The sequence below is a fragment of the Cebus imitator genome, unplaced genomic scaffold, assembly GCF_001604975.1.
Source record: "Cebus imitator isolate Cc_AM_T3 unplaced genomic scaffold, Cebus_imitator-1.0 Scaffold540, whole genome shotgun sequence".
Classification (NCBI taxonomy): domain Eukaryota; kingdom Metazoa; phylum Chordata; class Mammalia; order Primates; family Cebidae; genus Cebus; species Cebus imitator.
In genome coordinates this window covers 1,039,655-1,098,542 of record NW_016107855.1, presented here as the reverse complement: position 1 = coordinate 1,098,542, position 58,888 = coordinate 1,039,655, and the positions used below count along the sequence as shown (strand labels likewise).

General features: G+C 44.8%; 2 protein-coding genes across 4 annotated transcripts in view; both read left to right on the top strand.

Annotated features, from left to right (window-relative positions):
* CCDC69 (coiled-coil domain containing 69) overlaps positions 1–9,118 on the top strand; it is a 54,212-nt gene extending 45,094 nt beyond the window's left edge. The window contains exons 5-9 of the mRNA XM_017515024.2: positions 2,990–3,063; positions 4,314–4,415; positions 4,900–5,019; positions 5,989–6,086; positions 6,800–9,118. Of these exons, the coding sequence (XP_017370513.1) occupies positions 2,990–3,063; positions 4,314–4,415; positions 4,900–5,019; positions 5,989–6,086; positions 6,800–6,977 (572 nt within the window). The 3' untranslated portion in view covers positions 6,978–9,118. The remainder of the gene's footprint in view (positions 1–2,989; positions 3,064–4,313; positions 4,416–4,899; positions 5,020–5,988; positions 6,087–6,799) is intronic.
* Positions 9,119–13,307: 4,189 nt separating this feature from the next.
* Positions 13,308–50,055, top strand: LOC108293548 (endoplasmic reticulum protein SC65-like). 3 transcript variants are annotated; one of them, XM_037733619.1, is made up of 6 exons: positions 13,308–13,365; positions 13,698–13,823; positions 17,565–17,767; positions 24,819–25,044; positions 46,823–46,877; positions 46,977–50,055. In XM_037733619.1, exon 6 carries the CDS (start codon positions 48,770–48,772, stop codon positions 49,895–49,897), a length of 1,128 nt encoding a protein of 375 aa, XP_037589547.1. In that variant the 5' UTR covers positions 13,308–13,365; positions 13,698–13,823; positions 17,565–17,767; positions 24,819–25,044; positions 46,823–46,877; positions 46,977–48,769; the 3' UTR covers positions 49,898–50,055. The 3 variants fall into 3 exon arrangements, with proteins under 3 accessions (XP_037589547.1, XP_037589548.1, XP_037589549.1); XM_037733620.1 differs by lacking the exons at positions 13,308–13,365; positions 17,565–17,767 and having other exon boundaries at positions 13,388–13,823; positions 24,819–24,843; positions 24,927–25,044; XM_037733621.1 differs by lacking the exons at positions 13,308–13,365; positions 13,698–13,823; positions 17,565–17,767 and adding an exon at positions 21,074–21,239 and having other exon boundaries at positions 24,819–24,843; positions 24,927–25,044.
* Positions 50,056–58,888: the final 8,833 nt, after the last annotated feature.

Below are 58,888 nucleotides of genomic sequence, written 5' to 3'. Positions count from 1 at the left end.
TGCAACCTCCGCCTCCTGGATTCAAGCAATTCTCCTGCCTCAGCCTCCCAAGTAGCTGGGATTACAGGCGCCTGCCAGCAGGCCTAATTTTTTTATTTTTAGTAGAGACCAGGTTTTGCCATGTTGGCCAGTCTGGTCTCAAACGCCAGACCTCAAGTGATCTGCCCACCTTGGCCTCCCAAAGTACTGGGATTACAGGTGTGAGCCATTACGCCTGGCCGAGAAGTGCTATTTTACCACATCAAATGAAATGTAGAAAGCTTACCATCATGTAGGTCCATCTGTTCTCCCCCGTTTTTGTTATATTTATCTCATATATTACATCTACATACATCTAATTCCCCATCAGACAAGGTCATGATTTTTGCATTTAATCATCAATCATATTTTAAAGAACTTAAGAAGAATAGTCTATTATATTTACCTAGATCTTTACTCATTCTTTTACTCTTCCTACGTTCTTGAAGTTTCAAGTTTCCCTCTGGTTTCATTTGAAGAATTTCCTTTAGCAATTCTTTTAGAGCACATTTGCTGGTGATGAATTATAAGTTTCCTTCATCTGAGAAAGTCTTGATTTAGTCTTCCTTCCTGAAGAATATTTTCACAGGATATGGGATTCTGGGCTTATTGTTTTGGTTTTGTATTTTCCAGCAGTTTTTAAATTTTAATCTTCTAGTCTCTAAGATTTCTGATGAGAAACACACAGTTATTCAAGCTGTCATTACCTATATGTAGTGTACCATTTTTATCTGGTTCCATTCCACATCTTTTTTTTTTTTGTCATTAGCTTTTGGAAATGACGTGTCTGGGTGTGGATTTCTTTGAGCTTACTTTGGAGGTCAGTGATCTTCTTTAATCTGTAGGTTTATGTTTTGGCAAGTTTGTGGAGTATTCAATCATTCTTTCTTCAAAATTATTTTTTTTTGTACTGCACCCTTTTTCCTCTTATTCTTTTACTGTGATGATAGAAATGTTAGATATTTGAGCATTATCTTACAGGTCTCTGAAGCTCTACTTATTTTTTTTCTAATCTTTTTTTCCTCTCTGTTGTCCAGATTTGATAATTTTTATTAATCTATCTTGAAGCTCTGGCTCTTTCTTATGTCATCCCATTCTGCCACCTAGTGAGTTTTTGTTTCACTCATTGTACTTTTTCATTCTAAAATTTCCCTTTGGTTCTTCTTAATAACTCCGTTTGCTAAGACTTTCTATTTTTCTATTATTCCTAAGAGTGGATTCACTCTTACTTTCTTTTTATCTCATTCCATTTTTTTTCCTTCTTTCTGTCAGTGGCAGTACACCCACACTTCTTGGAGTCTTTTTATACTGGTTACCATAGAAACTCTGCTAATAATTCCTACATCTATAGCATCTCAGTGTAGGCATCTGTTGAATATCTTTTCTCGGGGGGTGGAGGAGTTCCAGCTTCTTTTTATGCTGAGTAATTTTGTATTGTTTGCTGACAAATTTGGAGTTGTATCCTGGACATTTTAAATATTGAAATACATGAGATTCTGGGTTTGTTTAAATCTGTTGGGTCAGTGGTACTTCAAATTCTGGTCTTCCTGCTCAGTCTGCTGCTACCATTTACTTTTCAGTCTGCAAATAACTGCAGAATTCATTCTGTCCACATTTCATAGCTATATTTAGTGGGAAAAACTGGATGGAGTGTGCTTCCTTCATCTTAGCTGAAACCAGAACCTGTCTTGATAGACAAATTAACAAATTAGGCCAATAATTTAAAAAAGGTTAAGGCTGTAATTTCTATAAGATTATTATTATCAATTTTTTTTACTACTCTACCACAGTTATATTGCTGAACATTATTTTTTTCTTTTTTCTTTTTCTTTTCGGAGACAGAGTCTGTCACCCAGATTGGAATGCAGTGGCATGATCTCGGCTCACTGCAACTTCCACCTCCCAGGCTCAGGCCATTCTCCTGTCTCAGTCTTCCAAGTAGCTGAGACTACAGGCTTGCCCCACCACACCTGGCTAATTTTTGTATTTTTAGTAGAGACGGAGTTTTGCCACGTTGGCCAGGCTGGTCTCGAACTCCTGACCTCAGATGATCCTCCCACCTGAGCCTCCTAAAGTGCTGGGATAACAGGCATGAGCCACCATGCCCAGCCTTGAACATTATTTCCTTCATCACTGCCATATACCTGGCCCTTTGGCTGTATTAAACTTTCCTCTCCCTTCATTTCTATTTCTCATTCTGACCATTGATTGTCAGTTCCCTATTGTCCTTTTTTAGCTGAGACAAGGTTGGAATTTTCCAAAAGGAACTTTATGAAGGAGGTGGGATGATACATACAACTGTATTGATTTGGGGAATGATGATAATTTCATCTCTGTACAGCACTGCCCTGTCTGCAAAGCCCTTGCACATTCTTCTCATGTGATTCTCAGATGACCCCTTTGAGACAATCAGACTCAGTTTATTGATCCCGTTTCACAGTTGAGGCAACAGGACTTTTAGATATTTGATGTGATCTTCTCAAGGTCTCTTAGTTTTGGAGAAGCAGAACCAGGACCAGATGGATTTCCTAGCCACATATCATCTAATGTAGTTACCACAGTTTTGTGCTTTGCTTTGACAACTCAGGATTTAATGATTTTGTGATTTGGCTAATCCAGTTTACAAAGCATTGTCCTGTACATTTTCCATGGCCTGAGGTGGCCTTAGGTGAACACGCTTGCTGCAAGATCTTTGGATCTTAGCCTTAGTGAGGTGAGGAACCTAATCTGATAGGGTTCCTCCCAGCATATACTTTATTTCAATTTCCATGAGTTTTTATTAAATACCTAGTACATTTCTGGCACAGCCCCCAAGCAAGCCTAGGAGATAGAAGGATGAATAAGACCATGCCCAGACTCCTGGCCTCTGTGGACCCCAGGTGATCATCTGGACCTTTCTGGCCATCAAGGGGTCTGCCAGAAGGCTTTGGGGAGAAATATCTGAGCTTATGGAGTTCTCCTTCCTCTACAGTCCTCCGGGCCTCATATGAACAAGAGAAAGAAGCACTCGCCCACTCTTTCCAGGAGGCCAGTGCTGCCCAGCAGGTGAGTGGGGCTGGGTCGTGTCAGTCTCTGGTGAGGGTCAGGGAGGACCAGTGGGAAAGCAGCATGGAGTCCCAAGGCAGCCAAAACTGACTACCTGCACCTAGGAGTGAGGGACTGAAGTGATTGTCTTTTGTGTATCCAGGCCCCTGGATGTGGTAACCAGGCTATTAGCTCAAGAGGACTGGGTTTGAGATGGAGATGGGTCTGTTTTTCCAAGGACTGTTGGGAAGATCTTGGAGAGACATGGGCCAGGTGTCACAGTGTGATTAGCTTCATGGGTGGATGTACGGGGACCTGTGGAAGCATGAAGGGGAGCATCTGATTCAATGTGGCTATACAGGAGAGATTTCCTAGAGAGAGTGAGATCTAAGCTGGAATCTGAAGGATGGGTTGGAATTCTTTGGTAAAGACAGGTAGGAAGGCTGCCCCAGGCAGAAAAAAAGCAATGTGTTCAAAGATATAGAGGAAAAAGGAAAAATATGGGGTACCTGAAGAACTGAAAGATGTCCAGGATGCCAGGGGTATGGGTTTGAGTGGGAGAGGGGACTAAGGCTAAGGAGGTGAGCAAGGGCCAGAGTGCAAGCTGGTGAGCCAACTTAAGGGGTTGTGCTCTATTCTAATGGTAGTGGTCAAGGTTCAGGTGGAGGAAGTTCATGGCAGGGAAACATTGTGGAGCTAAGAATGTAGCTTGCAGCTGGGGGAGTGTCGTGATGTTTGGCTGCAGGAGAGGATGTATGGAAGGAGCAGTGAGAGGTGAGCTTGGAAAAATTCACTGAGCCTGGTTTGGATAGGTTTTGAATGCCACACTAACAATGACCTTTTATACCAGGACATTGTCCCCTACAGTGTGGGGAGGCATTAAAGGCATTACAGCAAGAGATGGGGCTGGTATGCTTCTCTCTCTCTCCATCTCCCTCTCTCCTCCCCTCTTCTTTTCTTTTCTTTCTCTTTTATTTTCCCTTCCCTTCTTTTCTTTTTTCTTTTCTTTTCTTTCTTTCCTTCCTTCCTTTCTTCCTTCCTTCCTTTCTTTCTGTCTTTCTTTCTTTCTCTTTTTGGTGTGCAATTCTGCACTGTAAGGGCTTGTACATTTCAAGCAGTGGTCAAAGAATGTTGATCTTGCATTGTCGTGTAGGGTAAATCAAAGACAGATTGAATAACCCAAAACTGTTCTCCCTCTGGGATGTGGTGAAGTTCACCTACACCATTTATGAGGCAAGCTTTGATTGTCTCTGTCCCACTCCTTGCTCCAGGAGACCATAGCCAGACTGACCTCACAGCTGGAGGCTTTCCAGGCTAAGATGAAGAGGGTGGAGGAGTCCATTCTGAGTCAAAACTATAAGAAGCATATTCAGGTAAGTAGCAGCACCCTGGGGGTCTTTCCTCCTCGAATCTCCAGGGAGGTCAGGGCCAGGCAACAGGAAAGACCAGCTCCTCTTCAAAGACAAGCCTCCGACCTGACACTCTTACCTACACAAGGGCCTGGAAATAAAAGAGTTCCCATTTCTCTGATGGGAGAATTAAGACTTAGAGAGCAGCATCTGGAGTAGCAAAGTACTCACGTTCTGGATTCAGAGAGCACTAGGTGTATATAGCAAACCTACCAGTTAGCAAAAGTGACTCAACCTGTCTGAACCACAGTCTCCTCATCTGTAAAGGGGCTAGACCATGTGTCAAAAGGTGTTATTCGGAAAAATGGAGATAAAGCATATTAAGCACTTAACATGGGCTAAGAGAGGAAGGTGGGTGACTTGTGAAAGTCCAACAATGAGTTGCTGGCAGAATGGGGAGGAGGAATGTAGCCTACTGGCCTAATGGGGTCACTCTGTCCCTGACTAGGATTATGGGAGCCCCAACCAGTTCTGGGAGCAGGAGCTGGAGAGCTTACACTTTGTCATCGAGATGAAGAATGAGCGTATTCATGAGCTGGACAAGCGGCTGATCCTCATGGAAACAGTGGTCTGTGGCTGGGAGTGGCTGGGGGTTGCAGCCTCAGGTCCTGCTTTCTGGGCATTTCCTTTATAAAGCTTTCAGAGAGGAGATGGTTTGCAGAGCCTGGTCCACTCCAGCTTTGACTTGCCACCTGTGCTGACCACTGAGCACGGTCTGTGGCCAGGCTGGGTCAAGCAGTGGCTCCTTATCATCTGAGTCCTGTGCCTTTCGTGGCTACTGACGTTGCTGTAGCTTTGGTGATATAGGGCAGTAGCACTGAGGTCACGGGATGACAGAAGCCTCAGAAACCCTAGGGTTGAATCTAAGCGGAGATTATGTTGCTCCAGAAGAAGTCTCGCTGGCCCCTGTGTGCCGTACAACTTATAATTTAAAAAGTAAAACTAAGGAGTTAACCAAAAGCTGCTGACTTTTCATTTTGCCACAGGAAAACGTTTAAAAAAAAAAAATCTTACAGGTACTATCATCCCATATCACCATCAGTTCTTTTCTCAGGAAGGAAAGCGTGTGAGAGTGAGATGGGATGCCAGGGTGGGTGCCCAGTGAGCCCTGGGGGCTTGGGTCACATGTTCACATGACATGACCCGGGGCTTTATTTTAATCAGATCATCTCAGACACTCCCTGTAGGTTTTGTTCAACCATTTTTGTGGAAACACATAACAATCTTAATTTTATTTATATAGATCATATCCTTTTGACTTTTGGTGAACAAAAGGTATTCTTTCTTCCATGAACTCTTGGTGATATGAGATGGTCAGGACTGTAATTTTTTTTAACATTCTCCTGTAGCAAAAAGTCAGCAGCCCTTTGTTAGCTTTTTAGTTTTATTTTTTGCTAAAAAATATACCTCCATGAAATGTAACGTCTAGTTTAGAATGAATTGGTGCTTTCAGTGACCACAGATAAGAGGGACCTGATAGCACATATCATGCAGTGTGAGTTTGGCAGCTTTCTGAGCTCATTGTGATCTGTTACAGAAAGAGAAAAATCTGATATTGGAGGAAAAAATCACAACCCTGCAACAGGAGAATGAGGACCTCCATGTCCGAAGCCGCAACCAGGTGGTCCTGTCAAGGTAGCTGTCTTCCTGCTTCTTTTCCTCCTGTCTCCACCCTTTTTGCCAAAATTTCCGGTTGGGAGAGCCTTAGAGGGGCCTGAGGAATGACTGGCAGATGGGCTCGGGGCCTATTTAAAGAATGCGGCTCCTCCTTTCCCTGACAGTCGGGAAACCCAAGGGAGCAGCTCTGCCCAGAAACCAAAGTCCCAATGCCTTGATTAGTATCTGTTTGTCTCCGTCCTGGCTGAGTGGACTCCGTGGGAAAGCCCAATATGGGGAAGAGGAAACAGGAAATTCATCGTGCACCAGGCCTAAGTAGAATGAATCAGTTCTTAGAGCTCAGTAAATAACAGCTAGTGTCATGTGTCAGACATAATTTATTAAATACTGTATTTATTTTCTCATCTAATCCTCAAAATTAAGAGCTGGGTCCTATTCTTCTTCTTCCCATTTTATAAATGAGGAGGCAAAATTTAAGGAGAATGAATAACTTGTTCAGCATTGTACAGCTAAGTAGTGGAGCAGAGGTTTGGAGCAGCTCAGCACTGCCTGCCTGTCTGTGAGGCCCATGCTCCTTGGTCAACCAATTGAATTGCCGCTTGTGTGCAGGCAAACCAGGAGGGCGGTGGGGGCCCTGCAGCAGGCTGCCGGTCCATCTAAGGAAGGCTTCCTGGAGGAATGGGTGGGTCTCTGTGGCAGCTGCTCACCCTGGGCTCTGTCTGCATCTACAGGCAGCTCTCGGAAGACCTAATTCTCACGCGTGAGGCCCTGGAGAAGGAGGCACAGCTGCGACAACAGCTCCAGCAGGAGAAGGAGGAGCTGTTGTACCGGGTCCTCGGGGCCAATGCGTCGCCTGCCTTCCCCCTGGCCCCTGTCACACCCACTGAGGTCTCCTTCGTCGCCACATAGGGTGCAGGGCCTAGGCCCACCACGACACCTGAAGTCACAGCTTCTTCCAAGGGTTTTCCGGAGAAGACAGCAGGAGCCTCTCAGTTCTTTTCCAGGAAGGAACAAGGCGGGGAGCGAGATGGGGAGCCAGGGTGTGTGCCCAGTGAGCCCAGGGGGTCTTGGGTTACACAGAATCACCCGTCAGGCTTTGGAGGCGCCGAGAAGCATCTTCCCTTGAGTTGGCCCAGGGAATAAGCAAGAGAAGACCTTTCCTCCTTCCCTCGGCCTCTGTCCCAATCTGAGAAGTTCCGAGGCTTTCCCAGAGGCAGCCTGCGTCACGATGGCCATTTGACAAAAAGGAGACAGCCCCTGGTCTCAGCTTGTCAGCTCTGCTGCCAACTGGCTGACTTCTCAACTTCCTGTAGGTGTTCTAACTCAGCACTGGCCTGCTCACAGTCTCACTGTACTCCTGCACTAACATGGTGGGGGGACTCTTAGTCACTGCAGTGTCCCATTCTAGGATTGTCTGAAGGCCAGAGTAGGGGAATGTGGACAAACCCTGCAAATCAGAGTGGGAAAGGTGAGTGGCAGGGAAGGGGTCTCTGAAGGCCCTTGAGGGTGACAGGGCCAGGCAGCCTCCCAAGCTGAGGCACCGTTCCTGGGCCAGAGTCGAGTCCACCCGGGGCAGTAGCCAGAGCTCCTCCTCCTTCACCAGGCAAGGTGCATCCCCTCAGCCCTCCTAGCCCTTCAGTCGTGGTGCCGCCTGGGCCCAGGGGCCAGCTTGGTGATCGGAATCCATTCATCTGTCAGAGCTGGAACCTCATCCCTGAACATATGGGAAACTGAGGCACAGAGCAGCTCCCAGAGTCAAAGCTAGATCTCATCTGTCATCCTTTGCTCTGTTTCTCTCCTCAGGCTCTGGGAAGGTCAGGTCTGTGATGTAATCTTCCTGACTTAATCTTCCTCTCCCTGGCCCTCACCTGCTTAATTCCTTTTTCACTCCTGCTTTCTGCCTTAACTCCTCCTCCTACTGCCCCTGATCCCAGGCCCAGGCTTTTACTACCTGGCCCTCAGCCTCCCCATCGGTGACAAGGTGTGGCCAGAGAACCAACCTCAGCAGGTCGTTCAGCCCTGGTAGTCTGTGGATTTCAGATTCTTCTCAGGAAGCTTCAGGTCTACTGGAGACTATAATTATAACTCCTCTCCTGCATAGAGCATTTGCGTCAAAGGCTTTTCATATCCCTCCCTCCCCTGTCCTCATAAGATCCTTGAAGCAGGTTCCTATTCCTCATTGGGAACAGGGCAAACAGATCACGGGAGTCAAAGGGCCTTGCCCAAGGTCCCCACCTTCAGCCCAGGCCCTAAGCCAGTGTCAGAACAGTCAATCTGCATTTTTCATCAGTCATTCTATAGTGACATCATCCAGACTGCCTTCTGCATTCCCCTGAGTACAGTCTCCTTCCTTTTCTAGTTTTAGAAGTTCAGAGGTGACTGTGTTTCTCCATTCCCCAGCCAAGCAGGGGAAGAGGTGAGGCTAGGGTTGCGCTGTGCTGATTCTTCAGCCCTGGTCAGACAGGTCACCCGGGAGCCTCGAGAAAAGCTTTTTGCAAAGCACAGCTGAGATACATTAGTTTATTGGACTAATGTCCAAGAGTGGGCATGATTGGTTGCCAACTTATTTGGGGACACCTAAACAGATCAGCGACCTGCGTGACTTCTCAGAACCTTTCATTTGCCAATGTGTGTTGCAAACTTACAAGAAGGGCGCTAAGAATCCAGCATCTCCCAAACCTCTTTGACCAAGCGTCTGTTTCTCCCATACCTCTCACCTCACAGACAGGTCAGGCTGCAGAATGTACTTTAGAAAGCATTGTTTTAATTGAGAGGGGCATGGCTGGAGAAGGAGCAAGTTGTGGGGAGCCAGGCTTCCCTCCTGCAATCTGTGGTGAATGTGAAGGAGATCAACTTCTCCTCACTCTGGGGCAGACAATGTATGGAAACTAAAAAGAACATGCAGCACTTTGTTTACGTGGCTTCTGTGTTTTTCTGGGAGAGGGAAGGTGGGTCTTTACTGAGGACTTCTGCCAGTGGCGGGGATCTCTGAAGAATAAATCCTGGGGCCTGGGTGGCCCACTCCTGGTTCTGGGCACCCTTCTCAAGTACCAAAGACCCACTGGCCCTTGCTTTGCCCAACTGTGGATGTGGGGCCTGGGGCTAAGGTGAAGGCTGGATTGAAGGATGGCCTTCAAAATAGGCCAAGGCGTGGAGTGAGGCTGAGGTTCAAGTGAGCGGCAAAAACTGAGTGACGGAATGGGAGAGTGCAGAGAATGAATGAGAAGGCGCCTTCTGCACTGCGGGGCCCCTCACTGGCGTCAGAAACACTGAGGTTCCCACAGGTACCCTGATTCTGCCTATTGCTCCGTATCCAGATGCCTGCAGCCAGGGAGGGAGCTAGGAAGAGGTAGAGGAGACACGAGGACCTCGCGTCACGTGGACATGGGTGGTGGCCAAACCAGTGCCCTAAGGTGGGTGGCCTGGCAGGTATAGACACCAGTGTCCCTGGCCCAGGTCTCCTCCACATACAAGGTGCTCTCTGCCTCCTGCTGTACCTGGCCCTCCCAGTGTACCACGTGGGCCTGCTCACTGATGTAGAGTGGCTGGCCCAGTGGTAAGGGATAAAAAGTGACTATCAGGTGCATCTCTGACTCACATACCAGGGTCAAGTAAGAGGTACTGTTTATCCCTCTGAGGAAAGGGGAAGTGACTTGCCCAAGGTCACACTTCGGCTTGATGTTAGAGCACCTTAAAAGCCAGGCTCTTTGTGAAAAACTTTAAGCTTCTTAAGTCTGCAGAGGGAAGCTGGGGTTTCCTCCCCTCCTCAAAGAATATCCAGAGGTAACTCACTCCAGGGCAGCACTTCCCAATGTGGGTTTTGTGGCCCTCTGCTTCTGTGGGGATGCTAATAGGTGCTGCCTCCTTGAAGGAGAGGAAGGGGAATAATATCATTACCTAAAGTGTTTGGGAAACATTGAGAAAAGCAAAGTGAAACTGGGGAGACTCCGATCACGGAGTCTGTTACATGTACATGTATGTTTTGAATCTCCAAGGCAGGTAATGGTTGTAAGAGGAAGTGGGGTGGGAAGGAACTTCCTGGTATTCCATCATTCTGAAGAACATTGGGGAAATCCTGGTAAAGCCAAGCCAGTGTCTCCCAACCACCTGTGTGCTCCTTTCCCCTTCTTGGTCTCAGTTTCCTCTTCTGACAAGTGGGGAGAATGATCCCTTACCTTTTCTACCTCCTAAAGCCTCTGTGGAGTTCACCTTTATCACATCTCTGCAGCCACTGCAGAAAATAGAGAGATGAGCTCAAGAAGCAGCCATGTGCTAGCTCAGGCTACACAAATGACTGGAGCAAAGTGGAGCCAGAGCATTTTAAGTTCAGAGGGAACAGGGCACCCTCACTGGGTTCCACTGGCCTCCTTTTCACAGCTACTGAAAGAGGTGATCTTATCAAGCCACAGCTTGCAGAGCACCTTGTTTCCTCATCCTATAATTTTCTTAAATGGTCTCCAGCTGGGTGATAGCCCCTCATGGGAATTTCTGCCCCACTCTTTCCCTAGGACCCGTACGAGATCAGCTCACTACTCAGATGTCACTGATGGCTCCTGGGAGTCTCAAGAACGATGCTTGAGTTCCCGTGCCCATACGCTCCCCTGCATTCTCCACAGGAGGCAGTGGTGGGACAGATGAGTCTCTGGGTCTCATGTGGGTGTGATATGTTTGCCCTTATCCTTTCTCCTGCCACCATGGGTCTAGATCGTCCTCCTCCCCCTCCACAGGGCTCTGATCAAATTCCAGCTCTTCCAGGAAGTCCTTTTACACATTCCTAAGGTCCTCTATGTTAGTAACATACCTTTTAGCACAGCTGTTCTCCAGATGTTTGAACTTCATGGGAGTAAGTTCTTTGAGAAGAAAGAACCACCACCTCTCCGACACCACCTGGGAAGGTCTGAGCTCACAGCAGATGCCAGGGAAACAGTTGCTAAGGTATTTGGTTCATCTCCTATTACACACACACACCCAGCCACAGGGCCTGAGCATTTGCTCTGGCCCCATCTTCATGTGGCTGAGGCCAGTCTGGCATCGGCTTGAATGTCACCTCAGAGATGACTCCTTAACAACTATATCTTAAGTAGACCCTATCACGTTGCCCATTTTTAGTCTCATTATAGCATTTGGATTGTCTACGTGGTTGCTTTTGTCCATATTCCACTTCCTCCTCCCTGCTTAGACAATAAGCTTGCAAACACCAGAACCCATCTCTTAGACTCATCCTCATAACCTTAGTACCTATTCCTGTGTCTGGCATGTGGTAAGTGCTCATTTTTGGTTAAATTAAAAAAGGAACAAAGTATACATTCTCACGCAGTAATCTGAGAAGTTACTGTTTGACAGATGAGGAAACTGGGGTCCAGAAAAGGGAAGTGATTTGCCCCAGGTCACTCAGAGAAGCAGCATCAGAGTTGGGACCAGAATCCAGGTTCATCAGACTCCCAGTCAAGCAGTAGCTTCATCCCACCATGATCGCTCTTGGTCCTAACTAATCCCTACCTCCCAGCTCCCTGCTCCAACGCTCTCCACCACACACACACAGCCTCCATTACCTGCTGCTTACCTTCTGCTCTGGATATCTCCAACCAAAGTCCATAGCAATCCCTGGCTCACCCAGAACTCTGCAGGTCACGTTCAAGTTTTCTCCTAGTTGGACTGATGTTGTTGAAGGTTGGTTGGCAGGTTTGGGGGAGGAAGATGGCTCTGGCACGGTTAAGAGGATAGAGAAGTTAGAGACAAACATGTCGACTTGATTGTTCAAATTGTTGAATTGATGGCAGGTAGAGGGATGGAGAGATGGGTGAATGGAATGCGTGGGTAGAATGGATAGAGGGTGAATGGTTGAGGTGGTTAAATTGATAGAGGGTGTGTAGATGTATGAATGGGTGTAACAAATTAATGGAGTATGGGTGGATGATGGAATGATTGAGTGATGGAGGATATATACATGGAATAGTTTGACTTGATTGTGAATAGGTCAGTGGATAGAAAGGCTGAGCTGGTGCTGGCTGGCTCCATGGCTGATCGGCTGGCTGGAGAACATGGTTGACTACATGGAGTATTATTGAAAGCTGATGTTGTTTAGTGCTCTGTAATCCACAGAGCTGAAACTGGAGGTTCCTGAAAAAGGTATCTCTCCCCATTTCCTCCCCTTCCCTGCCCACCCAGAGCCCTAGACCCATGCATAATTGATGTTGACCAGCATGTACTTGGTAGAGATTTGCCTCATGCCGCCTAGGCTGGCCAAGCAGAAGAGGGAGCCAGCCAAGGGGCCCTGGGGCCTGTGGATGGTGAATCCCTTCTTCACATCAAAGGAGATGTCTGTCTCATCCACTGGGACTTCCTCAGCAGGGAACTCCCAGAGCATTGTCACCTGGGCCAGGGGGTTGGTCACTTGGCAGGGAAGTAGGGCTGGATGATGAGTGCACAGCTATACCACCTCACAGTAGTTCTCTGTAGGAATAAAAAGCTCCTCAGGGTCTGGGAATGAGGGAGAAAGATTTGTTGCTTCCCAGTGGTTCTACCACCACCCAGGAGCATGAGGTCTTTACTGGGGACCCGAAACCTCACTTTCTCTTCCCATCCCCATTCTCTATGCTCCTTCCTCTCTTGTAAGGAAGGGGTCCTAGACTGAGGATGCTAAAGACAAGCCTCCTAGTTCTAGCTCTGTCATTAGTTTACTGTGTGCATTAAAGAAATCTTTTCCTTTCACCACATGCAATCATGCACCATGCAAGGATTCAGACTGCTTGGTTTTCAAGAGCCCTTCAATGCAAAAAATGTAAAAAAGTTTGTAGGAAATACTGAACTTGAAGTCAAGGTTTGATTCCCAGTCCTACTAACCGCTAGCTGTAGGACCTTGGTTCTTCTCAAATGTCAGTTGGGAGCAATAATCCCACCTGGCCTACTTTGTAGAACTGATAAGGAGCAAATGAGATGTTGGCTATTAGCATGAGGCCCATAAGAAATAAACATTTATCAAACTCTATCAGGGGGCTTTTTATTTTATTTTTTTGAGAAAGAGTCTCTCTCTGTCACCCAGGCTGGAGTGCAGTGGTGCCATCTTGGCTCACTGCAACCTCTGCCTCCCAGATTCAAGCAATTCTTCTGCCTCAGCCTCCTGAGTAGCTGGGATTACAGGCACTTGCCACCATGCCAGGCTAATTTTTTGTATTTTTAGTAGAGACGGGTTTCGCCATGGAAGCCAGGATGGTCTCGATCTCCTGACCTTCTGATCAGCCCGCCTCAGCATCCCAAAGTGCTGCAGTAACAGACGTGAGCCACCATGCCTGGTCAGGTAATTTTTTTTTAAGTGTTAACAGTTACATGCAGTAGTTATTTTAATTATTCTGGCAAATGATACTGCTTTTCTGTTTGTGGTAGGATATAATAATTTTCCTTTAGTAAGTTTATTTCTGTGAGGAAGTGAGCTGAGTTACAGAGAAGTAGTAAATAGTCCTCAGCACAGGTGGTTCATGGGCCTGCCCAGACTCCCGGGGTGGGACCTGGTGGGGAGGTGCGGTCGGTGCAGGTGATGTGACTCGGTGTGATGACACCAGGTCGCCTTCACCAAGTCCCCAGTGAAGGATTATTGTTAAAGTGCAGCAGACTGATTTTCCTTTCATTTAGAACAAGACAGCATGGACTTAAAAGTGGAGTCTGAGACACACTTTGGCATTGCCCACACTCGCTGGGCCACCCACGGGGTCCCCAGTGCTGTCAACAGCCACCCCCAGCGCTCGGACAAAGGCAATGGTACGTGGCATGCTTCCCCATCCCCATGGTTTCACTTCACCCTGAGCTGTGTCAGGGCCAATTCCTGCCAGAGCAGATTCCACGGCCACCTGTAACTGACTTCTCAGCCTGCTTCATTTTTCCAAGAGAATGCAGATGTCCCATATCCCAGAGCTCTGCTGGTGGCCTCAGGATGCAGGCAACCTGGTCCCAGGGTGGTGCTGGCCTCCTGAGAATGCACAGGAAAATGATGGCACTTAAAACCAGGAGAGCTGCTGGCTCCTTGGAACCCAGCCCATGAGTGGGTTGAGGCCACATGACGGACTGAGGGTCCTGGGCACTGTTCCCCCACAAGAGATGGAAATGTTCCCCAAGGCTGTGCCCTTCTGGGAAGGATGGGTTCTGTCCTCATGCAGCTAAACCCACCTCTTCCCCGCAGAATGGTCTAGGTGAGGGCAGCGGCTGTATTGGTCTTGGATGGTGTCGGAAGCACCATGAGCCCCAGCAGGAGACCTCAGCAGCCAGGGGCTTAGGGTTTGGAGAAGTAGGGGCTGCAGTAAAATTAAAAGTTAAAAATTAAAATTAAAAGTTGACTAGCTTTTAATCAACCTTTGGCCACTGCATCAGATGCTCCTGTTGGTGCATTAGAACTGTACTGTGAACCCCTTGTCACTATCACATTTAAATACCAGGTCAGCAATGGATCAGGATAAAGTTTAAAAATAAACCCAGACAAATAAGACCAGCTTCTTTCTACAAAGTTGCCAAGGCAGTTCAGTGGAAAAGGTTAGTCCTGTCAATAAATCATGTCAATAAATGATGTTGGGGGCTGGGCACAGTGGCTCATGCCTATAACTCCAGCACTTTGGGAGGCTGAGGTGGGAGGATCACTGGAGGTCAGGAGTCTAAGACCAGTCTGGGAGACTCTGTCCTAAAAAAATGATGTTGGAGCAACTAGCTATTCCATATGCCAGAAAATGAAACTTGGCCAGGCACAGTGGCTCACACCTGTAATCCCAGCACTTTGGAAAGCCAAGGTGGGTGGATCACAAGGTCAGGAGTTCAAATCCAGCCTGACCAACATAGTGAAGCCCCATCTCTACTAAAAATACAAAAACAATTAGCCAGGTGTTGTGGCACAAGCCTATAGTCCCAGCATTCGGGAGGCTGAGGCAGAAGAATCGTTTGAGCCCAGGAGGCAGAGGTTGCAGTGAGCTGAGATCATGCCACTGCACTCCAGACTGGGCAACAGAGCAAGACGCTGTCTCAAAAAAAAAAAGAAAAAGAAAAAGAGAAAAGAGCGACACAATCCCACCGCACATCTGTTAGAACAGCTACGGTTTCTTTAATGGCAATACCAAATGTTGATGAGGACAGAGAACAAATGGATCTCTCATACATTATTGGTGGGAATGCAAAATGGTGCAACCACTTAGGAAAACAGTTTCTCAAAAAGCTGAACATCCTCTTACCATATGATCCAAATAGAAATGAAACTTATGTCTACACAAAAACCAGTACACATGTTTATAGCAGCTCTGCTCACTACTGCCAAATACTAGAAGCAGTCGCAATGTCCTGCGCTAGGTGATTGGATAAACAAACTGGTACATCTGTGCAGTGAAATACAGCTCAGCCGCAGAAAGGAATGAAAGGGAGAAAACAAAAGGAATGAACCGTTAATATACACAGAAACTTGGATTGATCTCAGACATTATTCTGAGAAAAATCCAGTCTCAAGGTTATATAAAGTATAATTACATTTATTATTACATTCTCAAAAAGCCAAAGCCATATTGTTGCAGAACAAATGAGTGGTTGCCAGGGGCTGAGGTGGGAGACTGTGTGACTCCAGAGGGGCAGCACTTGGGAGTTTGGGGAGTGGTGGAACTGTTCTGTATCCTAATTGTGGTGGAGCTGAAACTCCGCATGTTAAAACTCACCAGAGTTAATTTTACTGTGTGTTAATCTTAAAAAGAAGTTCAGCCAGCAAAAGTATGCAAAAGTCATCCTTTCCTTACAAGATTTGCTTCATTTGTGCCCTTGCTGGCGTTGCATCCAAGTTGCAGCACTTGGAGCAGGCAAGGCAGGGGGCGGAGGAGCGGAGCCACAAGCTGCAGCAGGAGCTCGGCGGGAGGATCGGCGCCCTGCAGCTGCAGCTCTCCCAGCTGCACGAGCAATGGTAGGGGCCTTGCAGCAAGCCTAGGCTGGGGCGTGGCTCAGGACGGACTGGGAAGAATTGGGGACAGGTAGTATCCTGCTTCAACATTTACCCCTGCAGGTTTAGTGTGTTATTCCTAGGGCGCTCCCTCCTCACAGGGCTCCTCACATGGTCCAGCTAGCCTCCAGGAGGTCTGGCCACTCTCAGACCATGGTCCCAGGTTGTAGCCTTTATCATCCTTGACCAGCCCTTTCCAAAATAACAACTTTGTCAGTGTCTAGCAGAAAGCCACCTTTCACCTAGCCTTTGCTGATGTAACCTTCATATAATGTTATGCACAGTTCATCTATAGATTTTTTTAACAGTCTCACTCTGTCATCCAGGCTGGAGTGCCAGTGGCGCAGTCTCTGTGCCTGCAACCTCTGCCTCCCAGGCTCAAACAATTATTGTGCCTCAGCCTCATGAGTAGCTAGGCCTACAGGTGCAAACTAACACACCCAGCTAATTTTTGTGTTTTTAGTAGCGACAAGCTTTTGCCATGTTGGCCAGGCTGGTCACAATCTTCTGGCCTCAAGTGATCCACCCATCTCGACCTCCAAAACTGCTGGGATTACAGGCATCAGCCACTGCCCGGCCTACAGATTTTTTGAGATAGTATAAATGCCAAGCTAAAAGCCTGATGTCGAGAGAAGAGATAGAGTCATCTTTATTCCCACAAAGACAAAGAAGACCCCAGGGGTTCCAGCAGTGCCCCCCGGGCCACTCAGCTGGTACAAGGGAGGAGTCAGGTTCAGACTGAGGCTCACTCCTGGCCTCCCTCCAGGGTCCTCCATTGTCAGCCTGGCCACAGGATATAGAATGCAGAATGAGGCTGGGCTCAGTGGCTCACACCTGTAATTCCAATACTTTGGAAGACCGAGGTGGGTCGATCAATCATGAGGTCAGGAGTTTGACACCAGCCTGGCCAACATGGTGAAACCCTGTCTCTACTAAAAATACAAAAAATTAGCCAGGTGTGGTGGTAGCTGACTATAATCCCAGCTCCTCGGGAGGCTGAAGCAGGAGAATTGCTTGAACCCAGGAGGCGGAGGTTGCAGTGAGCCGAGATCATTCCACTGTACTCCACACTCCAGCCTGGGCAACAGAGCACATCTCAAAAAAAAAAGAAAAGAAAGAAAAGAAAAAAGAAAGCAGAATGAAGTGGCCAGCGCAGTGGCTCATGCCTGTAATCCCCGTACCTTAGGTAGCCAGAGCAGGAGGATCACTTGAGCCCAGGAGGTTGAGGCTACAGTGAGCTGAGGCTGCGCCACTGCTCTCCAGCTGGGATGACAGAGCTACACCCTGTCTCAAAAAAAGAAAGAACGAATTTTGGACTTCCTTTCTTCAGATCTCTATATCAGGGAAGTGTTCCGCTTATGTGGTCCTAAGTGTTCTAGAGCTCTCTTTCTTCTCTCCTGCGTAAGTGACCAGTGCGTCCCTGCAGGCTTTTCTCTCCCTGGTTTCTGTTTGTTTTTTTTTTGTGGAAGGAAGACGGAAGACGGAAGCCTTGCCGAAGGGTTTAGATGCTCAAGTGGCAATTCAGAGAGTTCTCTGTTTCCTAGGTAGTGAATCGGGTTGTGGATCTTCCATGAAAATCTCCCACTGGGACTAACTCAAGTTCATTTTGGGAAAACAGCTCAAGCCTAGAGAAAGAATTGAAATCAGAAAAAAAGCAAAGACAAGCTCTTTAGCACGAATTACAGCACGAGAAAGACACTTCCTCTCTACTCAGAACAGAGCTACAACAATGGAAGGATTGCAAAAGGTGAGGTGGGCCAGCCTGGGAGAGGAGAGCTTCTGGCAGCCCCAGAAGCCCCTACCGTGCTCCTGGCAGGCTCCTCTCCCTGCCCCCTTTGTGTGGGAGTCAGGCAGCTCCAGGGTGCAGGGAGGCTGGTCCTCGCCCAGGGAGTTCCTGTTTTAGGAGCTTAAGGCAAAGACAAAGTATAAGCCACTAAGCCTGCTGGCCAGCTCAGGTAAAGGTGAGTGCCATGAAGACAATAAAGCAGAACAGTGTCCTCGCTCGCCTGTGTGCAGGGGTCTGGGGAGGGAGTGGTTGGTGCGCAAAGGCCCCAGTGAGTGATGCCCTGCAAAGTATCTCTGGGGCAGAGACTGCAGGAGCAGACAGGAGTGTGAGGAGAAAAGGGGAGGCCTCAGGCGGCAGGCAGGAGGGAGCCCTTCACAGGCCTTGTGAGCCTGGGGAGGAACGTGAGTTTTATTCTGAGCACGATGGGAAGCTGCTGGAGGGACAGGATCCATTTCATTCACGGACAGTCATTGGCTACTGCGTGGAGAGTGGGTGGTAGGCTTGCAGGAGAGGAAGCTGGGAGGAACCAGTAAACATCTTCGACCACGTGCCAGTCCTCACCTCAGCCACTCTGCCCAAGGTCAGGTCATCCCTGGGAAGCAGATTGACACTGCCCTCCACTTCCTCAACATCACCTCAGTCCCCTGGAACACCCTCTCACTTAGAGGCATGGCCTGGATGCTGTGGGCTTCAGAGGGCGAGAGAAGTAGGGTCCAGCAGGCCTTCACCGTCTGGCTGTGGAGTTGGACCTCCCAGGAAACTCCGAGGCAGTGTGAAACATTTGCCCTAATGTAAAATCATCGGCTGTCTTCCCAGAGGGGAGGAGGCTCTGTGATCCTGGACAGAGCTGACTGCAGCCCAGGGCGCTATGGGGGGCTCCTCCCTTGTGGGGATGGGCTGCCCTCTTCTCAGGCCCCGCACTGCTGAGTGCTGCAGCACAACTGAGCCCAAACTGGGCTTCTCTCAGCACCTTCCCAGGAGGGGCCTTCAGGGCTGGGGTGACTTCTGGACCTGGATTTTGTTGCATTGAACACGGTAATGGACACCAATGCACGAGTCAAGTGAGTCAGGAAAGGCCCTTTTGATTTCTAGTGGAAAGTGCCTGGAGTTGTTGGGGAAGGGAGAGCTTCCACAAGAGCCAGGTTAGGCTTGGAGAGTGGAAGGGAGGAAATGGAGGGCAGAAGAGGACCTTTAGAAAGTTCTGCCTCATCCCGGGGCATACCTCCTTTATTCTGCTTCAAAATGCTTCAGTCAAAAGCTTCGAATTACACAATTACAGCCTGCCCCAACGACAGGAACAAAACAATGTGTAATATCCCCAGTGAAGCCCCAGCATGCCTCATGAGTGTGTGCACAGAAGCAGAAGCTGCGGCACAGGGTGAGCAGGGAGCCGCCCCCTGCTCAGGCCGAAGCTCCACCGTCGCTCTCCATGGTCCCAGAAACCCTAGTTACTTTCTGAGTTTCCGTCCTGGCCTTACCAGCCCGGCTCAAGGTGCCCTGACCCCAGGTGTCAGTGCCATTGTCCCTGGGGAGCTGCTTCCCTGCAGGGCTCCTCACATGGTCCAGCCAGCCTCCGGGGGTTGGACCATAAAATGAGGCCCAGGTCACTGTCTACATCACCCTTGACAAGTGCTTTCCAAAAAGGCAGCTTTTTGAGAGTTGAACAGAAAACCACCTTTCAAACTAGTCTCTGCTGATGAAAGCTTCGTATAATTTTGTGTATGGTTTCTCTATAGATTTTTTGAGATGTTGAACTGTTTTATAAACAGTTTTAAAAAGAAGCTCAAATAGGTGAAGCCTCATTTGTCCTGTGAGGGTAACTTTTTTTTTTTTTGAAATGGAGTCTTGTTCTGTTGTCCAGGCTGGAGTGCAATGGCACAATCTCAGCTCACTGCAAGCTTTACCTCCCCAATTCAAGCAATTCCTGTGCTGCAGCCTCCCAAGTAGCTGGGATTACAGGCATGTGCCACCATGCCCTGCTAATTTTTGTATTTTTAGTAGAGGAGGAATTTCACCATGTTGGCCAGACTGGTCTGGAATGCCTGACCTCAGGTGATCCACCCACCTCGACCTCCCACAGTGCTAGAATTACAGGCATGAGCCACCATTCCCAGCCAAGGGTAGCTTCTTTATTTTATTTTTTTATTTTTTTTGAGATGGAATCTCACACTGTTGCCCAGGCTGGAGTGCAGTGGCATGATCTCAGCTCACCATAATCTCTGCCTACCAGGTTCCAGCGATTCTCCTGCCTCAGCCTCGCAAGTAGCTGGAATTACTGGCATATGCCACCATGCCCAGCTAATTTTTTTGCATTTTTAGTAGAAACTGGGTTTCACCATATTGGCCAGGCTGGTCTTGAACTCCTGACCTCACGTGATCCACCCTCCTCAGCCTCCCAAAGTGCTGGGATTACAGCCTTGAGCCACTCCCAGCTCTGAGGGTAACTATTTTTAATGTGGCTGATGAATGTAGCTATCCTGTCCCATGTCTCTGTCCCAGCGGCAGCATTCTGGAGTGCTTCCCTTCCAGCTGCCCAGTGTCAAGAGTAAGCTGGCAAGAAATAATCTTGAAGGACATTAATACAGCACTGCATTTTGCTCTTTTCTTGTTTGTTTTGTTTTGTTCTGTTCTGTTTTTGAGATGGAGTCTTGCTCTGTTGCCCAGGCTGAAGTGCAGTAGCAGGATCTTGGCTCACTCCAACCTCCACCTCCCAGGTTCAAGCGATTCTCTTGCCTCAGCCTCCCAAGTAGCTGGAATTACAGGTGTCCGCCATCACTGTCAGCTAATTTGTTTTTGTAGAGACAGGGTTTCACCCTGTTGTCCAGGTTGGCCTCGAACTCCTGACCTTAGGTGATCTGCCCACCTCGGCCTCCCAAAGTGCTGGGAGTACAGGCTATGAGCCACTGTGCCCAGCTGCCTTTTGCTCTTGAAAAACGTTCTGATCTGCTTGTTGCTCTGGTTGCTAAATCTTTAAAAAAATAAATGCCAGGTGCAGCATCTCATGCCTGTAATCCCAGCACTTTGGGAGGCCGAGGCAGGTGGATCACAAGGTCAGGAGATCGAGATCATCCTGGCAAACATGGTGAAAACCCTGCCTCTACTAAAAATAACAAAAAAATAGCTGGGCATGGTGGCACATGCCTGTAGTCCTAGCTACTCTGGAGGCTGAGCCAGGAGAATTGCTTGAACCCAGGAGGCGGAGACTGCAGTGAGCCAAGATCACACCACTGCACTACCAGCCTGGGCAACAATGCATGACTCCATCTCAAAAAAAAAACAAAAAAAAAATTATTTGTAATCCCCTGTCCAGCAGCATCTGGTTGGTTTGTTCATTTTAGGAGTTGTGGGAGCTTCAGGATGAGAAGGCAGAACTGCAGAAGATCTGCGAGGAGCAGGAACAAGCCCTTCGGGAAATGGGCCTGCACCTCAGCCAGTAAGAACCTCACTCCCCTCGTCGCCACTGCAGGCACGCCAGTTTACCCACCACATCCCTCAGGCCCCAAACCTACCTCCTTTTTGGCAAAAGGAGGGTGGGCTGTTTGGGAGCCCTATCCGCTGTTCACCAATGAGCTTTCAGCAAGCTAAGCCTCAGAGTGACCCAGCACTGATTTCTGCTAACCACATGGGGATGTTAGTCAGCTCTTAGTTAATTCATTGAGCACATCCATTCCTAGTGATCAGGACACTCCTATTCCTTAGCTTCATATCCAGAGCCTTAGGGAACAGATAGGCAATGAGAGGGTTGCTTGGTCAGCCAACAGTCAGGCCAGAGAGAGCATGGCTGGTTTGAGAATGGAAGCCTGGCATCGTGGTGGTGTGCTCACTGGCCTTGCGCAGCACAGCCCCCTTCCTTTCTGGGAACTGGCCATTGCATCTGCCAGAGTCCGTCTGTCTGCTGCTGGTGCTGGTAGTTCTGCTCCCTTCTGACTTGACAGCTCTCCTCCCTGATGTCCCAGTCTGGACACATTGCTATGGATACCTGGGCCTTGGGGTAGATCACACTGCAGATGGTGGAACATGTCCATTTGTGTGATGATTGCATTTTCAACAGAATGGGTGGCTTTTTTTCCTCAAATCAGGACTCATGGTTATAAGTAACAGAAATCCAACTCAAAGTGGCTTAAGCAAAAGAAACCATCAGGAATCAGTCTCTGTCTCCTGTCTACCTCTGCTGTCCCTGTCTACCTTACAGGTGGGTCTGGACCCTGCAGGGGCAAAACAACACCCAGCAGGGCCATGTATCACAGGAGCAAAGTCTCCCTTTCTGCATTGCTCCCAAGATCACCCGAGGTTGACTCTCTGCTCCCCTGAGTACCTGTGTCTGACGTAAGCACCGTGACCAAGGAGATGAGCTCATGACCTCAGCACAGCCTGGGCTCAGGTCCAGCACTGCATACATGTGACCAGAAAAGGTCCACACATGGAGACCAAAATGAGAATCAACCTGAAACACACTAGTGTATAGATGTGTGCAGCCTTAGAATTTTTCTCGCAGTTTAGAAATTTGGAGAGTCTCGTACTATTAAGAAATTACAGGCTCACACCTGCAATCCCAGGACTTTGGGAGGCCAAGGCGGGCAGATTACAAGGTCAGGAGCTTGAGACCAGTCTGGCCACCATGGCGAAACCCCATCTCTACTAAAAATACAAAAATTAGTTGGGTGTGGTGGTTCACACCTGTAACCCCAGCTACTTGGGAGACTAAGGCAGAGAATTGCTTGAACCTGGGAGGCAGAGGTTGCAGTGAGCCAAGATTGCACCACTGCACTCCAGCCTGGGTGACACAGTGAGACTGTCTCAAAATAGAAAAAGAGAAGGAGAGAAGGGGAGAAGGAGGAAAAGAGGGAAAGAGGGAAGGAAGGAAGGAAGGAAGGAGGGAAGGAAGGGAAAGAAAGAAAAAAAAAAGAAAGAGAGAAAGAGAAAGAAAGAAGGAAAGAAAGAGAGAAAGAAAGAAGGAAAGAAAGAGAAAAAGAAAGACAGAAAGAAAGAAAAAAGAAAGAAAGAGAAAAAGAAAGAAAGAAAAAGAGGAAAGAAGGAAAGAAAGAAAGGAAGAAAGGAAGGAAGGAAGAAAGGAAAGAAAGGAAGAAAGAAAAAGAAAGAAAGAAAGAAAGAAAGAAAAAAAAGAAAGAGAGAGAAAGAAAATAAGCCAGGCATGGCGGCTCATGCCTGTAATCCCAGCACTTTGGGAAGTTGAGGCAGGAGGATCACTTGAGCCCAGGAGTTCAAGACTAGCCTGGCCAACATGGTGAAACCACAACTCTACAAAAAATACAAAAATTAGCCAGGTGTGGTGATGTGCTCCCGTAGTCCCAGTTTCTCAGGAGGATGAGACAGAAGGATTGCTTTAGCTTGGCAAGTTGAGGTTACAATGAGCCATGATTGTGCCACTGCATTCCTTCTGGGTAACAGTAAGACCCTGTCACCAAAATAAATAAATAAATAAACTAAACCATGATTCCCACAAGGCTTAGAAATGTACCAGCTTGGCCGGGTGCAGTGGCTCAAGCCTTTAATCCCAGCACTTTGGGAGGCCAAGGAGGACAGATGACCTGAGGTCAGGAGTTCAAAACCAGCCTGCCTAACGTGAAATCTCATCTCTACTGAAAATACGAAAGTTAGCTGGGCATAGTGGTTGGCACTTGTAATCCCAACTACTTGGTAGGCTGAGGCAGGAGAATTGCTTGAACCCAGGAGGCAGAAGTTGCAGTGAGCCAAGATCATCCCGCTGTACTCCAGGCTGGGCAGCAGAGCAAGACTCCATCTCAAAAAAAAAAAGAAAGAAAGAAATGCTCCAGCTTAGTAACACACACACCCAAGAGACAGCACCCAATATGATCTCAAAAAATAACTTGGGCATTAGCCTGATGCCCATTTTCCCTACTGGAATCTCTAACATTGGGTTAGAGAGGGTCAATGTCCCACCTGCTGCCCCCATGATGGACTGTCCCAGTGTCTGAGCCAGCGTGAGTGTGAGCAGCAATGGGCTCCACGGACACACACACACGGTGTATGGAAAAGAGAGTGCAAGGACAAATAGCAGGTGCTAAATAGAGACTATCTTTAAATGGGAGGAAAACTGAGTATTTTATGGTCCTAAAGACAAATTGTTAGTGAATAAGTAAAATATTTTGGCTAGAATTCAGTCTTCTCTTTAAGGAAAATTTGCTTCTTATTAGGTAGAAAACCTCCAAAAGGGATGATATTCACAGCAGCAGAACCACAGGTGGATTCAAGGGAGGAAATGACCTTGGAAGGAATCAGGAAGGCAGGAGCCCTGAGAGGCTGCAAGGACACACAGCCTGCCCTGGGTGGTGTGTCCTGTTCAAGATGGGCTTTTTCACATTGATGAGGCAGCCTGGGGCTAGAAAGCCTTTCCTCCCTGCTCCTCCCATTCACCTGCTGCCCCCCGCCCACACCCACACAAGCAGTGGCCCTGCATTATTGATGAGCAACACCAACGTGATGCTGACAATCACTCTGAGTCCTCCTAGTTCCCACTGAGGATCCCCAGGAAGACTTCACCAATGAGCTCAGATGAGGCTGCCCCATGGCATTTGAAGGTCAGGCCACCTGGTTTTGTCTGAGAAAATGTTACTTTCTTAGCTTTATCTTATTGAATTAAAAAAAGATATAACTGTATGTAGCATAGGTGACTTATACCGTGTCCTTGTGGTGGGAATTCTGAGTGAGAATCTGTTCCCCACTGAGGCTTGATTTTAGGCAGCAGGAGAAAATGAGAGCATCAGCCATGCACTGAGAGGCAGAGAGCTGTTTACTCCACAGCTTAATTCTCTCCTTGGGGCAAAATCACTTCATTGCCAAGCCACATGACCTTGAGAGGAAACACCCTCCAGAAAACTTTTTGAGTCCGTTATCCTGTTCTTTTGTGTTCCTTTGACTTGATCACTGTTTCCCATCTGGTCTTCTAATGTCACCAAGTGAAGAAAAGACCTGTGCACTCGGAACGCAGGATGGTCTGCAGCTCACGGTGTTTTTCTTTCTCTCAATATAGGCAGAGGAACCCACCAAGGAAAAAGGTGTGTATTCTGAAGCACTCCTTTGCTAAGGAAAGATCTTCGGTGTGGCAACTGGTGGCAATTCCTAGCTTTTTTCCTCCTAGCTCCCACTGAGGATCACCTGGAAGACCTCTGCAATCTCTGCTCACTGGAAACCGTGCCTCCTGGGGAGCCACTTTTGCGGGAGAACTACTTTGGTTTGAGCTTCCTGACAGAAATGAGGTTTGGACAGTTTGGGGTAAAAATACTGAGTCCATCCAGTAAAGAACCATGACCATCCCCTCCAGTCCCTGGAGGCAGAATTGCCGTTTAGATGGAATAGGGGGGTGTGCATCAGGGCGGGGAGGTATGAAGGAGACAGCCGTGTGGAGTGATTGGGAATGTCTTTGGGATTGTGTGTACATTTACCCAGAAAATTCAGAAAACCTTTCTAAAACATTGTATCACTACTGCACACTTCACATAAATTAACCCATTCATCCTCCACCACAGCTGTACCTGAAAGTAAAATTTTATATCCTCACTCCTCAGGTAGAAAGGGTGCAGACATAAATTTCCCAGGCTCTCAATCTCCTAAATGGAAGAGGCAAATGTGAACTCAGGAGTGGGTGGAGGATTGATGCAGTGGGTTACTATTGTGCATTCACCAGGCGGCCCTGGTATACTCCTCATTATGCTAGGGAGTTCTGGCGTCTATGTGTGCATGTGGAAATATGATAGCCTAGAGAGGTCCCAAACACTGTTGTCATTGTAGGGAGATCTCAAAGGTTGCCTAACCCAGGGCAGGAATAGGTACATTTCACACTGGGCTTTGGTGTGGTCATACATGTGAAACATACAGTGAGCTCACAGGACTTTGGGAGCAGTGGTAGGGTCATTTCTCAGCTCATGGTAAAAAACTGAGAATAATCAGGGACATACTCTATTGTGTTTAATGACAAGATCATCACAAGCCTTAGAAATGCTCCAGTTGGCCAGGTGGGTGAGTCACGACTGTAATACTAGCACTTTGAGAGGCTGAGACAAGTGGATCACTTGAGTCCAGGACTGGAGATCATCCTAGGCAACATGGTGAAACCCTATATCTACTAAAAATAAAAAAAAATTGCTGGGCACAGTGTCTCATGCCTGTAATCCCAGCACTTTGGAAGGCCAAGGTGGGCAGATCACCTGAGGTCAGGAGTTTGAGACCACCCTGACCAACTTGGAGAAACCCCGTCTCTACTAAAAAAAAAAAAACAAAAAATTAGCTGGTGGTGACTCATGCCTGTAATTCCAACTACTTGGGAGGCTGAGATGGGAGAGTTGTTGAACCTGGGAGATAGAGGTTGTGGTGAGCTGAGATCATGCCATTTCACTTCAGCCTGGGCAACAAGAGCAAAACTCTGTCTCAAAAAATAAAAATAAAAGGGTCGGATGCAGTGGTTCACACCTGTAATCCCAGCACTTTGGTAGGCTGAGGTAGGAGGATCATGAGGTCAAGAGATCAAGACCATCCTGGTCAACATGGTGAAACCCCGTCTCTACTAAAAATACAAAAACTAGCTGGGCGTGGTGGCACATGCCTGTAGTCCTGGCTACTTGGGAAGCTGAGGCAAGAGAATTGCTTGAACCCAGGAGGCAGAGGTTGTGGTAAGCCAAGATCGTGCCACTGCACTCCAACCTGGAGAACAAGAGCAAAACTCCATCTCAAACAAATAAAAAAAATAAATTTTGAAAATTGGCTGGGTGTGGTGGTGCACCTGTAATCCCAGCTACCTGGGAATCTGAGTGGGGAGGATCACTTGAGCCCACGAGGTGTGGATGCCAGTGAGCAGAGATTGTGCCACTACACTCCAACCTGGGTGACAAAGACCCTCTATTAAGAAAAATAAATAATAATATAATTAAAATAATTAATAATAATAAAATAATAATGATGCTTTAGTTGAAGAGTAAACACGCCGAAGACTCAGTACCAAATATAATCTCAAGAAACAGCTTGGGTGTTAGCCCCCCACCCATCTCCCCTTCGGGAACCTCCTGCACAGCTGGGTTGGAGAGGGTCAGTTTCCCCACCTGCTGTCCCCATGATGGGCTGTCCCAGTGTCAAAGCCAGTGTGAGTGTGAGCCGCAAGGGACTCCTGACACACATAGACATTGCATTGAGAAGATTGAGTGCAAGGATAGATAGCACTTGCTAAATAGGGGTTATCTTTAAGTGAGATAATAATTGAGTATTTTCAAAATTTTGTTTTATTTCTTTAAAACAAAAGATTAATGAATATATATTTTGGTTAGAATGAAATGTTCTCTCTGAACAAAAGTTGCTTTTTACCAAGCATAACATATTCTAACATGACTGATACACACAGGACCAGCACAGGTGGATTCTAGGGAGGAAATGACCTTCGAAGGACTTAGGAAGAGGTCAGATTAGGAGGCAGGAGCCCTGAGAGGGTGCAGGGACACACAGCCTGCCCTGGGTGATGTGCCCTGTTCAAGTTGGGCTATTTCACATCGATGAGGCAGTCGGGGCTAGGAAGCCTCTCTTCCTGCTCCTCTCCTGTATCTGCTGATGATCACTCTGTGTCTTCCTAGTTGCCAGGGATGAGTTCCAGAAAGATTTCAGCAACAAAAAATCAGATGAGGATGACCCAGGACATTTGAAGGTCAGGCTACCTGGTTTTGTCTGAGAAAAAGTTACTTTCCTAGGTTTATCTTATTGAATTAAAATAATATATGATCATATGTATCATAGGTGACTTATACAGTGTCCTTGGTGGGGAGAATTTCAAGTGAGAGTCTGTTCCCCACTGAGACTTGATTGTCACTCTTTGTCTTCCTAGTTCCCATGGAACTAGGGCATTCTGCAGTCCCTAGTATCAGCTGCCTTCTCTGTATGTGGGGTGAGGTTGTGTGCACAGGGCTGGTGTATGTTGGCCGAGGTTGGTGTATCCCAGAATCCCATTTAACTGGAGGGAGCCTCAAGCCCCTGGCCAGGGCAGCTGCATCACACTCGTTGCAGCAGAGGTGGGAGGGAAGCCAGTTCCAGTGCAGGATGAGCTCAGCAAAGGGAGGGGCTGCCCCAGAGCCCATGTATTCCTTGCAAATCTCCCTTGTGACCCATAAGACATTAGTTTGCTGGTTTCTCTGAGATAGGCTTGGAATTATCAGTCCCAAAGTCTGTGACCTGCCATTCATGGGTGGAGGGATCCTAGCCATGGCTGGTCACTGTGAGGGCAGGGGTCGTGGCCTCCTTGTTCCTTCTCATCCCAGATCTTAGCCCTGGACAGCCCATCTTGGGGCCCCAGTGACGTTCTGATGATATAGCCTAGTGCTGAGATATATCATGAGTGTGAAAAGGCTTACTGCTCACCCTCTGCAGTCTGCTGAGTCTCACACAAATCCAGGTTCCTGTGTGGATTCTGATTCAGGGTCAGGGAGAAGTGTGTGGGCTTCCTCTGTGTTTGCTGTTGTGGTCCTGTGTTATCAGACCTCCTGCTCCTCCCAGGGCCCAGGGGATGGGACTCTGCCTGTGGATCCTTGAGCCTCCCCCTCCCTCTGCATCTGTTTCAGTATCAGGGGTCCAGCCCCCTGAAGGTGCCCGTGTGCGTGCCTGGGCTCAGTGCCTCCTGCAGGACATTTATAGACACTCTCTGTGCATAGGCAACCCTCTCAGAAAGCAGCACGCAGGCCTCAGAGATCTATGGACAGACTCTGGGAAGGCCAGGGGCCCAAGGTCACCCTCCAGCTCTCGAGGAGCCCTCTGAGACCTGCACACTCACCCCAGGGAGCCCCTCCTCCCTCCACCTCTGTGCCCCCCAGGACCTTCGCACCTCAGTCTGTGTTGCAGATTTTTCAAACATCTGGAAGGATCTGGACACAAGACCTCACCCTGGCCCAGAGATCTTGATTGTGACACTTTTGAGGATTTTTAAAGAAATGGCTTGTGTATAGTTGAGGTTTTCTTTTATTTGTTGTGTCAGTATATTTGTCTTGTTACATTATTTTTGTTTTCTTTCACTTGGTGCAAAAGTTATTGTGGTGTTGGCCATTACTTAGAATGGCAAAAACTGCAATAACCTTTGCACCACATTAGCATATATTTGTTGTGGGTTTTATACTAAATAGTAGTTATCTCCTTTTGGTTGCTCTTAGAATATTTTCTCATGAAATGAAACCCACAGTGGGAAATCCCCCTAAGCAGAGGCAGAACTCACTGAATGAGAAAGCAGTCCTTTGGCTGGGCGTGGTGGCTTACTCCTGGAATCCCTGCACTTTGGGAGGCCTTTCGAGACCAGCCTGGCCAATATGGTGAAACCCCGTCTCTACTAAAAACACAAAAATTAGCCGGGCATGGTGGCTCATGCCTGTAATTACAGCTACTGAGGCGGCTGAGGAAAAAGAATCACTTAAACCTGGGAGACGGAGGTTGCAGTGAGCCGAGATTGTGCCAATGCACTCCAGTCTGGGGGACACAGTGAGACTTCTTCTAAAAAAGAAAACAAGAAATAAAAGAGAGAGAGAGAGAGGGAGTCACCACCACAATCTCTCCTCTCTCATATCTTCCTGATTTTGCCTCAATTGGACAAAGTACCAGCAAATTCACTCTGACCCTCTATTGTCACATCAGCATCTTTTGAGTTCTTGTTGTCTGAAATCTGCTCCTTTTTCTGGAAGGGATCATGGTAACAGCATCCTCCGGGTGATTAGTGAGAAGGCAGATGGCAGGTCCTTTCCCGTGGAGCAGTCGGCAAGGCAGGTGTTAGCATCCTGGCTCACCACACCCTCCTTGAGTGTCTTCAGTGTTTTTCTTCGTTTCTTCCTGGCACAGAGTTTTTCCCTCTCAGAGGTGGATTAGATTCTAATTTTCATTTCTTTTTTGTTTCTTTTTTGACGGAGTCTCACTCTGTCACCCAGGCTGGAGGACAATGGCATAATCTCGGCTCACTGCAACCTCTGCCTTCTGGGTTCAAGTGATTCTCCTGCCTCAGTGTCCCAAGCAGCTGGAATTACAGGTGTGCACCTCCATGCCTGGCTGATTTTTATATTTTTAGTAGAGACACGGTTTCACCATGTTGGCCAGGCTGATCTGGAACTCCTGACCTCAGGTGATCTGTGCACCTTGGCCTACCAAAGGGAGATAACAGTCTTGGGATTACAGGCGTGAGCCGCTACGTTTGGCCAATGCTCATTATTCTTTGGAAGAAAAGCTTACGCAGCATTTTTTTTTTTTTTTAAGTTTCAGAAGACATTGGAATGCTTACTGTTCATATTTTCCTCATGCCTTGCTTTGATTGCTCTCTTTCAGGTACCTCAATCACATACACATCAAATCTCAGATTATCTGCAAATTTGGCCACTTTCTCTGGAAGGTGCAAGCTATCATTATGTTGTCTTTAGCTTATATTTCATTGCTGAAGAAATTTTTTGATTGTGTTCTTACTCTTTCTGGAATTTTATCCACTCATTTCCATGTTTCTTTAATACTGATGAATGGTGTCTTTTTGAGCTTTGTATTATTTTCTTAATACCTTCAGCCTCATTACTGAAAAGTCCACATTCCGGCTGATGGCGGTGGCTCATGCTTATAACCCCAGCACTTTGGGAGTCTGAGGCTGGTGGATCACCTGAGCTTGGCAGTCTGAGACCAGACTGACCAACATGGAAAAAAACCCTTCTCTACTAAAAATAGAAAATTAGCTGGGTGTGGCGGTGCATGCCTATAATCCCAGCTCCTCAAGAGGCTGAGGCAGGAGAATCACTTGAACCCAGGAGGCGGAGGTTGCAGTGAGCTGGGATCATTCCATTGCACATAAGTCTGGGCAACAAGAGCAAAACTCTGTCTCAAAAAAAAGAGAAGAAAAGAAAAAGAAAAGCCCACAGTCCAGTGAGTTACAGGGGTGCTCTCCTGTCTCCTCGTGGGTTCACCCTGCACCTGCTCCTCTAGTCCATTAATTATGGTGTCTTTGTATGGTAATTGGCATCAGTATTTTCCCATTGAGGACTTTTCATATGGATTTTGTTTTCATGAATTTTTGATGAGCATTATAATTTAGAAAACCTTTTCCAACCTCATAGAGCTTCTCTGTGGCATTTCTGTGCAATGCTCACAACTGTGACACCTGTTTCCTGGTATTTCCTAGCGCCGTGCTTCTCCCCTTCTCTAAAGGGAGTCTCTTCCCACTCTTCCTCCTGCTTCTCTCTTTGGATCCTGCAGCTGAATTTTGCTCCTCAGTGGATGACCTGTCCTGCAAAGGGACAGCTGCCACCATGTTACTGAATGCAGGATGATTCACTTTAAGTGCATATTCATTTTCAGGATCATTTAGATAATTTTCTTCCTTTTCATTATTTCTTCTCTGACTTATTTATTTTACTTATCTTTATTTATCAGTATTATATTTCATGATGATTAATTTTTAGTTTTTTTCCAGTTTATTTTAGTTATGATTTTCTTTGCTTTTTCGTACTTACATTTGAGTTGTTTTGAGACTTAATTTTCTTTTTTTTTTTAAGAGACTTAATTTTCACCTGATTTTAGATGTATCTATTTTCATGTGATTTGCTGTTTGTTACGGGGGTTTATCTCAAGGTACTGAGTGGCTGTTACTTATTTGGGATCCAGTGGATTCCCAGACATGCGAGGTCACGTCTAACTGGGCTGATAACTCTTTCCCCACACGGCTTTTGTGATTTTCAGGCACAGACAGCAGTGTTGCCACAGTGTACTGTGAATATCACAGGATCCCCACAGATTGTCCTTAAATACTTGCCCATGTTACATTTAAAAGTACTACTTTGGGAATAACTGCTGAAAAGAAAGAACTCTTCATGTTCCTTACTGATAGTTAAGAATGCAGTCCTCATATAAAAGCATGTCAGCCGTATTATGCCCTCAGTCCTCTCGGTGAGCAATTTGAAAACATTCCTAAGCCAAGGCTTTACAGGTATTTCTCCTTATCTGCAGGGTGTTGGTTTCAGGACCCCACAGATGCCAGTATCTGAGAACGCTCAAGTCCCTGATGTAAAGTTGCACAGCATTTGCATATAAGCCATGCTCATGCTCTTGTGGACTTGAAATCATGTCAGATTTCTTCTCATAGCCCGTAGAAGGGAAGTGCTGTGTAAACAGTTTTTGTCCTCTCTGACAGCCCCAATCCCCACCCACCTTGCCTTATGCCTCCCTTCTATGTGACTTTTCCTGAGCTGTATACTTTAATACAAAATAAACCTGTGCATGTATGTAAAGTGCTTTTCTGAGATCTGAGTCATTCTGACAAACCTGAGGGGGATGTTGTGGGAACCCCTGAATTGCTGTCTTTCAGGCAGAAGCCTGGGCAGCTTGGCCACCCCCTTGGTGGCTGGCATCTCAGTGAGGGTAGTGTTGTGGGAGCGAGGGTGTAATCATACACCTGTCAGCCATTCGTACATCATCCTTTGAGAAATGTCTATTCAGGTCCATTGCTCGTTTCTTTTCTTTTTTTTTTTTTTTTAGGTGTGCGTTTAGCTTTATTCGAGACTGTCAGACCGGTGTCCAAAGTTACACCCACACCGTATTAGAGTTCCAGTTGCTGCACTTTTCCTCCCATACTCAGTATTCATTCTTTTAAGTTTTTAGATTTCTGGTAAATGTGTAATGGTGTCTTGTAGTTTAAATTTTCACCTTCCTGAAAAATAATNTTTTTTTTTTTTTTTTAGGTGTGCGTTTAGCTTTAATAGACACTGTCAGACCGTTGTCCAAAGTTACACCCACACCGTATGAGAGTTCCAGTTGCTCCACATTCTCCCCCATACTCAGTATTCATTCTTTTAAGTTTTTAGATTTCTGGTAAATGTGTAATGGTGTCTTGTAGTTTAAATTTTCACCTTCCTGAAAAATAATGATGTTGTCCATCTTTTCATACACATAATGGCCATTTGGATATTCTCTTTTGTGTGGTACTTGTTCAAGCCTTTTGCCCATTCTTTATAAAAATATTTTTGTATTATTTTATTTGTATACATTTTTTATAGATTCTGAATAGACCCCTTTATCAGATAGACAGATAATGATAATATTATCCTTGCTTGTGATTTGCCTGTTCACTTTTTTATTGATATTTTTTGTAAACAAAAAAATGTATTTCCATGCAATCCAATTGTTTTTATCCTTTTATGGTTATTGTGTTTTTATCCTGTTTAAGAAATCTTTGCCTACACTAAAGTCAGGAAGATTCTCTTCTATGTTTTCTTCTAGAAGTTTGATTTTTTAAATTTGATATTTATATTTATGAGCAACCTTGAATAACTTTCATATATGGTGTAAGGTAGAGGTCAAGTGTATTATTAGTTCATTTTCACACTGCTGTTAAAGACATACCTGAAACTATGAGTGAGAACATGCAGTGTTTGATTTTCCGTTCTTGTGTCAGTTTGCTGAGAATGATGGTTTCCAGGTTCATCCATGTCCCTACAAAGGACACGAACTCATCGTTTTTTATGGCTGCATAGTATTCCATGATGTATATGTGCCACCTTTTCCCTGTCCAGCCTATCATCAATGGGCATTTGGGTTGGTTCCAGGTCTTTGCTATAGTAAACAGTGCTGCAGTGAACATTCATGTGCACGTGTCCGTATAGTAGAACGATTTATAATCCTTTGGATATATACCCAGTAATGGGATTGCTGGGTCAAATGTAATTTCTATTTCTAGGTCCTTGATGAATTGCCACACTGTCTTCCATAATGGATGAACTAATTTACACTCCCACCAACAGTGTAAAAGTGTTCCTGTTTCTCCACATCCTCTCCAGCGTCTGTTGTCTCCCGATTTTTTCATGATCGCCATTCTAACTGGTGTGAGATGGTATCTCAATGTGGTTTTGATTTGCATTTCTCTAATGACTAGTGATGATGAGCGTTTATTCATGTTTGATGGCCTCATATATGTCTTCTTTTGTAAAGTGTCTGTTCATATCCTTCACCCACTTTTGAATGGGCTTATTTTTTTTTCTTGTAAATCTGTTTTAGTTCTTTGTAGATTCTGGATATTAGCCCTTTGTCAGATGGGTAGATTGCAAAAATTTTTTCCCATTCAGTTGGTTGCCCATTCACTCTAATGACTGTTCCTTTTGTGATGCAGAAGCTGTGGAGTTTGATTAGGTCCCATTTGTCTATTTTGGCTTTTGTTGCCAATGCTTTTGGTGTTTTGGTCATGAAGTTCTTGCCTACGCCTACGTCCTGAGCCTAGGTTTTCTTCTAGGGTTTTTATGGTGCTAGGTCTTATGTTTAAGTCTTTAATCCATCTGGGGTTTATTTTAGTGTAAGGTGTTGGGAAGGGGTCCAGTTTCTGCTTTCTGCACATGGCTAGCCAGTTTTCCCAACACTATTTATTAAACAGGGACTCCTTTCCCCATTGCTTGTTTTTGTCAGGTTTGTCAAAGATCCGATGGTTGTAGATGTGTGGTGTTGCCTCCGAGGCCTCTGTTCTGTTCCATTGGTCTATATCTCTGTTTTGGTACCAGTACCATGTCTCCAGCTTTGTTCATTTTGCTCAGAATTGACTTGGCTATGCGGGCTCTCTTTTGATTCCATATGAAGTTTAAGGTGGTTTTTTCCAGTTCTGTGAAGAAAGTCATTGATGGGGATAGTGTTGAATCTGTAAATTACTTTGGGCAGTGTGGCCATTTTCATGATATTGATTCTTCCTAACCATGAACATGGACTGTTTCTCCATCTGTTTGTGTCCTCACTTATTTCATTGAGCAGTGGTTTGTAGTTCTCCTTGAAGAGGTCCTTTATGTTCCTTGTTAGTTGTATTCCTAGGTATTTTATTCTCTTTGTAGCAATTGTGAATGGGAGTTCGTTCTTGATTTGGCTCTCTTTAAGTCTGTTATTGGTGTATAGGAATGCATGTGATTTTTGCACATTGATTTTGTATCCTGAGACTTTGCTGAAGTTGCTTATCAGTTTCAGGGGATTTTGGGCTGAGACGATGATGTCTTCTAGATATACAATCATGTCATCTGCAAATAGAGAAAAATTGACTTCCTCCTTTCCTATTTGAACGCCCTTTATTTCTTTTTCTTGCCTGATTGCTCTGGCTGGAACTTCCAATACTATTTTGAATAGGAGTGGTGAGAGAGGACATCCTTGTCTAGTGCCAGATTTCAAAGGGAATACTTTCAGTTTTTGCCCATTCAGTATGATATTGGCTGCTGGTTTGTAATAAACAGCTTTTATTATTTTGAGATACATTCCATCAATACCTAGTTTATTGAGGTTTTTATCATAAGGCACTGTTGAATTTTGTCAAAGGCCTTCTCTGCATCAATTGAGATAATCATGTGGTTTTTGTCTTTGGTTCTGTTTATGTGGTGAATTATGTTTATAGACTTGCGTATGTTGAACCAGCCTTGCATCCCTGGGATGAAGCCTACTTGATCGTGGTGGATAAGCTTTTTGATGTGCTGTTGCAATCGGTTTGCCAGTATTTTATTGAAGATTTTTGCATCGATGTTCATCATGGATATTGGCCTGAAGTTTTCTTTTCTTGCTGAGTCTCTGCCAGGCTTTGGTATCAGGATGATGTTGGTCTCATAAAATGATTTCAGAAGGACTCTCTCTATTTGGATTGTTTGGAATAGTTTCAGAAGGAGTGGTACCAGCTCCTCTTTGTATGTCTGATAGAATTCAGCTGTGAACCCATCTGGACCTGGGCTTTTTTTGGGTGGTAGGCTATTAATTTTTGCCTCAACTTCTGCCCTTGTTATTGGTCTATTCAGGGTTTCAACTTCTTCTGGTTTAGGCTTGGGAGGATGCAAGTGTACAGGAATTTGTCCATTTCTTCCAGGTTTACTAGTTTATGTGCATAGAGTTGTTTGTAATAATCTCTGATGATGGTTTGTATTTCTGCGGAATCTATGGTGATATCTCCTTTATTGTTTTTTATTGCATCTATTTGATTATTCTCTCTTTTCTTTTTTATTAATCTAGCTAGTGGTCTGTCTATTTTGTTGATTTTTTTGAAAAACCAGCTCCTGGATTTATTGATTTTTTGTGTCTCTATCTCCTTCAGCTCTGCTCTGATCTTAGTTATTTCTTGTATTCTGCTAGGTTTTGAGTTTTGTTTTTCTTTTTTTTTTTTATCTTGCTCCTCTAGCTCTTTCAATTTTGATGATAGGGTGTCAATTTTACATCTTTCCTTGCTTCTCATGTGGGCATTTATTGCTATATATTTTCCTCTAGACACTGGTTTAAATGTGTCCCAGAAATTCTGGTATGTTGTGTCATTGTTCTCATTGGTTTCGAAGAACATCTTTATTTCTCCCTTCATTTCATTGTTTGTCCAGTCAACATTTCTGGAGACAGTTGTTCAGTTTCCATGAAGCTGCGCAGTTCTGAGTTAGCTTCTGAATTCTGAGTTCTAACTTGATTGCACTGTGGTCTGAAAGACTGTTTGTCATGATTTCTGTTCTTTTGCATTTGCTGAGGACTGATTTACTTCCAATCATGTGGTCAGTTTTAGAGTAGGTGTGATGTGGTGCTGAGAAGAATGTATATTCTGTGGATTTGGGGTCAAGAGTTCTGTAAATGTCTATTAGGTTTGCTTGGTCCAGTTCTGAGTTCAAGTCCTGAATGTCCTTGTTAATTTTCTGTCTCATTGATCTGTCTAATATTGACAATGAGGTGTCAAACTATCCCAATATTATTATGTGGGAGTCTAAGTCTTTTTGTAAGTCATTAAGAACTTGTTTTATGTTTGTGGATGCTCCTATATTGGGTGCGTATATATTTAGGATCATTAGCTCTTCTTTTTACATTGATTATTTTACCATTATGTAATGTCCTTCTTTGTCTCTTTTGATCTTTGTTGGTTTAAAGTCTATTTTATCTGAGATGAGAATTGCAACTCCTGCTTTTTTTGTTCTTCATTTGCTTAGTAAAACTTCCTCCATCCCTTTATTTTGAGCCTTTGTGTGTCCTTGCATGTGAGATGAGTTTCCTGGATACAGCACACTGATGGCTTTTAGCTTTTTATCCAGTTTGCCAGTCTGTACTTTTGATTGGGCCGTCTAGCCCATTTACATTTAGGATTAATAATGTTATGTGTGAATTTAATCTTGCCATTTTGATGCTAGCTAGCTGTTTTGCCCATTAGTTGATGCAGTTTCTTCATTGTGTTGATGCTCTTTACCATTTGGTATGTTTTTGGAGTGGCTGATACTGGTTGTTCCTTTCTATGTTTAGTGCTTCTTTCAGGAGCTGTTGTAATGCAGGCCTGGTGGTGATGAAATCTCTGAGAACTTGCTGGTTCGTAAAGGATTTTATTTTTCCTTCACTTATGAATCTTAGTTTGGCTGGATGTGAAATTCTGGGTTGAAAGTTCTTTTCTTTAAGGATGTTGAATATTGGCCCCCACTCTCTTCTGGCTTGTAGGGTTTCTGCTGAGAGATCTGCTGTGAGTCTGATGGGCTTCCCTTTGTGGGTAACCTGACCTTTCTCTCTGTCTGCCCTTAGCATTTTCTCCTTCATTTCAACCCTGGTGAATCTGATGATTTTGTGCCTTGGGGTTGCTCTTCTTGAGGATTATCTTTGTGGAGTTCTCTGTATTTCCTGGACTTGAATATTGGCCTGCCTTGCTAGGTTGGGGGAGTTTTCCTGGATAATATTCTGAAAAGTATTTTCCGGATTCATTCTCTCTGTCACATTCAGGTACAACTATCAAAAGTAGATTAGGTCTTTACACATAGTCCCACATTTCTTGGAGTCTTTGTTTATTCCTTTTTACCCTTTTTTCTCTAATCTTGCCTTCTCATTTTATTTCATTGAGTTGATCGTCAACCTCTGATATCCTTTCTTCTGCTTGGCCAATTCAGCTGTTGAAACTTGTGTATGCTTTGCGAAGTTCTCGTGTTGTGTTTTTCAGCTCCATCAATTCACTTATATTCCTCTCTAAGTTGTTTACTCTTGTTAGCATTTCATCAAATCTTTTTTCAAGTTCTTAGTTTCTTTGCAATGGGTTAGAACACGTTCTTTTAGCTCAGAGATGTTTCTTATTACCCACCTTCTGAAGCCTGATTCTGTCAATTCATCACATTCATTCTCCATCCAACCTTGTTCCCTTGCTGGTGGGGAGTTGTGATCTCTTTTAGGAGGAGAGGCATTCTGGTTTTGGGTGATTTCATCCTTTCTGCACTGGTTTCTTTCCATCTTTGTTGATGTATCCACCTGTCTCTTTGTAGTTGTTGACTTTCAGATTGGGTCTCTGAGTGGACATACAGTTTGCTGACGATGAAGTTATTTATTTCTGTTTCTTACTTTTTCTTCTAACATTCAGGCCCCTCTGCTGTAGGACTGCTGAGGTCCACTCCAGGCCCTGCTTGCCTGCGAATCACCTGCAGCAGCTTCAGAGCAGTAAGGGTTGCTGCCAGTTTCTTCTTCTGCCATCTTTGTTCCAGAAGGATACCCGCCAGATGTCAGTCTGAGCTCTCCTTTATGAGGTGACTCTTTGGATATACAGGGGTCAGGGAGCTGTTTGACAAGACAGTCTGTCCTTTACAGGAGTTCAAGTGCTGAGCTGTGAGCTCTGTTGCTCATTCAGGGCAGATACATTTAAGTCTGCTGTAGCAGAACTCATAAATGCCTATTTTTTTCCCAGGTGCTCTGTCCCAGGGAGTTAGGGCCTTTTTTATAGGTTTCTGTTGTGCTGCTGCCTTTTTCAGGGCTGCCCTGCCCAGTGAGGAGGCAACCTAGTCATTGTCTGCCTGCAGAGGCTTTGCTGAGCTGCTGTGGGCTCCACCCAGCTGCCATGTGAACTTCCCTGCAGTCCTGTTTATATGGATACAGTTAGAACTGCCTCGGCAATGGTGGCCCACCTGTACAATGGGGGACTCTCTCTGTAATGGCAGGCTGCCTCAGCAATGGCAGGCTGCCTCAACAATGGTGGACTACCTCCATTGTGGCTGACTTCCTAGGTAATGGCAGATGCCCCTGCCCAACAGAACTGAGCCATCCGAGTTTCAGTTGTGCTTGCTGTGAAACTCTCAATCCAGAGCATTTCAGATTGCTGTTTTCTTGTGGGGTTGGGTCCAGCCAAGCCTGATCACCTGGCTCCCTGCCTCAGAGCCCTTTTTTTTTTTTTCAGTTGAACACGCAACTCTGTCTCCCAGGTGTTCCTGTTGAAAAGGTGCCAGGATCTGTGTGATTTCCCATGTGGTGACCCACTGTGCTGGCTGAGATGGCCACTCTGAGATTCGTGGCGCTTTTTTGCCCAGGAATCTGCTGGCCTGGCTCCCTGTTTCAGTCCCCTTTTTTATCAGTTGAATGGGCAACTCTGTCTCCCAGGAGCTCCAATTGCCAGCTAAAACAGTGCCCAGACCTGTGTATTTTGTACAGAGAACCACCACTCCGGCCAAAACAGCCACACTACTGACCCGTGGGGATCCTCCACCTGGGAATCTCCTGGTCTGTGGGCAATAAAAATCTAACTAGAAATGTGGTGTTCACTCACACTGCTTTCGCTGGGAGCTGCAATCCTGAGCTGCTCCTAATTGGCCATCTTGGATCTGTCCCCATTGCCCATTTCTAATGAGATGATTTGGTTTTGCTGTTGACTGGAGTTTCTTATGTATTCTGGATATCAACTCCTCATGGGATGGATGGTTTACAAATACTTTTTCCCACTCTGTAGGTCATCTCCTCACTCTGTTGACTGTTTCTTTGCTGTGCAGAGACTTTATAACTTGTTTTGTTCCCTTTTGTGTGTTTTTGATTTTATTGCCTATGCTTTTGAGATCTTACCCAGAATCTCAGCCCAGCTCAGACCAACATCCAGAGGAATTTCTCAGTGTTTTCTTCTAGTGGTTTTACACTTTAGGATCCTCCATTAAAGTCTTTAATCCAGTTTGATTGGAGTTTTGCTTATGGCCTAGTTTTTTTCCTCTGCCTTCAAATATTCTATTTTCCCCTCATCATTTATTAATTAAAGAAACTGCCTTTCCCCAGTGTATGTTCTTATTGTCTTTGTTGAAAATGGCTGTGGCCAGTCATGGTGGCTCACACCTGTAATCCCAGCACTTTGGGAGGCCTAGTCAGTCAGGTCACCTGAGGTCAGGAGTTTGAGACCAGCCTGGCCAACATAGCAAAACCCCATCTCTACTAAAAATACAAAAATTATCTGGGCATGATGGTGGACACCTGTAATCCCAACTACTTGGGAGGCTGAGACAGGAAGATTACTTGAACCCAGGAGGCGGAGTTTGCAGGGAGCCAAGATCGTGCCATTGCACTCCAGCCTGGGCAACAGAGTGAGACTCCATCTCAAAAAAAGAAAAAGAAAATGATTTGGCTGTAAATGTGTACTCATCCTTGCATCCTTGAAATCAATTCCACTTGATCATGGCTTTGTGTGTGTGTGTGTGTGTGTGTGTGTGTGTGTGTGTGTGTGTGTGTGGTTGTTGTTGTTCTTTTGAGACAGAGTCTTGCTCTGTCACACCCAGGTTGGAGTGCAGTGGTGTGATCTCAGCTCACTGCAACCTGTGTCTCCTGGGTTCAATATATTCTTCTTCCTCAGCCTCCCAAGTAGCATGGACTACAGGCGTGTGCCACCATGCCCACCTATTTTTTTTTTTTTTATTAGAGGTGGGTTTCATCATGTTGGTCAGGCTGGTCTCAAACACCTGACCTCAAATGATCCAGCCTCCTCAGCCTCCCAAAGTGCTGAGCCACTGTGCCTGGCCCATGGTTTGCTATCTTTTTGATATGTTGATGGATTCTGTTTGGTATTATTTTCTTGGTGATTTTGCATCTATGTTCATCAGGGATATTGGCATGCAGTTATCTATTTTTAATATGTCCTTGTCTGTTTTTATTTTTTCCTTTTTAATCAGGATAATGCTTGCCTTGTAGAATGCATTATGAAGAATTTCCTACACTTTAACATTTTGGAATAGTCTAAGAATGGGTGTAGATTTTGTATAGTATTTGGTAGCAGTCAGCAATGAAGACATAAGGGCTGGGCTTTCTTTGCTAGGAATCCTTATTACTCCTACTCATTATTGTTCTGTGTAGGTTTTCTACTTCTTCCTACTGCAATTTTGTCTACCTTTTTGAAAAAATCCAACTTCTTGTTTAATTGATTTTCTTTTTTCTTGAGACAGTCTCACTCTGTCCTCCAGGCTAGGGTGCAATGGTGCAATTTCAGCTCACTGTGACCTCTGCCTCCTGAGATTAAGCAATTCTCCTGTCTCAGCCTCCCAAGTAGCTGGAATTATAGGCATGCACCACCACACCTGGCTAACTTTTGTATTTTTAGTAGAGACAGGGTTTAATCATGCTGGCCAGGCTGGTCTCAAACTGCTGACCTCAAGTAAGCTTTCCACCTTGGCCTCCCAAAATGTTCAGATTGCTGGCATGAGCCACCAAGCCCAGCCCTTGCTTCATTAAACTTTTGTGTTTTGTTTTTTTTAACTATTTGTTTGTTTCTGATCTGATCTTTATTATTTCTTTCCTTCTTCTAATTTTGGGTTTTGTTTTCCTTGATTCTTGAGGTACATTATTAGGTTATTCAGGCGAAATCTTTCTACTTTGTGATATAGGCATTTATCCCTCTCAGTACTGCTTTTGCTGTATCCCATGGGATTTTTTTGTTTGTTTTTTTCCTTTTTATTTTCCAAGAAAGGTTTTTACTTTCTTTTTTGATTTCTTCACTGATTTCTAATGGTCATCCAGGATCATGTTATTATAATGCCATTAGCTTGGCAAGTTTCCTACATTTCTTTTGTTATTGACTGTGAGCTTTATGCCATTTTGGTCTTAAAAAGTACTTAATGTAAGGCCGGGCGCGGTGGCTCAAGCCTGTAATCCCAGCACTTTGGGAGGCCGAGGCGGGTGGATCACGAGGTCAAGAGATCGAGACCATCCTGGTCAACATGGTGAAACCCCGTCTCTACTAAAAATACAAAAAATTAGCTGGGCATGGTGGCGCGTGCCTGTAATACCAGCTACTCAGGAGGCTGAGGCAGGAGAATTGCCTGAACCCAGGAGGCGGAGGTTGCGGTGAGCCGAGATCGCGCCATTGCACTCCAGCCTGGGTAACAAGAGCGAAACTCCATCTCAAAAAAAAAAAAAAAAAAAGTACTTAATGTAGTTTTTTTGTTTGGTTGGTTGGTTGGTTTGGTTTTGTTTTGTTTTTGAGATGGAGTGTGGTTCTGTCGCCCAAGCAGGCTGGAGTGCAGTGGCAGGATCTCAGCTCACTGCAAACTCCACCTTCTAGGTTCAAGCAATTCTCCAGACTCAGCTTCCCTAGTAGCTGGGATTCCAGGCACCCTCCACCACACCCAGCTAGTTTTTTGTATATTTAGTAGAGATGGGGTTTCATCATATTGGTCAGGCTGGTCTTGAACAGCTGACCTCAATTGATCCACCTGCCTTGACCTCCCTAAGTGCTGGGATTATAAGCGTGAGCAACTGCACCCGGCCTATTTTTTTTCTTTTGAGACAGGATTTCACTCTTTCACCCCTAGGCTGGAGTTTATTGGAGCAATCTGGGCTCACTGCAACCTCTGCTTCCCAGGTTTGAGCCATTCTCATGCCTCAGCCTCCCAAGTAGCTATGATTACAGGAGTGTACCACCACATCCGGCTAATTTTTTACTTTTAGTATAGACAGGATTTCACCATGTTGGCCAGGCTGGTCTTGATCTCCTGACCTCATGTGATCCACCCACCTCAGTTTCCCAAAGTGTTGGGACTGCAGGCATAAGCCACCATACCTGGCCTTGATTTCCATTTTTAAAAAACTTTTTGAGATTTGTTTTGTGCCTAGTGTTGTCTCTCCTGGAGAATGTTTTCTGAGCGGATGAGGAGAATGTGTATCCACAGTTGGTTGATGAAATTTCCTTTACTTATCTGTGAGGTCCATTTGGTCTATATTGGAGTTTAAAGTCTGATATATCTTTGTTGACTTTCTGCCTAGAGGATGTGTCTATTGCTGAAGGGGGTGTCGAAGTCCCATCTGGTATTGTCTTGGGGCCTATCTCTGTCTTTGGCTTGAATGACACTTCCGTTAGTAACTGGTGCTCCTGTGCCAGGTGCATTTATGTTTACAGTTGTTTTACCTTCTTGCTGAATTGATCCTTCTACTATTTTGTAGTAGCCTTTATTGCCTATTTTTGTGGGTTTTTTTTTTTTTTTTTTGGCTTATGTTTTTTTTTTTTTTTTTTTTTTTTTTTATATCTGCACACTTTGGGTAACTTCTTTCATTTTTTATCATCTTCATTGAATCTCACTTCTTCACATTTATCAAAATATCTACTTTGAGGCATGACTCCCATTCTTTGAATCTTTAGATCCAACATATGATCAAGTCTTCCTTCATGTACATTCTAGGAAGTATCCAAATCAGGCCTTCTTACAAGAAAATCTAGGAGGAAAACATAAATCAATGTGTTCAAAAAATGAAATTATGGGGAAAACATTATGTCTTTGTGGTTAAGGAGATTTATCATCGTGAGGTGCTATGGACAAAATAATGCAATTTTATGTGTCATAAATATTAATATATAAACTAATTTTACAATATTACATGTTAAATATTAAATAGTAAAATATTAAATAATCTAAGAAATGTGTTTTTTGAGAAATTGGTGACTTATTTTCTACACCTCTTTCTTGAATTTCAAATTACATTTTGGTTTTAGGTTTTGCTATGTTGCTATGAGCCACTATGCCCAGCCAAAAAAAAGATAATTAAAAACAAAAAGAAAGTGTTCTGCTTACCCTGTTCCTGGGAACTGGGACCAATAAGTCCATCACATTCTAATGTTATAAAAACTGGAAACACGGGCTGGGTGCAATGGATCATGCCTCTAATCCCAGCACTTTGGGAGGCTGAGGCAGCCAAATCACGAGGTCAGGAGATTGAGAGCATCCTGGCTAACATGGTGAAACACCATCTCTGCTAAAAATATAAAACATTAGCCAGGTGCGGTGGTGTGCACCTGTAGTCCCAGCTACTCAGGAGGCTGAGGAGGAGGCAGAGGTTGTAGTGAGCCAAGATTGCACCACGGCACTCCAGCCTGGGCAACAGAGTGAGACTCTGTAGGAAAAAATAAATAAAATAAAATAAAATAAAGGGAGGCATTCTGGAATATTGCATAACTGATTTAATCCTAATGTGAAGTCAAAACAAATTTCCCCAGCAGTTGAGAGAATGCCTTATATACCACAGATACAATTGCTTTGTAGATGCCATGAGGTCTTCCAACAAACTGTGGGCAGTTCTGTTCATGAACTCTCACAGTTCGCCATCCCAGGCACATTTCTGCGGGGTACTTACAATCAAAATGGTCTTTTCATGAAGGCAGTGTGAAACACTATGCATCATCTATACACACTGAGCTGAAAAAATATTGTATTCATAAATTAAGTTGGACATTTTGAAAGGTTAACACAAAATGCTACTTTGCTGTTGATATTCAATAAAAAAAAGAAGACTTCAGGTAATTAAAACATGTGAAGTGAATATTTCTCATTTGGAACCTGTTAAGAAGAATGTAAGCAGACAAGGGCAAGAGATAAATAAGGGAAACAAATGAGTCAAAGTTTTTGTTATGTGGTGGCAAGGGAATGTAACGATATATAGTCTGAGGTCTGAAGTAACGTATTTTTGCAGATAATATAACATTTACATTATACAGTATGTGTTAAATGTATGTATATTACTTAATTTAAATATTAGGCTATCATTTTAAAATATGACTGTTCTATATGTCGGGCTCCAGTTTCGGTTGTTTAGGGCCTCCTTACTGAAATTCTGGCCTACGAACCAGCATGCAGCATGAGTGCTTGCCCACAGTGCAGAATTTCAGGTCCCTTTTAGCCTGACTGAATCAGACCGGCAATGTAATCTGATCTCCAGGGGATTCCTAAGCACACTAAAGTTTGAGAAGCATGAGTTTGGATAACTGCTTTACAGGAAGGTGAACTGCCTCCGAAAAAGTCCTGCGCATTGTTTACTGTCCAAGTCAGTAGTTTCTTGGCTAAATATGAGAGTAATAACTGATTCTACAGAGGGTGTAAGGGTTCGTGGGTCCTCTGTAGCACCTGCATTTCTATCATGAGCAACTAAGGAAAACGCTGAGAATAAAGACAGACTCCATGCCCAACACAACTTGCTTCTGAGCCCTGGTTGCACAACTTTTCCTTTTGTCTAATGGCAGTGTTCTTTTCTCTTTCTTTGTTATTTGCCTATCGAAATTTGATCTGTTGCCGGGGTGCAGAGTTTTTGTAACCTAAACTTTAGAAATTGTTGCAGTGTGATTTTTTTGATTCTTTTGCTGGAATAATCTCAGCTCCTTAGAATTTCTCCAGAATTCTGACCCTGCCTGTAGATACTAGATTTTGAAGCATCTGAATGCTTGTCCCTTCTTACTACCTGACCTCCTGGCTTCTTTGGGACCATCCAGCTAGCGATGTTTGGAAGGAGAGTTGGGGTGTTGGTTCTCTTTTTGGTCCACTCTCAACTGAGGGTACCTCAGATCAGACCTGTATGCTCTCTCTGTGCTGTAACGGATAGCGTGTTGGCCTTCTAGCTGACCTGGTGTGTGTATTTAACAAAAGCAGTACCGCTAGATGACTATCTATCACACCAGACTTCCTGTGCTCCTTGGCTGAGTCAGTCCTTAGGTTACCTGCCTATGATTCCTGCGTCCCTCATTTAACCTCCTGGTTTTAGGCACACCACTTCTGCTAGATAGAGTGTATGGCGGAGTATAAAATTAATTGTGCTTTCTCTTCAGTTTTCATATAGCTGTTAGGGCACTGAAGTACTTTAAGCTTCTTTTTAGTTAACATGGAACTACAAATATGTATTGTTTTTATGATACAAGAAATATTTTTGAGAAGGGTTAAATTATATGGCTTCTGGGTAATAAATACTAATTATCTATTTATCTCTGTAATTATTTTTCCAGTGAAGAGTAAGGCCCTGTGCTGTGTGGTGTGCAGTATAAAGGTGAATTATAAAAGACATGGTCTAGAGCCCCTGGTGCACATAACCGTAATACAGGGAGGCCCCTATATAAGTGCTGTGAAAACAGAAGTGACAAGAAGGGCATTAGGTGTTTGGAGTAGAAAGAAAGTGGACATGGCTTGGTATTTAGGAAAAGGTTCAAAGAAGAGATAGTATCTGAACAGAACGGAAATACTCTAGGGAAATGGCATTTCCAGCCCAGGGCATAGGAAGGGTACAGATGCTAAAGTAGATTTCTGTAAGACGCACCTAGAACCATAATGAACATTTAGGTGAAGTTGAATATATGTGAAGGCCAGCGGTGGAAGACAGGGAAGCCTGAACACAGTGTACTACACATATGAACTGGATCTCTGGAAGGAGCAGAACTGCTAGAGATGAAAGTGGGAGAAAAACAGTGCAAGGATATGAAGTTAGCAACCGAAATCCCTGACTACTAATGATTAGCCGTGGAAAGGTCACAATTAGCAATGAAGAAATGCATATAAAGTCATTCTTTTTTCATTCTGAGTAAGGTTTCTTATTCTTAGGGGAAAAGGATATGCTAAAAGCCAATGGCACCATCGAGTTTATTCTGAACCACATTACCACAGAGACAAAACCAGACATGGGCCATAATTTTGCCAAATGCATCTAATAGATTGAGAATCCAGAAAACCCATTGAATAAACTTTGCAGCTCAGGACAGAGGAAGCAAGTAACAATGATTTCTTGTCCTGAACCAGAAGAGAACAAATAAGATGAACTGAACGGGGAATAGTGTGATGGAGGAAGCACTTTTCCAGGGCTTAAGACAGGGAGTACAGTAAAAACGATGACCCAGTTCGTGATGGGACTTTTGGCAAGTCACTTCAAATTCCTGGGCTTCAGTGTCTTCATCTGTAGAAAGACAATGATCTCTATAATTTTTTCCTAGGTCTAACATTCTCTAAATCTAAGATTCATGTGGAAATGCCTGGTCAATGTAAATACATTATACCTACCTTTCTGCTTCTCTTGAAGGTCACAATGAACAAACAAAATCTGATTGAGAGTCTATGCCAAGCAAGGTGATAAGGTAGGTAGTTCACATTTCTTTCTCAATATAAAAATAATACAATTTATCTTGAATCTTTCTGTTATTTTGATTCACATGGAACCATTGTTGGATACTCAGGTGCTCAGATATTAGCGGCAGAAGTTCAAAGGCAGAATTTCAGAAGAAGCCCCAGTGACCCTAGACTCCTATTAACTGCCTTATGGCCTGTCAGACGGATCAGAGGAGGATGAGAGGAGGACACAAGTTGGAAGCTATGACGTGGGGCATCCTAAGGTGGATCTGTGAGTAGGACATGATGTTGGACATCCAGCAAAATAGTCTAGTCCTAGCCCTGCCTAAGTCCAGGATGCTTAAGCTTCATGTTATGTTTTTGGGTTTTTTTTTTTTTTTTTGGTTCATACTGTAAAAGATTTTAACACAATTTGTGATTAAGACTTTTGCTCTCAAGTGTCAAATAGTTTATGCACCACAGGAAGTGTCTGCCAATCAGATAGTTTCAATGGAATTTTTTTTTTAAAATTCAGTGCCTGTAATCACCTCTAAGTACAATCTTCTGCACAGTCTACTCTGGAAAGAAAACTTGAAAAATGTTTAAAGAGTTGCATTTTCATAAAGCTATTTACAATTAATGCCAACTAAGTAAAATTCCTAAGTGTTTAAATGTCAAGGTAAAGACAACGCTATTTTGTCCTTCAATTTTTATATGGTGGCTTGTGAAGTTTGAGTAGGATAAAGAGAAAGAATCTTTTATTCCCAAAGGCTTTAAAACCCTGCTTTTAGTAGGCACTGTGTGCCTTGTTTTTGTAATCTCAGGTTTTATAGTCTCCTTTATCAATTGTAAAAGGTGTGGGAGGTGAGTTTATATCTTTCAGAAGGGACACTTGGGTCAACAGGTTGAAAGAATTTTGAAAGTTATTTGTATCTTTGCCAGTAACCGCCTTGTGTGAGAATCGCCATAGCTGGTGTATAAACTACCTTTGAATAAGAGGCAGCAAATGGAATTTATCAGGGGACAATGGCCTTTGTTTAGAAGGAGTAACAAAAGATGAATAAAAGGACACAGTCAGTCTTCTGTGTTTAAGTGTCCCATTTTTCCAGATGAGAAAACGGAATAATATTCAATTTGATCATGTGCAGAGGCCTTGAGTACTTGAAGAAGATAAAGAAAGAAGAGAAATGAAAAGGAAGTAAAGCAACCAATATGTTCTTGAACTGTGACTTCAAGCCGCTGCATTTAAAAAACAACCATTACATTTTGTGGGTATATCTGTGAGGCTTATCTATTATGTGTGCAAACACAATCTGATTAATTTTGTTATAAGCTTATCTTGTGTGCTTTTATTACAGGCATCACCTTCAGATGTGGGGCCACTGCAGCTATTAAATCAGGAATATTTAGCTATTATTTGTAATAAATGTCAGCAGGGCTGAACTAAAGGCAGCAGGAAATGTTCAGGGCAGAAAACACACTGACATTCATTCATTCATGCACATTTGTACCACCGGTAGAATTAATCACAAAGAGGGAGGGCAGAGAATGCAATGCATTTATATTACTGGTTTGGCCAATTCTCTTCTTCCTGAATATGAGAGTTATAATGTACAGAAACCAATCTGCTGACAAATAGTCCCATGTGAAGTGCAGGAAGCGAGATTAACTCTCCCAAGCAGGCATGTCTGGGTTTATTGTAGACTGACCCTCTTGCCCACACTGTTCCTGGCCCTCTGAGGCAGCACTGTGGTGTCCTTTCTCCTCTCTAAAAAGAATCTAGCGGCCAGCTCACCTCGGGAGAGCCGGCGGCGCGGCGGGCCTGGCTCGGGCGGCGTGGGGGCTGCTGTGGCTGCTGCTGGGCAGCGTCGGGGCGCAGCAGGAGAAGCACAGCTTCCCGGGCGTCCCGCACGAGGACCTGATGCCGCCGGCCGCCGCCTGCGGGCACGCGCTGGAGCAGTACCAGGGCGCGAGTGGCGCGAGAGCGCGCGCTACCTGGAGGCGGCGCTGCGGCTGCGCCGGCTGCTGCGCGACAGCGATGCCTTCTGCCACGCCCACTGCGGCGGGCCCGCGCCCGCGCCCACGCCCGGTCCCGACGGCGGCCGCGCGGACGAGTGGGCCCGCGAGCTGCGGCTCTTCGGCCGCGTCCCGGAGCGCGCCGCCTGCCCTACCAGTAACTGCACTACGCGCTTTCAAGGCTAACCGGCTGCAGGAGGCGGTGGCGGCGGCCTACACCTTCCTCCAGAGGAACCCGAAGCACGAGCTGACCGCCAAGTATCTCAGCTGCTACCGGGGGATGCTCCACGTCGCCGACGAGTCCCTCATGGACCTAGAGGCCCAGCCCTACGAGGCTGTGTTCCTCCGGGCTGTGAAGCTCTGCAACAGCGGGGATTTCTGCAGCAGCACGGAGGACATGGAGCGGGCCCTGGCAGAGTACCTGGCGGTCTTTGCCCGGTGTCTGGCCGGCTGTGAAGGGGCCCAAGAGCAGGTGGACTTCAGGGACTTCTACCCGGCCATCGCAGATCTCTTTGCAGAGTCCCTGCAGTGCAAGGTGGACTGTGAGGCCAATTTGACCCCCAATGTGGGCGGCTACTTCGTGGACAAGTTCGTGGCCACCGTGTACCACTACCTGCAGTTTGCCTACTACAAGTTGAATGATGTGCGCCAGGCTGCCCGCAGCGCCGCCAGGAACATGCTCTTCGACCCCAAGGACAGCGTCATGCAGCAGAACCTGGTGTATTACCGCTTCCACCGGGCTCGCTGGGGCCTGGAAGAGGAGGACTTCCAGCCCCGGGAGGAGGCCATGCTCTACCACAACCAGACCTCCGAGCTGCGGGAGCTGCTGGAGTTCACCCACATGTACCTGCAGTCAGATGATGAGATGGAACTGGAGGAGACAGAACCACCCCTCGAGCCGGAGGATGCCCCATCTGACACCGAGTTTGAGGGGGAGGGTGACTACGAGAAGAGCATCTATGCTGACTGGTGGCAGGAGCCGGATGCCAAGGGTGATGAGGCTGAGGCTGAGCCAGAGCCTGAACTGGCATGAGAAGGGGGCACCCCATACCCCTCGAGCTGGGGAAGCCTGGGCCCCATGGCCCCACCCTCACCAGCCTGAGCAGCAGCAAGAACTTTTTTTTTTTTTCTGAACATCTTTCTTAAATTAATAGCAAGAACTATTTATTAAAAACCTAAGATGGGGCCGGGCACGGTGGCTCACACCTGTAATCCCAGCACTTTGGGAGGCCAAGGCAGGTGGATCATGAGGTCAGGAGTTCAAGACCAACCTCGCCAAGATAGTGAAACCCCATCTCTACCAAAAATATAAAAAATTAGCCAGGCGTGGTGGTGGGCACCTGTAATCCCAGCTACTCAGGAGGCTGAGGCAGAGAATTGCTTGAACCCAGGAGGCAGAGGTTGCAGTGAGCTGAGACCATGCCACTGCACTCCAGCCTGGGCAACAGAGGGAGACCCCATCTCAAAACAAACAAACAAACAAGATGGACCAGACACGGTGGCTCACGTCTGTAATTCCAGCACTTTGGGAGGCCAAGGTGGGTGGATCACTTGAGGCCGGGAGTTCGGGAGCCTGGCCAACATGGTGAGATGCCCCTTCTCTACTAAAATACAAAAATTAGCCAGGCATAGTGGCAGATGCCTATAATCCCCACTACTCAGGAAGCTGAGGCCAGAGAATCGCTTACACCTGGGAGGCAAAGGTTGCAGTGAGCTGAGATTATGCCACTGCACTCCAGCCTGGGCAACAGAGCAAGACTCTGTCTAAAAAAAAAAAAAAAGACGGACACGGCTGACTGGGCCCCCGTCCTGCCCCACCCGTGAGCACTGCGCCCCAGAACCATCCTACCTCTTCTGTGTCTCTGGACCACAGGATGGTGGTGGCATTGCAGGCTGGCAAGTGGGCTGACGGGGTCTGCCCTCACCACTAAGCCCCTCACCTGGACAGTCTCCTGGACGAGAAGGTTCCAGCTGCTGACTGGAGTCTCAGACCGAATTGCAGAGGGTCCTCCAGGGTCCTGAAGAGCACTGGACTAGGAGTCTAGTGGTTCAATAAATGTTGTTTATTGACCAGTAGGTGCTCAAAAAAAAAAAAGAATCTAGATTTATTATCCACATAACTCTTCCCTCTTAAAATTACAGGGCCACTCTAAAGAACATTCCCTGCATACTACTGGACCAGCTACCCTGTTATGAATTAGAGTGCTTGCATCACATGTGGCCTTAGGAAGTGGGTTGTTGTCTATTAAGAAACTGTCATTTACCAAAAACAAGAGAATTTAATCTACCTTGGTGTAAAGTGAGGTTAAACAATGCATACAACTGACTAATCTCCCTAGAGAAGATTGTAATCACCATTATCAAACACAGCTCTTACTTAACACTGAACATCAAGGAGTATAATTTAATTCTATGAGTAAGTAAAGTTAATAGCAGAAAAGAATTAGTGTGTTAATTTTTTTAGAAAGCTGAGAAAAATGTAGAAAGTATCTCTAAGTTTTTCTTATTTTCTTGTTGCATGAAATTATTATTCACCAGGAAACAAAAACTGCTGAAAAGAGTTGACAGAAAAATGATAGGTGACTTGAAAGATATTATTCTTTTGTTTTAGTCTTATGATTTGAATAAAACACATGGACAGCATGAGGTAAAAATATGCTTTATAAAATAAAATTTTAAAAAAATGCTTGATAAAGTTAACACAAAAGTACTTTAAAAGATGATATACTAATATTGGCAAAAATTAAGAAATTCTAAAGTGCTTCATATGTCATGGAAGTTAGTTCAAAGTAATGTTTATCTAAAACGGTGTCATTTCCCTTCCCTTCCTGCTTTATGCACATGCTTATAGCATCCATACTACAACTCACTTTTCATATGAATTCTAAATTGTGATAGCATCATTCTTTTTTTTTTTTTTTTTTTTTTTTGAGACGGAGTCTCACACTGTCACCCAGGCTGTAGTGCAGTGGCGCGATCTTGGCTCACTGCAATCTCCGCCTCCTGGGTTCAAGCAATTATCCTGCCTCAGCCTCCCGAGTAGCTGGGACTACAGGCATGCGCTGCCACGCCCAGCTAATTTCTTTTGGTATTTTTAGTAGAGACCAGGGTTCACCATGTCGGCCCAGATGGTCTTGATCTCCTGACCTTGTGATCCGCCCTCCTCAGTCTCCCAAAGTGCTGGGATTACAGGCGTGAGCCACCATGCCCAGCCAGCATCATATTTTTGACATTGATTTTCTTAGCTTAGGTGTTAGGAGAGTACTTTTATGAGTCAAATAGAAGAGGAAATTTTTGTTGATTAAATGAAAATGTTACTGATTTAGTAAAGTAATTGAATGGGATGATTTGTGCTTTAATTAGGGTGGTCAGTAGTGGCATCTAGGTGAGGGGTGGAAGCCTGTTTTCATGTAGGGGATATCTGGAATTCCAATGAAGAAAACCAAAAAAGGTGACAAAGCATTGTGATGTCACAACTTTCCGAAGCCGAGCTACTCTTTTTAACAGAACCCTGTGATATACTTATTTATTCCATAACTCGTGCTACAGAATATTTACAAAATTATAGAAACATTTTAAAATAAATGGATAAAAAGGGTATACATTAATGACAACAGTACAGTAAACGTCTGTTTATAAGAAAGGTCAATATCAGGGGGATATTTTCACTGCAGATATACAGACTATTTGGCCTTATATGCATCACTAAAGCTGAATCAAAAATTTCACTCTGGGCTTCCAGTGGCCAAGAAGAAATGGCAACATGACCCTTATGTAATTGAATTGTTGAAGAGAAGAAAGTTTTAAATATCTGAGGCAGGTAGACTCTATGGTGCCCCATGATCCTTGTCTCCTGGTATTCATGCTCTATGTAAACCTTTCCTCTTCAGGACCCATGACCTCTATCCAAGAGAATACAGCCAACGTGACAAGACATATGTGATGATAGGCAAGTACTTACATAAGATTGTACCTCTCATCTTGCTAGGGCTTTCAAATTGTCTCCTTTACTGGCTTTGAAGAAGCATGATGCCATATTGTGAGCTGCCTTGCAGAGAAGCCACATGGCAAGGGGACAGCAACCTCTAGCAGACAACTAACAAGCAATGAAGGCCCTCACTGTGGTAGCACAAGATACTGAAATGTTGCCAACAACCACATAAGCTGAGAAAGATCACTTCCCTCTTGAGCTTCAGATGAGACTGCAGCCCTGGCTGACACCTGTCTCGAAGCCCTGTGAGATCCTGCAGCAGAGGGCCCAGCCAAGTCATTCCTGTACTCCTGGCCTGCAGAAATTGTGAGATAATAAAAGTGTCCTGTTACAGGCACTATGTTTGTTGTAATGTTGTGCAGCAGTAAATAACAAATGCATAATTTTAAGAAATCATTTTTCATTTCTTTGCTGTTTGGGTGCTAAAACCGTTCTTTATTTTTAATTCATTTTTGGAACCAAAGGATTATTTTGTCTCCCACATCAATTGCCTGCAGCTTCTCTTCCTCTTAAAAACTTGCTCCCTTTGCTCTCTAAAGGCAGTTACTTCACTTTCCTGTGTATAGTCCCCTGTTCATCTTGAGACAGCTCTCTTTTCTCTACACCCAAAGATAAATGAGGGTTCAGTCTCTGGAGAGACTAGAAGATTGTGATGTTGCTTTAAATAATAAGTATAGCCCAATTTACAAAGTAAAAGTTTTATACGGGAGATAATATGAAACACATTTTATACAAAAGTGTTAGGCTGTGTTCTAAATGCTTCTGTGTTCACTTATTTTACATTAATACACAATATTTTTATGAGAAAATTGAAGCAGAGAGGCCAAATAACTTTCTCAAGCTTACTCATTTGTTAAGTGCAAACTAGAATCAAAGCCCCAGAGATTTGGTTTCACAATCTGTACTTTAACTACTATCCTATGCTGCCTCTCAAATGCTCTTAGTAGGGTAATACAACAATTAGAGTGAATGTGATTACTGAGTGAAACTGAACCTAAGTCTCCTGGTGGCACTAGCAAATGATGAAATGCACTATCATTTAATTTTCATTGTGTTTGAAGAAAGATTTTGTAAAATGGGCAATGAATCAACCTCCATATAATAAAAGAAAATTTCAAGACTTGTTTTTGAAGACAATTTAGCTTCCCAAGTTGGGCATGACCTAAATCACCTCTTTATCAGGAGCCTTATGCCAGTGTCAACTTTGATTTATCTGAGCTTTATTTAGAAGGTAGCATTTTCTTTCTACTTTAGTATTGTCATTGAGCCTTCAAATTTAAGCACTATAACCAATGGGTGTGTCTTTTAGGGATAAATCATCTTTGGCCTCCTGTAGCCACTCCTCTATCCCACTCCTCTATCCCCATCATTTCTTCCATGATTTTGATGAAGACTTCTGTAGCATAGTGGTTAATTTCAGGTGTTAACATGGCTGGGCCATGGTGTCCAGATATGTGGCCAAGCATTATTCTTGATGTTTCTGTGAGAGTGATTTGGATGAGATTAATATTTCAATCACTAGAACTTGAGTAAAGCAGATTTCACCCTATAATATGGGTGGGTCTCATCCAATCTGTTGAATGTGTGAGTGGAACAAAAGACTGGCCTTCTCTCAGTGAGAGGAAATTCTGCCAGCAGATGGCTTTAGACCCTGAACTGCAGCATCAGCTCTTGTTGGGTCTCCAGCCTGCCAGCCCATCCTGCAGATTTTAGACTTGCCAGACTCCAAAACCTCATAAGCCAATTCCTTAAAATAAATCTCTTTCTATGTATATCTATACACGCATCCTATCAGTTCTGTTTCTCTGGAGAACCCTGACTAATACAATACCCATGGGCTTCAGGGAAGGTTTGTCTTCCATTTCAGCCATAGGAGGTGAAAGTGAGAAGTGAGGGAAATTCTGCTGGGGACATTTTGGGAAATATCTACTCAATGATGAAAGGTGATACAAAAAAGGAGACCCTTCCTTTTATCACACTGGACTTTGTTAGCAGTTGTGATGCCAGGAACCATGCTGCTCAATTCGGGATGATGGGAGAAGGTAGCCAGAGGAACCGAGGCAATACTCTCAGGATGGCAGAGCAGGAAGCTGATATTCTGGGTGCCTGAGAGATCATTTAGCTGCTGAGTGAGTCAACCTAAGAAACTTGAGTTTAGAACTTCTTAACATGCAAAATAATAAATATCTATATTTGAGTTTAGAACTTCTTGACATGAAAAATAAATATCTATATTTTTTAAGTTAACCCTAGTTCCGTTATTTTATTTGCTGCTGAAATATTGTTTACTGTAGTATATATCTCTAGCAAGTTGAACTAATTGGCCTGCTACTGAACTAAATAGCCTGCTATGTGTAGTAATTAGGTATTGATTACCAAATAAAGTTACAACCCCATAGGAATATAGGTCTAGGGAGTTAATGTGTTTGAACAATAAGGTGTAGTGGAGGGGAGACTTATGGAGTACCTGAGGATGGTATAATCTACCTAAAGGGACAACTACTTAGCTGCTAAAAATTGCTACCATTTGAAAATTCAATGCTGTTATTGTATTTTTTAGCCAATCTGAAAATTTGGATTTTTCTGTAGAATCTCAAAATTTTTTAAAGTTTATGATTAATTCAATTTATAAAAAGAAAATACGAGTGGGCCAACAATTAAGGTTGAAGACTAGAGTGCATCTACATGCATCTAGTTTGTATTTTCTGTGGAGAATTTACAAATAGAATGCTTTCTTGTCTAATTTTATGTTCTGTCATTAGTGTTTACCTCTTCTCCATTATACTACATAGGTAGTAGGACTAATGATTTCTTAAGGCCATTATTGGATAACAATAGCAAGAACACTTTACCTGAATATGGAAGAATATTTATCTTCCCATTTGTTTTAATTTAAAGCATTGTAAAGCAACTAAGAAAACAGAAAGAATGCGGAGCACTTTTTTTTTAACCACCACTTAAGTTTGATATTTGCCTTTCAGAAGACCCATTTCCTCTGTGGAAATCTATGAATTTTATTTCCATTTTGTTTTGAAACGTGGTTGCTGATTTAGCGACACAGTCCATCTAGATTTTAGATTCAATTTACATGAATATACAAAATTCCTATGCTGCTCTGGTGGTTTTTTTGAAACTGGTAAAATTATTTAATCTTGTGAAAGTTATATATTTTTCCTATCAATATCATATAAAAGTTGAGAATTAAAATCGGTAGCATTCTTTTCATCTAAGATACAATGATTCCTCTTCATTAATGGCAATAGAAAACATACATACATTTTAAGGGGGAGCTGATGATACTGTCTTTGTAATTCTTCAATCAATATCAGGAATATTACCTTTTAAATAACTGGTAATAGGGTCCATTAGTGAAGTCATCTAAGTCCTTAAACTTTTCATAGTTTCAACTTGAATAACATTTTTGGAATAAGAAGTTTCATATGTTCTGTAAAAAGCAAATAATGTAGTGCTTCATTTTATTTATCCCCAAAACATAGATTTTAAAAATGGATCACAAACCGAAAAAATATCTGCATAACTTGTCATTATAGATGGGACTGTGCCATCACACTATATTTCTTTTACATTGCCTGTAAGAGTATAATGAAATGGATATAGTGATATTGCTATTATTAAATGCAGTGGTTAAAAAAATAGTAGTTACAACTCATGTCAGCACGGTATAATTTATCAAAGATAAACTTACACTTTCTCTAGGACATGGGTTCCGCATGCACATGACAAAGGCATTCTGGATTTTCCTTTTGATTTGCTTGTATCTCTTTTCAGGCTCTTGGCTAATTATGCCAAATTCTAGATATCAGTCTTCTATGTGACTAGAACAAGTATATGTTAAGTAGGATAAAAGTTTCTTATCAAATGTGTATACAGAATTCAGTGACTAACAAATATGACTTAACTCCTTAGAGAAGGAGAATACAATCAAAATGCTCAAATACTGAGCCTTGGTATTCACAATGAATTAAAATAATCTGGCCTTCATTAAATGTGGGGTTCCCACCTGCTTGAGAAGACATTTTATTCTGAAGGGATTTCGATACTCTCTGCTTTATATTCTAGGTGTTCAATTACCATTCATGCAAAATAGAATCTTTAAGGAAACATGCCCTCAAATTGATTTATTTTGAGATTGAATATTTTAAATTTTTAATCCTCCTCTGAAGTTACATTTTACCATGTGCACGATGAGAAAATTTTTAGAGGTCCAGGAATCAGTGGGGTAGGGATGGGAATTTTTGTGTTTATTAATAAACTCCTGGCCGGTCACGGTGGCTCAGGCCTGTAATCCCAGCACTTTGGGAGGCTGAGGAGGGCAGATAATGAGGTCAAGAGATCAAGACTATCCTTGCCAACATGGTGAAACCCCTTCTCTACTAAAAATACAAAAATTAGCCGGGCAGGGTGACACATTTTTTTTGGGATCAGCAACACTGTTTTGTTCTTAGCGAAAACTCCGCAAGGAACACAGTCCCGGGAGGCTGGGGATTGGGGTCAGGACTCTGCCACAGACTGTCTTGGCAGGTAGGGGACAGGGACAGGTCTCACTGCGGCACTCGGACCTCCAGCTTGCACTCAGCCAGCGCCTCGCCCAGCTCGTTGACGGCCCGGCAGCTGTAAGTCCCAGCATCGAAGGGCGAGGGTCGGCGGATGTTCAGCGTCAGGGCCCCCTGGTAGTTGGTCATCAGGAACTTGGGATCTTCGCGGATTTCCATCTTATTTTTCATCCAGACCACTTTCGGCTTTGAGTGGCCTCTGACAGCACAGTTGAGAGCCACCGAGTACCCAGCCACGATCACCTGGTCTATGAGAGGCGTCAGGAACTTGGGAGGCATCCGGAAGTCATGCTCCTTATACTCGAACGGTTTGAAGATGATTCCTGTCTTGAGGATGTGAGCCGTGTTCTTGGAGACCCCAGGTGCGTCACTGAGCCCACAAACGTTCTCAGTGTAAACTCAGAAATAGTATTCGTTGCCCAGGATGAGGTCAGATACCGGGCAGCTAGTGTGCCGGTTGCGTTAATAGACGTTGAACCACTCCATGGTCTTCTTGTCTGCTTTCTGGACCAAATACCCCATGATCTCACTGTTCCCATCATCTTTGGGGGCCTGCCACTCCACCAGCGCGTTCGTGCCCCACACCTCTTTCACCATCACATTTATGGGAGGCCCAGCCTTTTCCACAACGCGGATGCGGATGGTAGCAGTGTCCTTCATGTTCTCGATCTACACAATCAGCTCGTACTCCCCGGAGTCGGAGCGGGCCGCCTGGCGCACGAAGAATACAGTGTCGAAGTCGCTGGTCCGCACGTGCACGCGGGAGGTGTCCAGCGGGGCCCCGCCCTTGGTCCACACCACCTGGGGCCGGGGCTTTCCCTGGAAGGGAACCACAAGGTTGAAGGGCTCTCCCACTTTGCGGACGTAGGTCTGGCGGAGGTGGCGGGGGAGCTGGATCTTGGCGGGCTCCGAAATATCCCTAATGGTGACCGGCTGGACCAGGGTGGCCGGCTAGCTGCGCCTCGCGATGTTGACCCCGACGACTCGGAAGAGGATTCTGGCTCCGATCCCACTTGGACTCAATCTTGGACTTCCTAACCTCCAAAACTAAGGAAAACACTTTGGAGAAAAAGATTCAGTACTCTCTCACATGTTGATTCTCACCAGAACAAGCTCTATAATTTCCAAGACCCAGTGAACAATGAAAATGTGGGACCCTTCACTCAAAGATGATTAAGATTTGCAAGATGGCAACAGCAGAGCATTAAGCCAAGTGTGGGCCCTTCTGAGCACAGGGCTCTGTGCCACAACACAGGTCGCACACCTGTGAGGCTGGCTTTGATTCTCACTTTATTTTGCTGAAAGAAAAGAATATTAACGTAGACCACTTCTGAGTAAGAAGGGAGTGGGAATATTTGCCCAGGATCTACTTCCTGGAGCAAAATCTTTGAGAAGTTCCGTTTTCTTTCTCTGCTGGTAGCAGAAGAAACTTCAGACATGGATAAGAGGTCGATCCATT

Coding starts and splice junctions, on each gene's coding strand:
- LOC108293548 (XM_037733619.1), top strand. CDS start 48,770: ATGCCGCCGGCCGCCGCCTGCGGGCACGCGCTGGAGCAGTACCAGGGC.